We start from the raw sequence: 72,089 nt of genomic DNA on the forward strand, positions 1-72,089 counted from the left end.
GCATGGAGTTAGCCTTACAGGGAACCGCCACATGCGGAGCACCTACCCCAGAACAGGACTCTTAGTTAGCACGTATACTGGGCCGGCAGTGAGCCTCTCCGAAAGCTCGACTGCCACAGGGCTCGGAGGAAGTCAACCAGGGAACAAAATTAGTGAACACTACTGGGAATTAATGGCGCATGTCTTCAGCTCAAAAGGAGGTGGAAGGTGCTATGTGCAAGTGATACACCCGGTCGGCTATCCCGGGCTTATCTGCTTGTGTTGCGTGCCACTACCTGGGACGAAACCGGTTCCACCCGGAGGTTGTAGAACCTTGCAAAGGTGTTGGGTGTTGCCCAGCCTGCTGCTCTGCAAATGTCTGTTAGAGAGGCACCCCTGGCCAGGGCCCAGAAAGCCGCTACACCCCTGGTAGAATGGGCTCATAGCCCTACCGGGGGCGGCATGTCCTGGGCGTGATATGCCATAGTTATGGCATCAATGATGGCAGCGCTTCCTTTCCGCTGTGCACCAAAGCAGACAAAGAGCTGCTCAGAGATTCTAAAGCTCTGCGTGCGAGCTCCAGACACAGCAACGACATGGCTGAATCTGCCTCCTCCTGGGGCAGCACTTGCAGGTTCACCACCTGGTCCCTAAAAGGGGTGGTGGGAACCTTGGGCACATAGCCCGGTCGGGGTCTCAGGATCACGTGAGAGTAACCCGGACTGAAATCCAGGAACGTTTAGCTGACAGAGAACGCTTGCAGGTCTCCTACCCTCTTGATGGAAGTGAGCGCAGTCAGGAAGGCAGTCTTCAAGGAGAGTGCCTTAAGCTCGGCTGACTGCAAAGGCTCAAAGGCCTTAACAGTGCAAGGGCTGCCTCTGCGACCTTCGTGAAGACGCGAGGGGACAGGGACAAGCCGAAGGGGAGGACCTTGTACTAATATGCCCGACCGTCGAACGCGAACCGTAGGAAGGGTCTGTGTCCAGGTAAAATCGAGATGTGAAAGTACGCGTCCTTCAGGTCTACTGCCGCAAACCAATCTTGATGCCGGATGCACGTCAAAATGTGCTTTTGCGTCAGCATCTTGAACGGGAGTCTGTGCAAGGCCCGGTTCAGAACTCGCAGGTCCAAGATTGGCCGCAACCTACCGCCCTTCTTGGGAATGATGAAGTAAGGGCTGTAAAACCCCTGTCTCATCTCGGCTGGAGGGACAGGCTCTATCGCGCCCTTCTGTAGGAGGAATGTCATTGAAGCCCAATCACCTTCAGCGTCAACCAGGGCGGCCTCATACCCATAGGTAGAAGGACCAGCGGGGGGAACAGCTGAAGTGGCTTTCCCTCGAAAGAAGGAAAGCCGCGACCGCAACATTGCCATGGTCATGTTCTCGCAATGAGAACATGAACCATCCATGAACGCTTCTTCAACGTGATTTTGGCCCATGCACATGAGGCAGTGATCGTGACCGTCAGAGGCGGAGAGGTAACAACCGCATCCAGGAACTGCACAGAGACGGAATGGCATCTTTAAAAAGACGCGTCTTTAAAAAGACATTCAACGTCACTGTGCCAGCTCTAATAGAGGAAATATACTCTTTAGAGGAAATAAACTCTTTTAAAGCACTGTCGAAGTGCCCAGGGGCGTAGTCTGCAGTGGAGTGCAGAGTGGAGAGAAAGCCGCTGGAATACGCCGTATATCCAACAGCACACGCTTCTGAAGAGGTGAATGGATCAGTAGTAGTATTCAGCTTGCTGAAATACAACCGCTCGGCTCCGAAGAAAAAATCTGAATGAATCCACATTCCAGCCTCCCTTTTATACCCGTATGTCGGGGGGAGTGGCATGCAAATTCTACTCGCCAATTCTCATTGGCCTTTTCTCAAAGATCTGAAGGTGTCTCGCGCTCTCAAGATCGACCCCTAGTGTCACTACATCGACACAACATCGAGTGGGTGATAGAAGGGGAAATGAAAGTAACAAATCCTGGACAAGATGAAATAAGTTATTTTATGTTAAAAAAGTTAAGTGAAGAATCACTTGGGGTAATATTAAAGTTTTATAACAGAATATGGGAAGAAGGGATTTTACCTCAGAGTTGGAAGGAAGCTTTAATTATTCCTATAAAGAAACCAGGTAAAGATCCAAATGTACCACTAAGGAGCCGTTTACATGACAAAGATTTCAACTAAAAATGAAAAACTTTTTATGCGTTTTGGCTGGTTGTTTACACGACAACGGCGTTTTGGGGGCTGAAAATGCAAACTTTTGAAAACGGGTTTCAAAGTGCAAGTTTTTGAAAATGATGCCGTTATCATCTCCGTGTAAACATACAAAAACGCGAATTTGTGAAAACGATGACGTCATGCGCACATGTATTACGTGTTATATAAAGAATGATGGATTGATGGGCATACATTTGAGATGTATAATGATCAATATGAATACTGGTGTCTGTGCAAATAACAATAATCAACAGTTTATTCACTTGGAGTGTTTTGTATGTAGTGTGAACATTGTACAGAACCTGCAGTTTGAAAATCTTGAAATTAATGTATGGATTCAGATGGGAAAAATTTATTTGTATTTTAAATGTTATTTATCTATTTACTTAATTTTATTTGATGTACCTTTACCCTGCAATTCATTCACCCACCGCTTATGTATATAGCCTATAGACAGAGATGTGATGCCATGTACAGTATTCAATGATATGCTTAGAATATGAAAACATGAGGCAGTGAAAATGCATGTTAGATCCAGTGTATCCAGTGTACTTCTCCGTCAGAAGATATCCATATATCAGAGATCTGTCTGATATCCTAAACCAGTCAACATCAACAGCTTGTTATGTTAACTTACTCTCCTACCAGCCCAAGAGTCAGCAAGGGGAATACAAAAAAAGGCAGGAGACGAAGTGAAGGTAAAAATGAGCAGAGTTTATTGAATAATCTTGAGAGTTCAGTCTATAGGCATGCGCGCGAGTACTTCAAAACAACGCGCGAGACATTCAAACTACAATGGCTGACTACAGGACTGTGTTTGTGCTGCTCAAGATTTTTGTTGCTTCTCCAACAAAGTAAATGTGTTAATAAAGCAACCTCATCGTATGTCCAGACAAAACTGCTTGATGCTTTCGCCATCTTCATTGTTTGTATTTACCGCTCTGTGGAAGAATGCTTATGTGCGCAGGCATGTAGTGTTTCTTTACAAAGTGACATCGCCAACTACTGGCCTAGCATGCATAATACAGCCTTTTTAGTCGTTTTCGCGGATCCGTGTGAACGGGGATCATTTTGACAATTTTGTCGTCTGTATGCAAAACTTTTTAAAAACGCAAAGGAGAAACCTTTCCATTTTTAGTGCATTGTTGTCGTGTAAACATACCCTAAATTACAGACCAATAGCTTTAACTACACATTTATGTAAATTAATGGAAAAAAATGATTACTGACTGGCTAATGTATCATTTGGAGAAAATTAAGTTATTTTCTCCGTATCAAAGTGGATTTTGATGCGGAAGGGGAACAATGGATTCAATAGTGAGTTTGGAATTGGATATAAGGAAAGCCTTGATAAATAAAGAAACAGTAGTAGCAATTTTCTTTGATATTAAAAAGGCTTATGATATGTTATGGAAGGAAGGTTTGCTGATAAAATTTGATCAGACTGGAATAGGTGGTAGGTTATATAATTGGATAAAATATTTTTTTAAGAGAAAGAAATCTAAAAGTGAAGATTGGAGAATATATATCAGAATAAATGGGGATTTAAATTCTCTGTGGAGAAAACCAAATATATTTTCTTTACAAATAAAAAGATAAGTAGAGATATAAATCTAAAATTTATAATAAGGAATTAGAACAAGTTAAAGTGATAAGATTTCTTGGAATATGGTTTGATATGAAAATTACATGGAGTACTCACATAAATAAGATGGAAGAGAAATGTAAGAAGATTTCAAATATAATGAGGTTTGTTTCAGGTCGTGAATGAGGGGCTGATAGAATGGCACTGAAAACCATTTATTCTACAATGATAAGAGCAATACTAGACTATGGATGTATGGCTTATGGATCAGTATCTAAATCACAATTAGGAAAATTAGAGAGAATTCAGTCAAAAGCATTAAGAATTTTTTGTGGAGCTTATCCTTCTTCTCCAGTACCAGCATTACAGGTGGAGATGGGAGAGATGCCAATCCACTTAAGAAGGAAGCAACTGATATTGACATACTGGGCAAACATATTTTTAGAATAAAACTTAAGGATAGTCACCCTGCAAAAAAGGTCCTAGAGGCATGTTGGGAACATGGGAAATGGAAAATTAATAGTTTTGGCTGGGTTATTAAGGATTTAGTCCAGGATATGAAATTAAACGAGTATAATGTTACCCCAGAGGTAATATTACCATCAATACCTCTATGGATCTTACCACAGCCAAACATTGATTTATTCCTATTGGAAGCAAGACAAGATAAGGGTCAAAATGCATTAGAGGCAGAATTAACAAAGGAGTATATATGGACTAAGTATGAAAGTTATATACAGGTTTTTACAGATGCAACTAAAGATTCAGGGAAAGGTCAGGTGGGGGTAGCATAAAAATAAAAGATATGGGATTAAACGAAACTCTCATATGTTCAGATTCAAGCTCTGCCCTGTTAAGACTGGAAGCTCAACAGTCTGAAACTAGACAAGATATATTGATGGAGATTCTTCAGATATTATATATAATGCAGCAGACAAATAAGACAGTTCAGTTTTTATGGGTTCCTGCGCATATTGGAGTATCAGGGAATGAGGAAGCAGATAAATTAGCAAAACAAGTTATGGCAAAGGAAAATATAGACATGCATATAATGTATAGTAAATCAGAACTCAAATCAATAATAAAAAAATGAGTTAAATCATAAATGGCAAGTTTATTGGGATAATGCAATAATACAACCATTAGTAGGAAGAGGAAGGAATTCAGGTGGGAGGAGAAAAGAAGATTGTATTTTATGTAGACTCAGACTGGGACATACAGGACTTAACTCAATGTATATAATAGGAAAACTTCTTACAGGATTATGTGATTGGTGTGGAGTTAGAGAAACAGTGGAACATGTATTAATACAGTGTAACAGATATACAGAGGAAAGAAATAAGCTAACAGATGAATTACAGAAGAAAGGAGAACAGCAATTAACCTTAAAGTAGCTTTTAAATCCAGTAAGATGGGATAGTCTATTAATACAATTTCTGAATAGATCTCGGTTAATTGAAAGAATATAGCCTCTTTTTTCTCCTCTCTCTGGGCAGTGAGGCACTTGGGGCTGAAAATGGTCGAGCTGAACATGCAGTGCCATCGGAAGCATGAGTCCTGAAAGGTCTGGGGAGAGAAAGAAAAGAGTCTCTGATCCATAACCCACAGTAGATGGTGGTAATGCTCAATTTAAGAATGCGAGACACCAATAAAAAAGAAGAAGAAGAATTCCGGCAGGTGGTGTTGATTAGCATCTGCGTGGCTCCGCGTGGAGCCAGTTAAATCCAAACGGATTATCGTTAGTAGTTCTTTCATCTCACTTTGTTGTTGTGCGTACAGTATATAACAAGTAAGTGGAATTTATACACATTGTATATCTTGGGGTTATTTTGTGTTTGTATTAATTTAAAGAAGAATAGTATGTGTATATCATGCCTGTTTATATTCACAGTCTGATTGTTTGTGTATTCGTGTATAGTCGGTAATGGGGCCGGATGTAGGCATGGGCAGGGGTGGGCTGAGCCCACCCAAATGTGAGTCTTGCCCACCCAATCAAACATTTTGGAAACATGGTTTAAAATAATAATAATAATAATAATTTATATATATATATATATATATATATATATATATATATATATATATATATATATATATTCCAATTTGTGCATTGGTTAAAAGCAATATGGGGGTGGGCTGTGCATTGCAAACATTAAGGCTGGGCTGTAGACTGCCCAACCAATCACAAAACAGCACAGAAAATATGTAGTGTTTTTCTATTTTTGTCATTGGCCGAAAGCAATGACACATTCAAGAAGTGGCTGCTGCAAACCAGAGAGCCCAAGACATCATGTGAGCGATATTTTTGTGCAATGCATAGGTTTTTAATGCCCATAAAGACCATCTCGGTGTGCAGTGACCATGTGGCTGCTATTAATGTACCACAGGCTCCCTCTTATCAAATATCTCCCTGACTCCCTCTCCCTCCACATCAGCTCCCCAAAATCGTGCTGCGGGTGTTCATGAAATACTGGACCTGAATTATAAAGTAGAGATCTGCACGGGATGGATTTTCAGACCCGCTCCCACGAGATTCTCTCCCACTCCCGCAAAAAATATGTAATATTTTGTCCCGCTCCCGCCTGCAAGCCTGCAGGTAGTGGTCTGCGCAAATTTTTCAGTCCCAGTCCCCTAAGATTCTGTCCTGCTCTAGTATCAGGCTTTTTTTTTTCTTTTTTCTTGTACAATTCCCACCTGAAAAACAAAAAACAAAAACGAGGGAGAGTGATACACTTTATCATTCTAACATTGCCAAATATCTGATTGACCTTTGGTTGGTTTCAAAGCTTTGTTTGTACATTTCTTTTAATAAAGCGTTAACATCCATAGCACTTTCCACTGCATGGAGCACAAGGAAAAATTTGTATGAATTAGCCACCAACCCTGCGCCTGTAAATAGTTTATTTTTTGTTGGTCTTGCGCAATAGAAGAATAACACTCTTTACCTAAATACATTAAATACATTTGAGGAACATCTGTTTTGTTGTTTAGATATTTATATTTTGCGTGAATCCCGTAAGTCATTTTTTTCTCCTGCTCCTGTGCACACCATCCTGCACCACACTCTGTTGCGCCAGGTTCCATTGAATCTGCGGCCATTAATAGCTGAAAGTACCGTATGTGATCATGATTCATGGCTGGATACAGTGTTTTGCAGGACGTGTGCTTCTGTTGTTAATTCGGTGTCAATGAGAGATGCTGTCTGTCTCCTCGTGTCTTGCATCTTTTTTATATAATTTTTTTTACAGTGCTGTGGTAGTTTGCTCTTTATTGTTTGTCATTGCATTTTAAACTTTTTGCCATGAAAATAACTTTTGGTGCTTACATGGCATTACTTTTCATCCAAATTCCTGTATTTCCTAAGTGATTTTACACAGTTTCATTGGTAAAAATATCAATACCCTTTACTACCCTACAAAGGCCGTACTCATTAACTAACATTAAAACTGAGAAAAATGGCTTGAATTATTTTGATGTGGATTTGTAGTTACTGCATTTTCATACAATGGTTACTCTGAATTTCAGCAAATGAGACAAACTCATCTGTCACCGGACAGATCATAAGAGACCTGTTTCATTCAAACTCTATTTTGCGTTTTGCCTTTGTGGGGCAGGATCGGATCATTGCTTATTACATTTCAGTCAAACTGAAAAGTCAAACAAAGAATCGTCATTTAGTATTATATAATTACTTTACGCAGTTCCCATCTGTGTCAAATTTTAGGTTCTTAATCTTGATCTCTCCGTTTAATATATTTCCTTTCACTCATCCTTTTCCTCCTTGATATTATTTCACTCTACTCCATCCTTGCATTCGTGGGGACTCTGATTTGTCTTTGTAATTTGCTTTAAAGCTGTAATTCTAATTACTCTGAAAGTGTACATTTGTCAGGGCCCACTTCAATCTTATGATTATATACAATGTTTATAAATTTATTTATTTCAATATATTTTTTTTAATATGGGGAACAAGTGTAAAATATAGTTATTGGGCCTTATGATCTTGACAATTGCGCCATGTCACTCCAATTAAAGACATTAAATTTGTAGTCGGAGTAACCCCCCCAATCCCAAATGCCCACCTGTAACATCCCCTCGCCCACCCTAGCATAGCTGGCAAGAGCCGGCCATGGTCTGTACATTTATATGCAAATGTTGAACATTGTTTAAGGATGTACTCATGTTTATGCACAGTGTTGCCATTTATTTAGTTCTGATCATGTATATTGTTTATTGTTGTTAATAATAATAATTATTATTATATGCCTTATTTCAGAAACCACACATACACTCTTTTTTAACTGATTGGCCCATTCTGTGGATAATATGGTGACAATAAAAGGGTCAAAGGACATTTAAGCTGCATTCTTGTCTCTAACTGGACATCTGTGGTGAGCTAGACTTCAACTGGCATCCCCTATTGGTTAAGGCTGTTAAAAGCAACCAGTTTTATATGGTCCTTCAGAACAGATCTTTCCCCAGCTATGGAGATGCAGCAATCAGTGCAAGATCCTGTTTTGTGGATCAAGAGGCAGACAACCCTTCCAGCACATTTGCAAGATTATGATTTGACTGGGTATAATTTACCCAGACCCTTGTCACCACCCAGCTATTCCCATAATAACCCTTGTGCTACTTCATCTATAGAGGATGTTGGAGGAGACCCTCAACAGGCAGCAGAATATATTAGTGAGCAGCAAAGTCCACATCAGTGGTATATCAACGATCATTGGGACCATCGCATGGAAGCCCTGCATCAAGAAAATGCTGATTTAAGGAAACTTCAGAAGAGCCTGATGATTACAGTTCAGCAGCTACAGGAGGAGAAGAATGAGCTTAAGCAGGCTAACAGTCAATATATGTCCCAGATGGGCCAACTTCAATAAAAGGTACGACAGTTGCAAAGTTGGCAAACAGCAGCAAAACATCACCAGTTACTAAAACCAATTCCCGTACCTTGTCAGTTGAAGGCACAAGACCACCCAAGACCAGTGCCAGCCCCACAGAGGCCACGATTAGCTGAGACAGCACCAAGTGCTAATTGGGTCCAAGCTCCTCATGGTTCACCACAGGACAGTAGTCTGTCAGGGAGATCAAGGTCAGAGTGTTCAAGCAGTCCAAAAAGTCTCTCCCCTTCAATAGATGACATGAGAGACCTGTGTCTTGGCTCTCTGCACCACAGAAGAGTTAAAGCCAGCTCACACAGAATGAAACTGACTGACAGGGGAAGGGATGGTCTATATTATGCCAAGGCAGTAAATAAAGGTAATGTTCAATATCCTTCTCAGTAACCTCACTCTGTAAAATGGCAAAACCAGTCACCCAGAGGTAGGATAATGCAACAACTCTTCAAGTCTATCACCGACTAGCCAGAAGAGAATATATCATGGACCTACTCCTACCATACCAGACTTGATCCACCCAAACCTCAGAGAGTTTGAATGGCTCAAGATTGCTCTAGACAACATTCTGCCAGTTGATGCCACGGAGTGCTTTAAATTCCAAATTCTGCTAGACCATCTCAAGCTTGAAGAGGCTCTGCTGATTGCCGAATCCTACAGCAGTTCACATAATCCTTATACTAACACCATGGATGCCCTCAAACAACAGTATGGCCAGCCACATAAAACTAGCATTACAGCACATAGTGGAATTAATGGACAGACCAAACATCAATACTGGAGATATTAAAACCTTTCAACTGCATTGAGGGAGAAATCACTGGTGGGTATGCTGCGACAGCTTAGGAGGCCAGATACTGTGGAATTAAGATGTGGATCTCATGTGTCCAGGCTACTGGGTAAACTGCCACATGATCTGCGATCCAGTTTCCGCAGATTAATTTACCCATATAATGTGACCATCCCTACCCTCCTAGTTAGAATATGAGAATAGACTAGTTAGAATATGAGATTCAAGTGCAGGAAGATACCACTAGGTATTCAAGCCACTCTAGTAGGGAGTACCCAACCAGGTTATCTCTGGACCAGCCAAGAAAGTCAAAGTCTTTTTGCATAGGAACAGATGTTCTACTTAGCACTGAGAAAGTGCCTTCAGCTCCTCCATCACCTGTTACTACACTCAACAATGGCTAAGCCCTACTGACCTTACTGTGATAATAACAAGCACTCCTTGAATAACTGCACATTTTTCTCAACTTACCACCCATCAGAGGCAGAATTGGATTAAGGGACAGAACCGATGTTGGCACTGTGGTAGGGGACATCGATCTCAGGATGCGCTGAAAGACATGTAAGAGTTGTCACTTACTTGTGCTCCATGAAGTCAATGAACGAAACCATGAAAATTCTGTGAATATGGAGGACGGAGACACACTGGCTAGCCATCACATAGGAGGACCGCCCCCTCCGTTTCCTTTGGAGAGACCTGCAAAGGGATTTGCAGCCCAGAGTCTATGAATGGAAGTCCTCAACTTTGGAACTACAAGTAGCCCGTGTTATGCTGTCTTTGCTCTGCAGAAGCATATACTGGAAAGTAGCCAACCTGGGGAAGATGTAAACCACTCAATACTTAAAGCATTTTATGTGGACAATTATCTTCAGAGTCTGCACTCTGCAACTTGTCAACGAGGAGCTTTGGTTCATCCACAAAGTATTTTGACGGAAGGAGGATATGAGCTCAGGTAATGGGCTAGTAATGTACCCTCAGTCATCAGCCATTTACCAGCGGTAGCCAGGTCCAATAATGCTGAGCAGTGGATTGCCCTGGGTAACACTGTCACTCATGAATCAGTGCTTGGACTTCTATGGAACTGCCAAACAGATTCACTGACCTATAAGCTTCGTGCCATATAGTGCCATAATGTCACCATGCACAGTATCTCTAAAGTGCTTGCTAGCCAATACGACCCCATTGGTTACATCATCCTGTACACCAGTTATGCCAAGCTAATAGTCCAGCAACTGTGGGACAAAAAGAGAGTGTGGGATGATCCTAAATTACCTGAGGATCTACTGAATGCTTGGAAGATTTGGGCATGGGAGCTCCATGACCTTCAAAAGATTGTCTTACCTAGATGCAACTGCAGCCCAGATATGGATGATGTTTCAAATCAGTGGGATATTCATATATTCTGTGATGCTTCCGAGCATGCTTATGGGTCTGTTGCCTACCTTAGAACTGAGGACAAGCATGGTGAAGTGGAGATCACATTCATAGTAGCTAGATCAAGAGTGGCCCCAAGAAACATAGGCCAATATCTCATCTAGAGCTGTGTGCAGCACTTACGGATGCCCAGTTGGCCAAGGTCCTCCAGAATGAGCTGACTCATTCCATCCATCAAGTTATCCTTTGGACAGATTCCACCACAGTTCTTGCCTGGCTACAGTCCGACTCCTGTCGATTTAAAGTTTTTGTTGGTACAAGAGTGGCAGAGATTCAAGACTTTACCAACTCTTGTAGCTGGCACTATGTGGATTCACAAAATAACCTTGCTGATGACATCACACGAGGAAAAAGGCTGGCAGAGCTGGGGCCACAAAGTCTTTGGTATAAAGGGACCCAATTTCTTCATTACTTGCCTGATCAGTGGCCTGTTACACCTCCATCTGCTCTTATTAGAAGTGAAGAACTGAGAAATCCTACCTTCTGTGGTCTGACCAATACTATAGGTCATTTACCCATACCTGATCCAAGCACATTTATGACTTTTCAGGAGTTACTGACTGTAACTGCTGAATGTCTCAGGAAAGGAGATGGAACTGATCTCTCAGCTGATGACTAACAACAGGCTGAAAGGGCCATCCTTCAGCAAGCACAATGGGAAAACTTCCCCTTGGACAGGAAAGCCACTTGGCAGCAACAGTTGACTTCTTTGACTTGTCCCAGAAATTGACAATGCAACTTAACTTCTCAGGATAGGAGATCACCTTCACCGTTGTGAAGATATTGAGCCTGAGTTAATGCATCCCATTGTACTTGACCCCCATCATATGGTCACTAAACTTCTCAATAAAGATTATGATGCCAAGTTGCTTCACCCAGGACCTGAATGAATACTAGCTGAAATGCGTAGGAAATACTGGATTCTCAGAGGCAGAGAAGCAATCCGACATTACCAGCGCAAAGAATGTGCAGCATGTCAAAAATTGTGTAAGAACCAAGATGTGCCCAAAACAGCAGATCTGCCTCCAGTGAGGTTACGCCTATACAAACCTGCTTTCTATTCAACTGGTATTGACTGCTTTGGGCCATATACAGTAAGAGTCGGTCACAGAACTGAAAAGAATTGGGGCATTCTGTTTAAGTTTATGAATACCCATGCCGTTTAAACTGACCTTCTCATGACTGTGGATACAGACTCCTTCCTTATGGCCCTTAGACGTTTCATAGCTCGAAGAGGCAAGCCATTTGAACATAAGTCAGATCAGGGCAGCAATTTTAAAGGGAGATAAAAAGGAGCTGAAGAAAACACTCACTGCACTAGAACTACAGAACTACAGAAACAGCAAGCAAGCCATCAAATCTGATTTTGCTTCAATCCACCTCATGCTCCGCACTTCAGTGGATGTTGGGAGAGGGAGATTCGCTCACTGAAGCAAGCCCTGCAAGTCACTTTGGGGACACATTCCATACCAGAAGAGGTCTTTTGCATAGTACTTACTGAAATTGAGGGAATTCTGAATTCTAAACCTCTAGGGCGGGGATGGGCAACTGGTGGCCAGCGGGCCGTATACGGCCCTCTGTATCATTGAATACGGCCCATCGGACAAGACTGAGGGTTTATTAATTTTTTCTTTGAAAAAGGGATTATGTAAAGATTGCATTCAGTTTATGATGTTATTACAACTATTGACCAGAAGAGGTTGCTTGTTCTTAGCAGACCTGCTGATCACTTTAGGATTCTAGCATGCAACATCTTACACTTGCTCATCATTTATAAGGTAAATTGAACTAAATTTTACCACAGCTTGTCAGCAACATAGTGTGCACTATTGTTAATGTATGCAGGTGGAACCCATGTCTTTTGTTTGCCTGGATACGAAATCTGTCATTTAACATTTCAATTTGATTCACAAAAACACCATTGATCAAATGATCAAAGAGGCATACAGTATGAGAGATACACCAGAGCTGCTCTCCTCACAGATGTAAAGGGTACAAGGGTAAAAGTCATCAAAAGTTTTTATGAAATCCGAGACAGTGCGGGAATCACCAAAGACGTCTAATGCTGTTTCACTCGTACTTGTGAAAAACGAAAAAGTTTTTATAAGAGGGAGAAACTTTGAAGAAATGCGCAATTGAGATGCCTGACTGACTGTTGAAAAGTCTTGCGAATAGAGAGAATGTTCTCTGATGCACAGGACTGTTCGTTCCGTGCATTATCCAGTATTGTTATTGATGATAATATTTAGATTTTAACTAATACCTATAAGCTGTTTTATGAGGTGGGGTTGAAAATGTTGTCTGTTCATTTGTGTGTTTGTCTGTTGCAAATGCAGACAATACAAATGAGAAATTTTCTTGAAAATGTAAGTCTGAAGTATATTGCTTGTCAACTGAACATGAATTTGTACATGTGAAAGGCAAGTTTTAGTAAAAACACAAGTTACAAAATAATTATATTAGTTTTTATAAATATTGTTAAATAAAAAATGTAATATAGGTAACAAAATCTTTAAAATAGCATTGCATTAGTTGTGCATAGATTACCCACAATAATGAGGAAATTGAGTAAAGGGGTGAACATTGTTAGAGTGCGGATTTGTAATCTGGCCCCTTTGTAGAAAGTAGAAAAAATGTTGACCCTCGCCCCCTTCAAAGTTGCCCATCCCTGGTCTATAGGTTGCACCGATTCCAGTTGTTACAGCAGCGTCAATCTGTAAGTATACTGTAAACAAATTAAGCAAATAGATCAATGTAACACTGGTGTGTAATGACTGAAATACACTGAAAAAAAATTTAATAATAAATATCCAGTGTATATTTTTTCCTGTTATCCCAATGAGGAAAAACTGTCATTTCATAAAATGCTTTTTTCTTTTCTTACAGACTATACAACCGCAGCCAAAAATGTTAATTTGCTTTCTATGGAAGCTGAGGAGTGCCATTTTAAAAAAGAATGAAGGAATAAATTATCTATTAATCTGAAAATAAAAATGTGAATAAACCAATTTATAAATGGATAAATAAATAGACACATTTAAATGTGAATAAATAAACCAATATATAAATGGAAAAATAAATAGACACATTTAAATATGTTCATTTAATTCATGTTTTAAAATGTACTTATATTTAGCAATAAAACAGCACATTAATAAGTCATTTTTAAATTAACTTTTTTAATTGCTTTTTAAAAAGCATTTGTCAGTTGCTTTTCTTCATCCATTTTCCAATTGCTTTCCTTTATTGTTTGAATTTTCCTTTTCTTTTTCCATTTGTCAATCTGTACCTGCTGAAGCCCAGGAGTGCCAATTAAATTTTTTTATTGAAAATAAACATTTTAATAAATAAGTCATTTTATAAATGGACAAATAAAAAGACACATTTAAATGTGTTTATTTAATTCATGTTTAAAATTGTCATATTTAACCATAAAATTGTGCATTAATAAATCATATTTATTTGATGTTTAAAATGCCATTAAATGTAGCAATAAATTAGTACATTAATGATTCTTTTAAATGCACTTTTTAATGCACTTTTAAGCATCTTTTAAATTGCATCTTTAAAAGGTATTTGGCAATTGCTTTTCCTCATCCATTTGCCAGTGGCTTTTCTTTTTCTTTTTCGTTTTGCTTTTCCTTTATCTTTATCTTTATCCCTTTTCTTTTCCTTTTCCTTTTCTTTCTCCAATTGAGAATAGAGAAAAAAAAATGCCATTGGACTGTTGACTCATCTTGACACACCCTCTTTCCCACGTGCCACTCAAAGAGGATGTAAGATGGCCTGTCATTGGATGACGGTATGAACAGTTTACGGGATATTATTGGATCTGTGAATCCCGCGCATAAGAAACAGATGTGAAGCATATCAGAAGTTAATGGTGGCTCGTTTACTGTTTCTGTGAAATGCTGAACGTGGCCCTACCTGAGAGTACACTGTGATACATGTCCAGGATGGGAGCTGGTAATAGTGATGCTGTCAACAGAACCAGTCTCCTGACCCGCGCCCCGAACTGAAACACACGACAGAGGTGAGCAAGGGCGAACAGCTCGAGTCACTGGAGAAAGACGATAGCCGATTGAAAAAAATGCACACCCCTGTCAGTTATATTACATTCATTTTAAAACACTGTATGATCATCTTTAAATATTAAATTTTTATTAAAATAATTGCCTGTGTATGTTTGAGAAAAGGCGGACTCTCGGAATGACGATCAGCTGAGGATACGGAGAAGGCAAGCGAGCACACTTTTGTGGAACAAATGGTAGTGTTTAAACTAATGTTGTGTATTACTTTATGTGTATTACGAAAGTGTTTCTTTCAAATGAAAATTAAAAAATATATATATTTTACACACCATCCTGCTGTGTATATCTGTTTATAATGTCGCAAATAAAGTTTGTACTGAATCTTTTGTTGTGCTCACCTTCATAAAGATGTTTATTTACTGACAGTAGCTATACACACAGTAAATACACAATGTACACATTCTTTTATCACATCCCTCTTTTGCAATTGTAGTCTGGGTCTTATGGATTTAACATATTAAATTTGAATTCTGCATGAATTTACATTTTAATTGTACCTGAATCGATTATGTTTTAGGCTAAATTTAATTAATACAGATAAGGGCAATTAACATGTCAAAGATGTTTGAGGTAAAATGTCCAAGATTTAGGCCAGACATTTTCAGAGAGAAAAAAGCAATAATCAACAAGTGTTTTACCCCTTCACTGCTAGAATTGTGTGAAATGAAACCATGTCACATAACTTTTACTGTAAGAAAAAAAGACCTTCTGGTTGTGTAAATGAAAGGTAACACTTTATTAAACTTTATAAACAGAAACAGTTTAGCAAAGTTTCATTGTGTCCCAGTGCTTATGGTCGATGATCTCACAGTGCAGTGCACAGAAGTTACAGTATATAGACTTTGTTCACAAATATGGCAGAGAGAGCGGTCATACATTAATGAAACATATGAATAGCTGTAAGGTCAGGCAGTGCAGAGAAGCAGTTTCTTTAGTACAGGATCTGGCGGTATTCTTCATCAGCTCAATACCTCAAGCGGTGAAGTAGGGTGAGGTAAATGGTGGTTGCTGCGCGTTTCAGTTCGGGGCGTGGGTCGGGAGGCTGGTTCTGTTGACAGCATCACGATTACCAGCTTCCATCCTGGACACATATCACTGAGCATGCTCAGATAGGGCGGTGTTCAGCATTTCACAGCAACAGTTAATGAGCCACCATTAACTTCTGATTAGTGATGTTCAGTTCATGAATGAATCGTTCTTTTAAACCAGCTCTTTATAGTGAACGAGTTGAACCAGTTCACCAAATCAGTTCACCAAAACAGTTTGTGTCTCGAGTCAACACTGATCCATAATTTACTCTTTGAATATTAAATATCTTAACCTGTCTCTTGGACATGTCTGACACTCCTACTCGAAATGAGCCGATAACCGGGAGAAGTATGATCCTAGAACTGGTGATATCTGCGTTTCCTAACTCTTCTTTGCAATGAACTGCTCCAACTAGTTCACAAATCAGACTGAAGTCGCTACAGTTCTCGAGTCAACAGCACAATGAGTCGCTCGTAACAGTTCTCGAGTTAACAGTACATTGAACTGAGAATCGTCTCTTTCAGATGAGTCCGACACACTGAGAAGTGATGAGTTGCTGATACTTAGTATACATGTGATTAAGTGGCAAAATATGAGTTTCTGGTGTATTTTGCTGAACAGCAGAAAGTATAACAAATAAAACATACTGAAAATATGTTTATGACTTGACTGTATTACCGTTTTATCAACGTCTGAAGATAATCCAGTCGCAACAGTTTTTGAGTCAATAGTACAATGATCTGGGGACAGCAGATCTCGCGTCAACAGTACATTGATTCACTCGCAACAGTTTACAAGACAACAGTACACTGATCTGGGGACAACAGCTCTTGCGGCAATGGTACATTGAGTCGCTCGTAACAGTTCGCAAGACAACAGAACACTGATCTGGGGCAGCAGCTCTTGAGTCAACAGTACAATGATCTGGGGACAGCAGCTCTCATGTCAACAGTACATTGAGTCATTCACAACAGTTCGTGAGACAAAAGTTCACTGATCCGGGGACAGCAGCTCTTGCGTCAACAGGACAATGAGTCGACCACAGCAGTTCTCGTGTCAACAGTTCACTGATCCGGGGACTGCAGCTCTTGCGTCAACAGTACATTGAGTCGTTCACAGAATTTTGCGAGTCACCAGTACACTGAACTGAGAATTGCCTCTTTCAGACATAATACTGAGAACTGCTGATCAGTGAGCTGCTGATGAGCATGCGCGAACCGAGGACTTGAATGAGGGGTCGAAACGTTTCAGTTAAGAGATGTAAATGATTTTGACTATCGAGTATTGTGCATGCAGATTACATTTGAAGTTGTTATGAGCTGGATCATGGTTTCTGTAAAAAAAATGTGTGAGTTGATTAAGACTAGTTTAATCACTTTATATGCTTCAGACACATAGAACATCCGCGTTTGTACATCGGTGTCAATATTGGGTGCATTAGGTGCAAAACTTTAATGTAAGATGTATTGTAAGACAACTGAATGAAACACTGATGACAATAAACACCCTTATTATTATAACTTAATTAAATAAAATTTAATAATCAGCAATATACGCTTACATATGGCTTTATTGAATGTGTTTAAAGGTGTTCCACGATGCATTATGTACAGTGAAGTCATTATGCGATGACATAAAAGAACTGGTGAATAGTTTTTTGAACCAGTGCATTGAAACAAACTGTCCGAAAGAACCGGTTCATGGAATAGCATCGGACTTCCCATCACTACTTCTGATATGCTTCACATCCATTTCTTATGCGCAGGATTTTTTTTGTGGTTGACAAAGGCACAAAAACTGAACCATTTTCAAAACTATGACACACAACCCCAAACAGATTTTGGTTACGGCTGCAATCGGCAACAATGATTTTTAATTTTTAAAAATACAAAGGTTTATAATTTGTCTTTTTTCTTTTTTTAAGATAAATTTTTAATTATAGTAATCCCCTCAGTGCTAACGGTCATTTCTTTATCAGTGGACGCTGTCATTGCTTGCCTTACATATTGCAGAAGAGCACAAAGTAAGTCTTTGTCACCCTTCAGTCTTTATCTTAGAGCTGTGCTATTTCTTTTAACTTCACATACCTTGCAACCCTGTGTTTTATTTATTTTATTTTATTTTATTTTATTTATTTATTTAGAAAGAACATCACCGGAACAAGATGTCTTGAACACAATGTGAGTAAAATGAAATGCAAAATGCAGATTTTACAAGTGCTAGTGTAATGGTTTTATTGAATTCTGTTTTTGACATTTAGACAGAGTGAAGATGCAGTGACATACACTAAGCTGAATCACAATGCAGTGAAACCAAAGAAAATGGACATAGATACAGAATACCAAAAACAGAATAAGCTTAAACTTTACTAATTGCCATACACAACAAATCCCTTACACAGTTCACAAAACATTTCATGATAAATAAACCATTAGTTTAAAATATATTGTTTTCACTGTTTACATGACTCCTGAGTGTGGTAGCAAATTACACCCAGTCACAGTATACATGTACTGTATGATGATCTCAATGAGGCTATTGTCTGTGTGTAGTTTGACATCACTGGACACTCAAATCACAAGTTTTATTCAACTTCTCAGTATTTAAATTTAGGTCATGTCAACTTTTATTGTCATTCAACCATGTGTGTACATGGGGCAACAAAATTTTGTTTTTCTTTTTACAAGTCCTGGTGCAATTTTTCATAAAACAAGTATAGACTTAAAGGGACAGTTCACCCACATGTTCCCTCATGTTGTTCCAAATCTGTATTACTTTCTATGATGGAATACAAAAGATGCTAGGCAGTATGTTAGCCTCAGTCACTATTCACCATTTTATCATTGCATGGATAAAAGATCACAGGACATGTACAGCAGAGACATGGCTATGGGTTTTGCCCATCCTAAACAGCTGCCTGCCCAACCAATGGGAAATTTAGGAAAATTACATTTTTGTTTAAAATGTCTTTAACATTTTTCTCTAACTATTTATTGGATTTATCTATATTTTAAACATGTTGCGCGTCGAAGAGGCGTGGTCGGTCAGTCAGCACTGCATCACTCTGCCTCAGAACCTTTCATTCAAACGAGTATAGGCAGTACGTGCAATGGTAAACAATCACAGCGTGCCCTTTGCATACCTATCTTTGAATGAAAAGTTTTGACTTGTTAATTAAATTTGTGTTTCTTAATTTTCTTATGTTTGTATCCTGTTTTATTACCTTTATTTATTCCAAGTTCATTGTAATGGGCTGTTGGTTACTCATAGCCTTTATTAGCCAATAGCCTACATCTCTAGCTAAATAGCTGAACTAGCAAGCCTAAATCTTTTATTGTGTGTTTTCAGTATTTTTGTCTTTTAAAGAATGCATAGATGGCTTATTCAAAAAGGGCCTGCCATGGCCACAGACCATTCTGCTAGTTCTAACGAGGCTAGTACTAATTCTCATGTGTCTAACTCTATACCTGTTGCGGCAGAGTTTGGTGCATTGAACAATGTGGCAGCCGGGCCAGGCCCTGAACCTGGTCCATCCACCAAAACCACTCTACCACCGTCCACGATCACACTGACAAATAATTCCAAGGTCGATGATTTAGACTTGAATAATGATGCCCCTACCCAGCCAGTGTTGTGAAGTTCCCCCTTAATATATGTTTGGCCAGACTTCTAGGTGTTTCAGTGCGGGCTGGTACCAGTCTCGACCGTAGCTGGAGTATTAAGTACAGCGTGATGCTGCGTTCTGTTTTCCATATCGCAGGCTAAGTGTCTGTGGCAATATTAAGGAAGGACATATTCACGAAGCATGGATTTGTTAACTGGAAAAATGCTCTTGATTGGGAGGAAGGATTCCAAAAGCACGCCTGCAGTGTCTTTCATGTGCAGGCGATGTCTGCTAGGCAAGAATACGGGTGCATTGAAGATTTGTTCTGGTGCATGGAAAAGACAAAATACAAATGAAAGACAAAACCAGCAACATTTGTGGAATGGAGAAAAAATAAGAAATGTAACTTTATTTGCCAATGTGAAAAGCATCAGCGAGGTAATAAAGTTTCTAGCAGTAAACGATTTTGCTTTCTGTGGTCATACTAGTAGTCCGGAGGAGGGAGATGAGACTGGGCTGTTGATGAAACTTTAAGTATGCATCAAACGTCATTCAAAATGAACTAATTTATACTCTTGCAAAATGAGTCCTAAAAGAAATCAAAGGCATATATGAGCATGCAGATTTGCTTGGATTCTCAATCAAAAGCGATGGTACGTGGGATCGTTGCAATATTGAAGATTTGTCATTCGTGATTAGATTGTCTGCAGTTCCATTCCAGAGGAACATCTGATTGGCCTGCTTGATTTGAATAAGCTAGATGCTAAATATATCTTTCTACCCAAATTTTGAAACACCTCTCTGAGTCTGGATATAATCCTGACAATATAGTTGCCCAGTGCTATGATGGTGCCTCTATCATGAGTGGCGTAAGGGGTGGGGTGCGGGCTCTGCTTCAAAAAATCCCCTTGTTTCTTTCCTTTCCCCATCAATAAAAATGGGGAACACAACTTCAGATTTGCAAGTCGTAAGTTTCGCACTTTCGCATGCTTTTTTAATGTTTGCAATTTGGCTTTCTGAATTTGCTTGTTTGCACGTTGCGTGAAAAACGCATGTTGTGAAAACATTGTGCTTTGTGTAACGTAGCAACTAGTCCCTAACTACTTTATTCCATAACAATGAAGCTGTAGCTCTGCTTCGGTTACGATATAAACTGATTGGCATCCTCCACAGTCCCGCTTGAGTGGTCCTGCAATGAAGATTTTCTGTGTAATAAAACCGGTCATTATTTCAAAAATGATTATGAAACGATAGTGGTATTTTCGACAACTGTAGCTGTTTTTCATATTTCATAACTCGGCCTTTGTTATGCACAATACAGTAAGATGATTGACTTAATGTGTTTTCCATGTTATTTATAATTTGTTACCTGTTTAAGTTCTCCTGCATTGTAGTCACTGGGGTATCCATGGCACCATCAGGAAAGGCACAGCCCACTTCCAGCTCCTTTGCATTTAAAGCTTCAGACACTAAAACAGACCGTTTGGAACAGGGCTACAAAACAGGGGTATAAAGGCATGGTAGAATAAACAATCTGTGAGTTATTTTGAGCTGAAACTTGACAGACACATTCTGGGGACACCTGAGACTTATATTACATTGTGTAAAAAGGGGCATAATATGTCCCCTTTAACCCTGCAGATGATATCGGCTGTGATTTTATGTTAGTATTGTAGATTTCTGCAGTCTGTAGTGTTTCTGAAAATTCCAACAACACCAAAATATTGGATTAAAGAACGATTCACTAATTAATGCCTCTCACACACTATTTTCTTACTATGTATATCTAAAACTTCAACACTGCAAATATCTTTGCTAGAAAATCTTTTCATCAGTCTAACAAAACTGACAACAGCAGCATTGTGATGATAACCCCACCGCATTGTTATTTAAATTGTTAAATAACATGTCCATGATTTTTTATTTTTTTAGGTTATAATGCATATTCATATGGATAAGGAAATTTTACATTTAAGGTCTTATAACTGCTTACTATTTCTTTTAAGCTTTTTAAATCACCATTTTGCCTTCACTAGTTCATTTCAATGGTTTTGCGGTAATAACAAAGTTTCTGAAAGTAAAATATTCCCAGTCTCTCAATAAAGGACATAAAAAACTGCTTGTACAATAATTATAGAGGATTTTTTGTAGTAGTTTTAGATGGAGTATAGCATATAATACCACAGGACACCACTGCTTTCATGAAAATTAATGTAAACTAGTACCTAAAATGAATCCATAATCAATTCATTTACCAGAAGTGGTATTTTCAAAGCAGTGCATAATAGTTACTCTAGTCGGCCACTAGGTGTCCAAATATGCTCACAGGTCGAAGGTCATTTTGCTCCATTTGAGGGCTGACATTTGTTACAGTGGCCGATTCATTACCATGATTTAGCCTGAAAAAATTACTTTCTGGCCAATTATTTTTTATTACTGCCCTATTCTATTTTCCATTGTAGGGTTTCATACATTTAAAAAAACAAAATCCTTTTTCCTTGTGAAAGTGTAGCCTATTTTTTTATTTATCTAAAAACAAATTTTCACTTGACATAAGTTGCCCATCCCACATATCCAAATGCCAACCCAGGATGAAATCCTAGTAACGCCACTCAATGTACAACTCACCCAAGCAATAATAAAAAAAATATTCACAGGTGCACACTAAGGTTGCAAACAATATCTGACAAAGGGCAAGGGAAAACTCAAGGGTATTTATACTAAGGCTAATCCAGGTTATTTCAAAATAAAAGAAATGGATACATACATTAAATAAGAAAATATATGAAACAGGATAATAAAACAGACTGAAACACAGAGACATTAACCGGTCACTAAGTGCCACTGACTTGTTACATTGACACTATATGTATAGAATAAAAGACATGGATGTTCATTTAAAATGAGTGGAAAGTGTGGTGTCAGCAAATCAAGACATACGAATGTTACATAGAAAACATTAGTGGTTTAGGAGCTGGGTGTATCTCCAATAATGTCATGATACCTTTCTTCTCACATATTTAAATAATTTTAAATCAGTTTTAAATCTAACTTAAATCAATATTTCAAATTATTTCATTTCATTTATTTATTTGGTAAGGACTCATGTAACAAGCGTGATAATGTACAGCCAGTCAGAACACACATATTGTGTGAAAAAAAAATGATGGGTTATAAATTTTCTTTTTCTTCCCTATATGGTATAAAAAATTAAGTATGAGTGGCTTTTTTACAAGGCTTTTTCAGTTGATTTTTTTGTTTCGGTCAAGGAATGACCATAGCTGTATTCTGGACACATCCTCTTAGAGATTTGTATTAGAATATATTGCGATTAGAACAAAAAACTTTCTAGGGACATATTTCTTGCTGTTTTTCATATTTATATTTTAAACAGGGCTAAAGTCCTTTACAGTACTTCTCAACAAGTGAGTCATAAAGCTGACTTACTATGAAGTGCCAAATTCTCTTTTTAAAGAGGCTGTGTTCAGAAAAAAAAAAAACAGCTTTTGAAAGCATTTCACATGCCTTTATTTCTAATTCAGCCTGGCTAAAATGATCCTTCTTGCAACTGTAAAGTCAACTGTAAAGAATATATATTAAATGGAACAAACATACCATATATCACAAGATTGTCACAGTTGCCAGAGCCTTCATTTTGTAACGGAAGTATTTGCTTTGTCATACAGCAAGAGAAGTTTGCTTATATTCTCCTAGACAATTGTTAGAGGGCTATGCAAATGGCCAGTCTTATGTCTAAAAGCCCACAAATTCCCCAAGCAAGTGACATTTCTAAAATACATCTACTGCTGATTTCTACACGGTTGTCTGCAGAAAAGTACACTGCAACATATTTTAAATGAGTTTCAGGTATCTAGTTGGGATTAAGGAACCCATCTGAATGAATTTGAATCCTTTTAAAATAATAATAAAATAATAATCAGCAGTGAATAAGAATGAACAAAAATATATATTTTTCTTTTGTTATAGTTTCAAATTGTGCATTTAATATAAATAAATTGTTTAGACAAAAGACATTCAAATGGCAAATGAATGATAAAATCATAGTCCACAAAAATTATTTCATAATTTTTAATATTTATTGTTATGTTACTAATTATTTTTTACTTTATTAAGGATTATGTTATTACCATTGAAATATAAATGTATGTTGCCATCATGTACATAAATGTCCAAGGTAATTATATTATTCAAAGTAAAATTTAAGTCTTCTTTCTAAGAAATCACATGTTCACTCTTGAGGAAACAAGAAAAAAAGATTGTGAGAATTGAGATTGTAAGAAAACTGAAAAAGAAAAATGACTGTCCAGTTGTGCATGTCTTGGATTGTTATTCAGCTTTCTTAATTTTAATGCAGGTAATAATTAATTATTTAAACTGATGGATTGGTGAAAGATTGCAGTCAGAACGTAAATACAATGTTATTTGCTGATGCTATTATTATTATTATTATTATTATTATTATTACATTTTTCAAAACAAATTATGCTAATTTCTAGATTAAGTAAGCAAGTGAGTAAATAAAATGATATAACACTTGAATAAATTTTAACTGTTAAGGGAAGATCATTTTAGGCCCTGAATTGTGTTTATTTTAAGAGTGGTCAGTCATGAATTTAAGCAGCAGTTGTACACGACTAAAAACATTTTTTATTGTGAACTCTGTTGACATTTTTACACAAATATTGCACAAGAGGACTACAAACTCTGTATGAATAATGAAATATTTATTGAGAACATATCTAAAAAATATTGAAAGAGTGTATGTTATATTGCGTAATCCTCTTATTTATTTGTTACATATACATTGTGTAGATTTCTGGACACACTATTTCTCATTTAACAGCTGGCAGTTGTTATGGTTTAATCGGGTCAGTACTTCAACTTTGGTGACCTTTAGCAGTCAGGTTATTTATCATTTTACTGTGGGGTCAAATTTAATATATAGGCTTCAACAGACAGATAAAACAAATCTAGACAAATCTAATAATACTGCAATGTGGTGTAACAATATACAGTAAATAAATAAGAAAAAACAAAAATGTACTGTTCAGAATCACAAAATCACAAAGCTTTGAATTAAATTGACATTATCTGTTTTCCATGATTCCAGAAGTTATTGAAAGAGATAGAAATGGTAATTTGCTTGTAAAACACAATCCGTAGAGTGCTTCTTACACAAGGCTACAATATAACTCACACTTTAAAAGAAAATTCTATGAACATCATGTCATGATAACTGATTTGCAAAGGCACAAAAATGTAAACAATTTTTGAAATAAAAGAATCTATTTAAGAGTGTAAAATCAAACATTTGCCTGAGAATGACATAGAGGACAACCCCAAATTGATTTTGGTTATGGTTACAATCAACAAAAATACTCGTAGATTTAAAATACCACAAAGATTAATAGCTCTGATATTGTCATTTGTTTTTACTTTATTTTAAGACCTGTTGTTGATGATGGTTATCTGATCAGTGCTAATGTTCATTGTTTTGTCAATGACCACAATCATTACTTATCTTATATATCGCAGGAGTGCACAAAGTAAGTCATGGTCACCATACTGTCTTTTCTCATCTATAGCAGTGCTATTTCTTTTAACTTCACATAACTTGCAACCCTATTTCTTTTTTCTTTCTTTTTATTTTTTATTTTTATTTTTTTACAGAGAACATCACCAGAACAAGATTTGCCTTGAACACAATGTGAGTTAAATGAACTGCAAAATGCAGATTTTACAAGTGCTAGTGTATTGGTTTTATTGAATGCTGTTCTTAATATTTAGACAGAGTAAAGATGTGGTGATGTACACTGAGCTGAACCACAATGCAGTGAAACCAAAGAAAGTGGACATAGACATAAAATACCAAAACCAGAATATGCTTAAACTTTCCTGACTACCATACACAACAGTTCACCTTAAAAAGTTCAAAAAGTGCTTCATTTCTTGCTAAATAAACCATTAGTTGTTCAAAATGTGGTTGCAAATTACACCCAATCACAGCATAGTATGATGATCCCAATGAGGTTATTGTTTGTGTGTGGTTTTACGTCACTGGAAACTAAAATCACAAGTTTTATTCAACTTCTCAGTATTTCAAGGTTAAGTCATGTCAGCTTTTATTGTCTATGTATGCAGTATATGTCTGTGTGGGTCTTTGTCATTTTGCAAGTCTGATGTAATTTTACATAAAACAGTCATAGACTTAAAGGTACAGTTCACCCAAAAATTAAAATTCTGTCATCATTAAGTCACCCTCATATTGTTCCAAACCGGTATTACTTTCTTTCAAGGAATACAAAAGATGTTAGGAAGTACTTTATGTTAGCCTCAGTCACCATTCACTTTCATTTCATGGAAAAAAAGATAGCCACAGGACATGTACATTAAAGTACAACTCAAGCAAATGTAAAAATAAATTCAAACAATTCAAAAGTTACAAACAATATCTGACAAAGGGCAAGGGAAAACTCAAGAGAATTTATACTAAGGCCAATCAAAGGAATTTAGGAACACTGGTGCAAATGGATGGGAACTGGCCATAGAGAACTAAAAAGTAAGCAGTTTCAAAATAAAAGAAATGCATACATACATTAACAAAGAAAAGACATGAAACGGTATAATAAAACAGACCGAAACACAGAGACGTTAACCGGTCACTAATGGCACTTTTCCACTGCGCGTTAGGGTTCGACTCGACTCGACTCTGCTTGCTTTACTTTTCTGAGCTTGCTTTTCCACTGCAGTTAATGCAGCCTCAACGTGGGTGGAATTATAGGCTGATCGTCATAGTTGCGCCACCTCTTTGCATTGCCTCATCCAGCTCTCATTGGATCCTCTCCTCGGCTACTAACGAGAGGAACATCTGCACCTAGTTTATTGACCACGGCGTGGTTTTGCGCACAGCCATTTCTTTTTACAATTCGAAAGTCGCGTAAACAAATGATACTGCTATCGCTGTTGCTAACTTTAAAACTAGCGGGTTGATGTCATGTGTCGCAAATCCAGTGACACTGGTAGTGACGATTCTCTCTGACCAGTCAGTGATCTGCAGGGTTTTAAGTCACATTTAGTATCGGCTCGGCTCGCTTAGAACCTCGATCGAGGTGGTACTAAAAAAGTACCGGGTACCAGGTACTATCCACAGTGGAAAACCCCAAAAAAGCAAGCAGAGTCGAGTCAAGTCGAGCCGTACCATGCAGTGGAAAAGCCCCATAAGTGGCACTGACTTGTTACATTGACACTGTATGTATAGAATAAAAGACATGGATGTTCATTTTAAATGAGTGGAAAGTGTGGTGTCAGCAAATCAAGGCAAATTAATGTTACATAGAAAACATTAGGGGTTTAGGAGCTGAATGTATCTCAAATCACTCCATGATAACTTTCTTCTCACACATTTAAAAAATGTTAACTTAACTTAATATTTCATATTATTTCATTCCATTTATTTATTTGGTAAGGGCTCATGTAAGTGGGTTATTGCACAGCCAGTCATTACACATATACACACCTATTGCGTGAATACATTTTTTAAAAATTATACATGAAAAAGTTTACTTTTTCTTCTCTTTATGATATAAAATTAAGTATGAGTGGCTTTTTGACAAGGTTTTTTCTTTTAATCAAGAAATGAAGATGATTTGAAAAAGACTGGGCACATTCTCTTAGAGATTGATATTAGAATATATTGCAATTAGAACCAGTGTCTTATTTATTTTTAATTAGCTTCTTATGGACATATTATATTTTAAACAGGGCTAAAGTCCTTTACAGTACCTCTCAGCAAGTGAGTCATAAAGCTGACTTACTATGACATGCCAACATCTCTTTTTAAAGAGGTTGTATTTAATCTCATGTCAGCCAAAATTGTTTTTGAAAACATTTCCCACTCCTAATTCAGCCTGGCTAAAAAAAAGTCTACAAATGTTCAATTGATTAAATGGCAATCATTATTTTAGGGTTATTTTATTACTACCAGAACATAAAAAAGCCATGACATAAATAAATTGTTAAGAAAAAACACATTCACAAACACATGGCAAATAGTTAATAAAAAACATGGTCCATGACAATAATAAATTATAAAAACAAAACAATTATGTTAATCATTATTTTAATTTGTGTAGGATTAGTTTATTACAATTGAAACATAAAAGTTGCAATACTGAACATCAATATGTGAGATATTGAAATTATTCAAAGTCTTGTTTTTACGAAATCACGGGTTTAGTTTTGTGGAAACTGTATTGCACAGTCTGAGGAAGTGATGTCAAATGACAAAAAAAGATTGTGAGAACTGAGACTGTAAGACAACTGAAAAAGAAAAATGACTGTCCAGTTGTGCACATGTCTTGGATTGTTATTCAGCTTTCTTAATTTTAATGCAGGTAATAATTAATTATTTAAACTGATGGATTGTTGAAAGATTGCAGTCAGACTGTGACAATGCTTTGGAGTTTTTTGCTGTTATTATTATGATTATTATTACTATTATAACATTTTTTCATGCTCATTTCTAGATTACGTAAGCAAGTGAGTAAATAAAACAATATAATGTGGATACATTCTAATTGTTAAGAGTAATACCATTTCGGAATTTAATTAAAAAATGTAAGAGTTGTCAATAATTAATTTTACCAACAGGCGTATATGACAAAAATGTCATTTAAATGTGAGCTCTACTGACATTATTACACAAATATTGCACAAGAGGACTACATACAGTACATTAATTCTTTTAGAGTTATTTATTGATATTATAATAGATAAATAGAGTGTATGCTGCAGTATATTATGTAATCATCATATTTATTTGTCACATATTATTTGTGTAGATTTCCATCCTTGGAAATACACCATTTCTCATCAACTGAAATGATACTCAAGTATTTATATTGTAAGATATTGTATACATTTGTTCACATTAACTTCAGGTGCTGATGTCAGCAGGACAATTGGACAGAATGTGAATTTTCCGTGCAATAATATGGTCCAACAAACAAACTGCAATAAAACTACCTGGCTTTCTAATGATAATCCTGCCATTGAACTGGTCACCCATGGTAAGATCAAGCCTCACAGCTCAGAGAGGGCAAAGAGAGTGAGTTTGATGTCTGACTGCTCTCTACACATCAGTGGCATCACAGCTGAAGATGAAGGGTGCTACGCCTGCCAACAGTATTCACATGTGGGTGGAAAAAAACTTACAGAGGATGCCAGAATTTGCCTGTTAATTAATAAAGGTAGGCCAAGACTGATTTTTTAAAGGTTTTTTAATGTACAACAATGCCCATATTCATCAAACCATGTGACAGCAAACATCTTTGCTCTCCTCTTGAATATGATCACATTAAAACATCCTTTACACTATAATTTTATAATTTTATTGTCACTGATGATATTATCGTAAAAACATAAGTATCTAACCTAATATGGAGCTTAGTCCTCCAAACTCTGATCCCTTGCTTTCAAATGATCAGTATACTTTATAGAAACAACACTGGAGGCACTATTTCTAAAATAAATTTTATCAATTTTATTTACACTACACCAGGGAATATTTTTAAGAATTGTACTGTTTACAACATTATACTTCAATGTAATATTGTCTTATTACAATGTTTCTAGTCAATTGTATGTTGTTTTGGCTTAATCAGGTGAATCATTAACATTAGTGGCTTTAAGTCAGATTGTTGGTCAATTTTTGTGTAATTAAATTTAAGAGATAAAAGGGCAAATTGCTATGTACACTATGTAACGGTACATAAGCAATTGTGCAGATAATTCCTATATGGGCAAGAATGTTGAAGGTTTAATGATGCATATAAAATGAATCATTGGCCATTATAGTTTCCAGCCTAAATCCTTATTTAACCTGTAATGATGTGAAATGGTAGAAATAAACTTAGGTAGTATTATCTTAATGCCAGCAACATCCTCTGTCATTGTACATTGTTTCTATGTTATCTAAAATAAGGAAAAGTGGCAAATTCCTAAATAGCTTTTTTCCATTTTCAAATGATTCTTCCATGAACAACAATGGTAATTTGCCTCCATATTATTATTGCACATTATAGGGGCAGCAATGGTGACAGAAAAACTTGCATTATTTCTTATCTCACCTAATTATCTTATATAACAATCTTATTTATTATTAGAAAAAATAAACAGCTGTTTGAGAATTACAATGTTCATATGATAACAGCAATATGATATTTATAATAATATGATAATTCTTTCTTATTGTATTTATTATGAGGAAAGATGGCAAATTCCTAAAATGATTTTCCCTTTTTTCAGATGATTCTTCCATGAACAACAATGGTAATTTTTATTCATATTAGAATTGAACATTATAGAGGCAGCAATGGTGACAGAAAAAGTTACATTATAATGCACATCACCTAATTATCATATATCACAATCTTATTTATGATTAGAATAAATACAATTTGCTGTTTGGGAACTACAATGTTCATATGATCTGATATTTATGACAATATGATCATCCTTTCTTGTCATATTTGTCATGAGGAAAAGTGACAAATTCCTAAAATGCTTTTTTCCTTTTTTCAGATGATTCTTCCATTAACAACAATGGTAATTTGCCTTCATTTTATAATTGTACATTATAGAGGCACTAATGGTGACAGAAAGAGTTGCAATATTTCTCATATCTCCTAATTATCATATACTGTATCACAGTATTTTTTATGATTAGAATATATATAAAATTGCTGTTTGGGATCTACTGAGAAATAATAATAATGTACAGTTTTTAATCATGGAGACAGTGCTTGTTACAGAAAGGTAAAATTATAACACAAATTTTACAAAATTCCATGCCCATCAAGTTGATATACTGGTTGTCAAATGCACAAAAACTGAAACAATTCTGAGAACTATGACACAGAGGACAACCCCAAACTGATTTAGGTTATGGTTGCAATCGACAACAATGATTTTTTAACTTGAAATACTACAAAGTTTTATAATTTGTCTTTTATTTATTTGTTTATTTTTTTTAGGCAAATTGTTGGTGATAGTAATCCCCTCAATGCTAATGGTCATTGTTTTGTCAGTGGTCGCAATCATTGTTTGTCTTAAACATCACAGGAGAGCAAAAAGTAAGTCATCGTCACCAAACTTCTCATCTAGAGCTGTGCTATTTCTTTTAACTTCACATACAACCCTGTTTTGTTTTTGTTGTTTTTAGAGAGAATATCAGTTGTAAACCGAAACAACATTTGTCATGAACACAATGATGTGAGTAAAAAGAAATGCTAAAAGAGTGCTACTATATTGGTTTGAATAAATTCTGTTCATGGACTAATTTTAATGAATTCTGTTCTTAATACTTGAACAGGGTGAAGATTTGGTGACCTACATTGAGCTGAACCACAATGCAGTGAAACCAAAGAAAGTGGACATAGAATACCAAAAAACTGAATATGCTGTTGTAAAACTTTCAAAATTTCCATAAACAACAGTTCACTGAACAGCTCACAAAACATTTCATGCTAAATAAACAAATAGTTGCAACATAATATATATATATATATATATATATATATATGGTAGCAAATTACGCCCAAGTATATTACAATGTCAATGTGGTCACTGCACTAATTCACAAGTCATAAGTTTTATTCCATTTCTCAAATATTCTAGTTAAGTCAAGCCATGTCAGCTGTTATTTTCATCCAATCATGTGTACATGGGGAACAAAATTGTCCTTTTACAGGTTCTGATGGAATTGTACATACGATAAACCAATTATGGTCTTGAGACAATAAAACAATATACACAGGACATTGTGTGACGTACAGCACAGCAGTTTACGCAGTATATATAGTACACATAACAGAAATGTTGGACAGTCTCAGCTTGAATATTTAAAAGTACCTAAAAAAACACAGCAAGACTTTTTTGCCTTGTGTTTTTATGCTTTACAAGAGCTGTTTTTGTTTTCACTTGCAGACAAAAACATAATTTCAAAATTATGAAATTTTACAAGAACAAACACATCTGTGTGTTTGTTACTGAGTTCTATTCATCTTTAAGTATTGAAGGATTTTGATTATTTATGTGTATAATGAAAAATTGACCCCAGACAGAAAATAATTGTTTTCATTGTGTATGCATTGAAGACACTGGACCACTTTTCATATGAACATCTTAATAATAATAAAACTAAGTACTTGATTAAAATTGTGTGTTATGTAAAAGATATAAAATGAATTTGAAACACTGGATAATTTTAATTAACCATTTTCCTTTTTCCAGCATGTAATATCTTAAAATAGCTCACTACTTTTTTTTTGCCCATTTTTGTAAAGATTTTCTCAAAGTCTATTGTTCCCCAATACATATATTTCACAATCACTTCAGAAAAAGGAATTAGTCATGAGAATATAAACTGGTAACTCTTGTAGTCACATTAATGGGAAATAAGATACTCAGAAAACGAAACAAAGAAAAAGGTCAGATCATCATAGCAAACTTAAGTTTTTCCCCCCGCTATATTGTTGAAAGAAAACAAGGAAAATTGGCATCAGAAATGTGTTTCCTTATCTCCATGTTCTTTTGGTTTGTATTTGGTGGTTAATGAAGTAAACCACTGTTTAAAAGAAAACTCTGACTGCCTCTGCTTTTGTGAAAGCAGAACCCATGTTGAGATGACCCAATAGGTGTCAAGGGCCTGCTCTTGACTGTGCCTGAGTCCACATGGTCAAGCTCAAGAACAAAAGGTTGCAAGACTCTCTTGTCTCTGTCCGACAGATCTTTGATGACCCCCCTCAAACCCCCAATATACACCAGTACCCCAGCACATACATACAACCTCAGCATGTGGCAGACCACCGGAGCCGACCCATGTTGCTCCATTTGCATTTAAAGCACAGGATGGAAAGAGAACACTTGAGGTGTTGTAGCATACAACAGCTCATCTGCACACTGACATGACAGCAAGCGTGCATTATTTTAGCACATCATCCCTTATGTTTTAACTCACAGAACTTAGAATCACATATGTTTTTACATTAAAAGCATCTCACAGGCCGAATTCACCTTAAAGACACATTGTGCAGAATAGCCTTTGAGAAAGGTTGAGTTTCGTCTCCTGGACTGGCTATTAAAGACAATTAAACAATGATACTCACAAATTAATAAAAGCATAATTTATATACAGTAAATTCTATAGCCAATCTACTGCATTTTTGAGAAAATTCCAGCTCAGAGGCCTGGCACCAGACTGTCTCCCTTCAAAAGAGTGGACTGGATGGGTAAATGCAGGAGGAGAAATGTAGGTAGGTGGGAAGATACAGATTTAGCTTGTGTGGAGTGGGGTAGGGAAGCTGTTGCTAAAGGAGGAGAAACAAAAGGCTCTGTGAAAAGCCCACAAAAGGTGTACAGGAAGAGGTGTTAAAAGTGATACCCTGAAGAAACAAGAGGCAGATATGCACCTTTGCAGATCTGTCTCTCACTGCCATTTGCACACACTGTCTGCTCTCTTAAAAACTCGCAGAACTCCAATCTACAAAACAGTATGCTTGACTATGTGCAGACTACTGGTCTGACTTGTCTTTTAGTGCAATAACTAGAACATGGGAATTCATATAACAATATTACTAATAGGGAAAGGCTTTGTATAATGGCATTCATGCTGTACTGACCACAGTACAATTTGGATAGAGGTTTTTGTCTGGGGGTTTAGAGTGGAAAACAAAGTCTTCCTAATCCATTAAAAGAGAGAAAAACACTTACCATCCCCAGGTATTTGACTCACTTTAAGAAAAAAATCTATCTACATCTGATTGAAATTGGACCCCAGGCTTTGGCATGGAAAGAAAATACTTCAAAGGTATTGTTTAAGGGAGTTCACTTTGAGCTTTGGAAATGGAAATTTCCAGCATTTCTCAATGATAATTGGTTAACTCAAGAAGTGCAGTGAAGCTTAACTCCAATTACTAGCGAGGCCATAGACCCAATTCAAACTTTTTGCCTACTTAAAATCTTATCATTTTTTGTAATGTCATTGCAGATATAAAAATGCAAACGCATAAGGCCAAACAATGCTAGACATTTAAAAAAAAAAAAAAAAAAAAACTGTTTTTTTTTTTTTCTCAAACTTTTGCTTAGGCTATTTCTCAAAATATTAAAAATAAAGTCATAATATTTTATTAACAAAGGACCAACGAATAAGTCTAAATGTATGACTGCTATTGCTAGATAAAATAGTAAAAACGTATTTTTATTTCCATTTAGGCTATTTCTAGTTATAGCCTACAATTACCCTTTAAATTAGCACTTTAATAAAGTTATACATCAAATCAGATTTGGTGGTATCACACGTACTGTGTGTTGTCTTGTGTGATATTTTGCATAGTGAGCCCTTGTTCACTATTCGCTTTGAATTTGACCTAAACCCTATGTGCTTGTGCTTGTGTGTGTGTGTGTGTGTGTGTGTGTGTGTGTGTGTGTGTGTATGTGTGTGTGTGTGTGTGTGTGTGTGTGTGTGGCCCAGTGATTGTCAATTTCCTGGAGGGAGGTACCACTCTTATCATGTGAATTTTTTTACTGCTTGGATTTAGATTGCTCTCGATGTCTCACGTTTGACGACCACGCTGTTCACCTCACACAATGGATTAAACTTGGAGCTGTGAGAAGGTTACTGTCTTGCCATACCGGAATACTTTATTATTATTATTGTTATTATTTTTTCTTATAATTAAACTTCAAGGGAGCATAGCATAAAAACGAGGTAAGATATTTGCGGTAGAATGTTGTTTGATTGAATATAGTTTACTTCGCGCGATACTGTTTATGTTTGTTTATCATAGTACCCTACAACCTTGATATGAGATATACTTAGTTTATAACTTTTTCAAACAGCTCGCTAAATAATGTATTAAGTCCACTCAATTGGTGTTTCCATAGGAAACGAACAGAAAACGCTTGAAAATAACGCAAGTGCCGAAAAGTTGTGAATTGTTTACATAAATATTATTCTCCGCGTTTGTATCAGAGGCCCAGCCCTGTTGCGTGTAGAATACACTGAGATTCAAGATTCAGATAGATTTATTGGCATGGTAAAAGAAAAGCTTTACATTGCCAAAGCATAGTAACATTAAATATACATTGGCCTACATACGCATACACGCACTGTCGCTGAAGCATCTCTTCTGTATAATGAGCGAAAAACTTAAATGATTGTGGGTGGGGGGTGGGTTGTACGGGGTTCAGTGTGATGCTTTATTTTCGTTAAAATTGTGGTCATGGAATGGTATACATCTTTTTCAGAGTAGCGCCATATTTGATTATTGACGGGAAGGAAAACGAGGCTGTGAGAGATAGATTTACAATATTTTCTGATGCATACTCCGTATAAAGGTCCTAGATCATATATATATATATATATATATATATATATATATATATATATATATATATACATTTAATTGAATTTTATTTATTTTTTAACTAGTGTTTTCTGGAGTTCTTGTTTGTTTGTTTGAAGGATCAACACCAATTTAAACAGCTGTACAACCCATTAAAGAGACTTTATTTTACCTAAAAGCCTCGTTTTCTTTCCCTTCAAAAATCTAATTCTCTAAATAAGGTCTAGGCCCTTTTATTTACTTGCAGTATCATGATTGTGACAATCTCATCTAACTCTTTACAAAGGAGCATTGTCATTTTGCATAAAGGGACATTTTTGGGGGCCTGGGTAGCTCAGCCAGTATTGATGCTGACTGCCACCCCTGGAGTGGCCAGTTCGAATCCAGAGCATGCTGAGTGACTCCAGCCAGGTCTCCTAAGCAACCAAATTGGCCCAGTTGCTAGGGAGGGTAGAGTCACTTGGGGTAAACTCCTTGTGGTCATAACCTCCTGGTGGTTGCTGTAATGTGTGGTTCTCGCTCTCGGTGGGGAGCATGGTGAGCTGTGTGTGGATGCTGCATAGAATAGCGTGAGCCTCCACACGCGCTACGTCTCTGCGGTAACAGGCTCAACAAGCCATGTGATAAGATGTGCGGAATGACAGTCTCAGACCCGGAGGCAACTGAGATTCGTCCTCCGCCACCCGGATTGAGGCGAGTCACTACACCACCAGGCAAACTTAGAGCGCATTGGGAATTGGGCATTCCAAATTGGGGAGAAAAGGGGGAGAAGAAAAAAAAAAGGGGACATTTTCCAATTATCATTATAATTCTTAATTTAAATGTAATAACTGAAATACAACTAGGCTATTGCACAAACTATTTCAAAACATAAATGTTTAATATTACAAATGACAGAAACAGCATCACATTTTATCAAATTTTTCTGATAGCACAGTGCTGACCCAGATAGCACATGTACATCTCCACGATGTCTGTTTTAGATCATTTCATCTGGAAAGCATCACAATAAAAATCTGCTAAACATCTTAAAAAGATCAGATTTACAAACATTCTAAATCATAAGCGTCTCAAAGACATCTACTTAATGTCTTACTGACATCCGAGACATACTTATTGACAAACATATGGACGTATTGCAGTTGAGCAAACAACGTAAAAAATACTTCTTCCAGATGTAAGCACACACATCAAATAGAGGTCTGGGTAATGTACAAGTGCTATCAGGGGATGTTGCTTCTTTCTATAAACCAAATTAATATACGGTATACATGATTATTGATTCAAGTTTACAGCATTTTGTCAACCCATTCATGTGCAAATCAGCTGATGCTAAACAGTTTCTTCCTCTGTGTGTTTTGTTTTATTTTTTTCTTGTAGGCATGATTCAGAGGGCAGAGGTGGTGCTCTCTGTCTTGGAGGAGCTGCAGGAGGCCACAGAATGCACAGGCCTTGATAGCCTCACTAAGATTGCTGTGGAAGTGGAGCAGGTTCTAGCCCCTTTCCATCTTCCTACAGCACTCTGCACTGAGATCACCTCATGGCTGGGCATTGACTCTGCAGCTCACAGACTGTACCCAGCAGATGCACCAGCTGGCTTACTTCCTCTAGTTTGTAAAGGAGAGGGAAACTTTCTGTTTGATGCTGCTAGCATGCTTCTGGTGGGCTCTACCAGCCTGAGCTTGGAGCTGCAGGTAAGGACTGTGGTGGAGATGCTGCTTTGGAAGCAATACTACCTATGTGGTATGATCGACTCGAAGGTGATGCTGCAGGCAGCCAGGTTTTCCCTTTGTGCCGAGGAATCTCAGGATATGCTCAATCTTCCAATTCGGGTGCTGGAGGCCATCTTTGATGCAGATGTCAAAGCCTCCTGTTTCCCTGGCTCATTTGCAAACATGTGGCACGTGTATGCGCTAGCTTCTGTCCTGCAGTGCAACATTTATTCTGTTTATCCCATGTACAATTTAAAGATTCGGCCCTATTTCAATCGACTCATTCGCCCAAGGACATGGTCGAAAGACACAGAGACCTTGACCATACACATCATGTGGTCGGGTGACCTGGAGGCAGGCTCTGTTTTTAAACCCCACAACTTTGTGGCCTTGATTCATGCAAGTGACATCAAAATTGGAAGCCCCAACATTGAGCAGCGAATGCCACCTGTCAAGTCCCAGGAGCTTCTAAGTCAGGAATCCCAACTGACTTACTCCAGCCTTAAAGACAAATTCAGCATCAAAAAGAGCACCTTTTACCGGTGGAAGAAGCAAAGCATTGACTACCACAAGAAGTCAGTTGCCAGGTATGAGGCCAAACGTTTTTTTCTGACCTTCTACAAGCAAGGGAAGCTCATTCCCCTCAGCCAGTTTAAAGAGATTTTCCCACAAATTCCAAGATCCACATACTATGCATGGAAACAAGAGCTCGTTTCCACTTGGAACAACTCCGGTGGCTCTACAGAGGAGCTGAGTCCTGGTGACAGCACTGAGCAGGACTACTGGTCCTCCCCAGAGGTCAAGAAAACACCCAGCCATGGGAGATATGCCAGTATGTTAGCATTTAGGTGTGAAAAATGGGAAGGTGAACGGGCTCAAAATGTGGCCTTGATGCAAGAGGCCAAGAAGAGCCTGCAGAACTGTATTGTTACAAACACCTCATTCCCCTACAGACTTTTTAAAAGAAGGTTTCCTGGTATCTCTAGGTCCACATACTACAACTGGAGGAGGGAAGCCATGTTGTTCAATCCTTTCAAAGAGCTCCCGGGTAGCAGTGAGGAAAGCTCAGATGCTGATAAAACCCAGAGTCCAAGAAGTTTGCTGTCCCCTGTTAAGTTAGAGAGACAGAAATTGACACCTAGAGTGAGGATCTACAGACGCAAGCATGAAAGCCTGAGGCTGGCTTACCTCCAGAAGAAAACATTACGAGAAGAAGCCAGAATGCATGTCCAGAGGTCAAAGATATCCTTTGTCAAATTCAAACTCAAGTTTCCTTCAGTTTCCTCTTCTTTCTACTGGCTATGGAGAGATTCTTTGAATAGGAAAACTGAGAAGCCCATCATGATGTCTGAGACAGAGAAATCCCAAAGCCTGATCATCTCACAAGATGTCATTGAGAAGATAAAAACTCAAAAAATGTTTTCTTTTGATGGAAACACTGATTGCCTGAATGGACAGACCGCTAGCCCCCCTGAATTTACACAGCCTGAATACTCTCTGCCCAATAAGTCCAGTAGTGAACAAATGTTTGTGATGGATGTTGTGGCACTGGCCAATTTCAAGGCTAAAGCAAAGCTGTTCTTGCAGCAACGTTTTGAAGAGAAGTCCTTTCCCACTTTTAAAGAGTTCAGGTCCTACTTTCCTCTTACTCCTCGCTCCACCTACTACATGTGGAAAAGGGCTCTGCATCATGGAGTACCATTAGTTCATGCCTGAATGTTTGATCATATTTTCCAGTAGTTAACAATCCAATTTTAACACTGCTTATGTTCATACTTCACTATGCAATGTGTTTTTTTTTTTTTTTTTCTGTCTACACCAGCATAATTGCAGTTCATGCATCTTAATTATTTGTACCTTTCCTTTATTTGACCACTTGGTTCTAGCTCAAGGACATTTGCATGTGTGTGAACTCAGACAGTCTTTGTGTCCACCTAAGTCCTGATGGCCCCCAGGCAAAAGGCAGTTCGAATGGCTTTCTTTGTACCACCCCCCTCTCCCCCGAACTGTTTACAATTTAAATGACTTCAAAGTTTAGATTGGGTTCATTTTTAATTTTCTTTTTCTTTTTTAAGTTCATTATAATTGTTTTTCAGACTTTAATATTTTTTATTCGTTTTGTTCTTTTCTCCACATCCATGAAATTACAACTTGTTAACTTTGTTCAAATGTATAGTATTTTTAATTCATACACTGGAGGTTTGTTTATTATTTCTTTTATGATTATATATTTTTATACTGACAATTGAATGTTATCTCTGCTCAGTTACAAGTTTATGTTGCCAGGTTAGAAGGAATTCCTTACACTTGAAAATGCTTCAAACTTCTATGAGGGCTTGATGCTGTTTTGCACATTGTTTTTGACCACACTTTTCAGTTCACACATTTAGTCTTTGTCTTGCTGCTAATGGTGTAAATATCTGACAATATGTGACTTGATTCATGTACACTTTTTAAAAAATATAAAGTAAAATTTTAGTAAAATTTCTATAGCTTATTTTAAACTACCAAGCTAGCTTTTTTGTCATCTGCACAGTTATGGTGTTCTGTAACTTTTGGTTAAACTTTTCCGAAGAAACCATGTCCTAAAGAGTTTACGGTTACCTCCTTTAGTCATTTTGATGAATTTAAAAAGTGCAAAAGTGATTTTTTTTTTATTATTATTTTTTTTTTAATGGTGAGGATCTCATTTTATGCACAAGACCAATTGCTCTAATAATTTGTGTATTTAACACGTGTTATGCCCACTGTTCTGTCCTTAGCTATGAGTCAGAAAATAAAAACAACTGGATTCAGTGAGTTTTCAAAGTGGAGTATGTTTTCTTTAAAAGGAAAGATGTATTTTCAGAGACAGCATGACTTGCTAATGTTTTCACCTATTGGGGAGACACTACATGTTAATTGAGTGATACAATTAACAATATTCCTATGAGATATCCCAATTAAACTTTGACATGTGAATGCTCTCATAATTAAAATATTTTGTTTTTGTTTTATACAACTTGCCTCAAAAGCAACTGTTAATAAAAAATAAATAAATAAAAAAAATGGACTATGTATAAACACCTGTTAAATACAGGCACTGTTATTGCACACCAGAGCAGCAGTTCCCAAGCTTTTTTATACTACGGCACCCCTTTATAATGTTTTCCCCCCAACCACTGAAAAATAAATAAAATATGCTATTGAAAACACTCCTTTATTTAAAGGGATATTTCACCCAAAAATAAAAAATTATCTAATTTACACACTCTCATACCATGCTAGATGTGTAGAATTTTCTTCTGCAGAACACAAAGATTTTAAGAAGAATATCTATGCTCTATTGGTCCTTACAATGCAAGTGAATGGTGACCAGACCTTTGAAGCTCCAAAAATCACATAAAGGCCACATAAAAGCAATCTATAAGATGGACTCTTCACTTTGTTGCAGTTAGGGAAACACTTCCGCTCCCTGATGGCCAAAACAGAGAGAATGAGAAGGAGCTTCTTTCCCCAGGCCATTCGTGTTCTGAACCAAGGACAACACCAGGACTAGGTTCACTATTCAACACCACACAATTGAAGCAATATACACTCTACGTTATCATATTATTATATATCATTATTATACATTTACAACATCACCTCTATAATATTAGCCTGTTGCAGGTCAACATTACTGCACAATTGCACTTTACCTTGCACATGTACATATTGCCAGTCAACTGCTGCTGCTACCACCTCTACATCTGTCATTATGCACTATTCATATTCATATGCATACTTTGTACATACAGTATATTTCTTCTTTCTCCTATTTTATTGTGTTTTTTTTACTTCTATTTCTATTCCTTATCTATCTATCTATCTATATCTATCTATTTCTCTCTCTCTCTCTCTCTCTCTCTCTCTCTCTCTCTCTCTCTATAGATATATATATATATATATATTAATTTATCGTAAACTGTGGGGAGAAAAGTCGTACCAAGAATTTCACTACATGTCATACTGTGTATGTTTATGTATGTGACCAATAAAACTTGAAACTTGAAACAAAACCAGAGGTTTAATCCATATCTTCAAAGCGATTTGATAGGTGCAGTTGAGAAACAGATCAATATTTATGTCCCTTTTTACCATAAATCTCCACTTTTACTTACAAAAAGTACTTAAATATCGATCTGTTTCTCACCCACACCTATTATATTATGAAGATATGAATGTAACCACAGGAGTCTCATGGATTACATTTATGTTGTCTTTATGTGATTTTTGGAGCTTCAAAGGTTTGGTCAACATTCACTTGTAAGGACCAACAGAGCTGAGATATTCTATTAAAAATCTTAATTTGTGTTCTGCAGAAGAAAGTAGGTCATACACATCTGGGATGGCATGAGGGTGAGTAAATGATGAGAGAATTTTCATTTTTGGATGAACTATTCCATTAAAAAATAAATGCAAAATTAAATAAAATCAATGTAGCCTTCAAGCGTTTCTTAAGTAAACATTGCTTGGAGCTTTTAAAGTAGATATTCAAGAGCCAGTGATAAAATAGAGAGATTAAATAGTGCACTGCCTTAGGTTTTTCAATAACAGGAGCAATTACACATTAAAATATTAATTTAATGCAAAATAAAACTACTTAAATTATTGACAATCTTTACTGTGTGATTATTAGATAGGCTGTACATTAATACTGATTCAGAGAAGCCCTGTCATTGAAGTTTATTGAGCTTCCTGCTCAATTATATTACAGTATTTCAAGTTATCCAGACAGAGAAAGTGAGAGCTATTTTATTTTTCTTGTCAATATTGTTGTTTGATTAATATTAAGGTCTATTAGGCTGCATTTACACATTGCACAGAGCAGGTATTTTGAGCTATAAGATTTTTGTCCTGTCTGTTTACACTCTCGTAATACATTAACGGCTTTACGTTAATATCACGTCAAGAGGGGAATTTTGACCAAGAAGCGCATTTGACTGTTCACACGCACAGTTGCATTCTCATTGCTTTTACATGTCCTTTTCCCCTGCTGCAATCAGGATGAACAAATTTGCCATTTGTTCTTGTACCTGTGAAATAAAAATGAACTCTTTTATCCATTATGTAAATTTATAAGCTGCTGTTTTATCAAGTCACTTTCACATGCAGTGTAGAGGTATTTGTATATGTACAGTACATTTTTGGTACAAAGAATATATATTAATTTATATTTAGGGCATACTCTTTTATTGTAGATTACACAGTCTATGCTGTTTTATTGACTTTGTACCATATGTTATTTATATGCAGTTTTGGTGGCTGTAATTTGATTGAAAGTAATGTTATTACTTTTTAATTAAAAAAGTTGTGTAAATACTTTTGTAATTGCATTACAATTTAAATACTCGTAGTCAGTTAATTTCTTTTAAGTACAAATTACGTGGATTATACATATGTCTAAAATAATGTTATTTATGTAGAATAATTTTAAAACATTAATTATGTTTATGTTTACATCCCTTTGTGTTTCTGTGACAGATGAATGGACAGTGATTATGATCAAGGAGGAAATAATTTTTTTTTTTTTAAATTGTTGAGCGAAAAGCAAAATTGTAAAAATTGTGTCGTCCTCATTTTTCTGGAGCACTTTTCAAGCAGAGATTTTACCATAGCTTCAGTGTATTTATGTTTACCTCTAAATAGCTTGAAAATAATGAGCTTTGGCAGGAAGGCCAAGCCTTCAAAGATTAACATACTGCAGACCAGAGACTCTGAGCATCAAGGTAAAAGAGCCTTTCAAGAATGCCATAAATACACAGAAATGAAAATTAATCCATGACTCATTTCTGAATTTGCTCTCTTTAATAGAAAGATGAAAAAAAAAACACAATAGATTTTCATGAGCATCCTAAAACATAATCAAGAAAAATCCAAAATAGAGACAACTAAACATTTTTTAAAACCCTTATTATCTTAAGAATGAATTGTTCTTAAAGTTTATAAGTTTCATTTTCACAAATAGGGTCGTAATATCTGACACATTTAATATCATTTTGTAATTGAAGCACATTTTTCAAAAGTCCATTAAAAGAGAATTTAGAAATAAGGGCACTAGATGGCAGTTGAGAGCTTTCTTTAAAATGAGCATCTTTTCTTCTGAGAGTGAAATGCTCCTTTCTATAAACTCTGTTTTGCTGAGATTTCCCATATTGTATCTTATTAATATTTTTGTTTTATTAATTATAAATCAAAAGATATAGTTTTAACCTCACTTGTAGGCTTGAGAACAAATACAAGGGGTCACAGAGGTTTAAATCTATTTTATAATCTCTATTATAATTCACTCAGTTATGATAACTGAATGTTTCCACAAGACTGATTGAAGTTGCTCCTTATTCTTCATTTACACAGGCACTTGCTTTGATCCTGAGCTTTTTGATTTAGTCTTAGAACAGCACAGAAGAATTCCATTGGTATTTGGATTACTTCTCTGTATTGAAAGGATAGCAATCAGATAACAGGTACAATTTCAGCCCTGATGTAAATCAAAATGATAAATTGTATATAATAATCCAGATCTTTTTGATCTATGATGTGTGACCACGTTAAGAATATCTTTAGGTTGGTTGCTTTTCCACCATCGCTTTGATGCACGTATAGCTTTTTACCTTAGTTGAATTTAAAAAAAGGTGATACAACTACCGGTCTGTTATTTGTTACTATTTGTTATGCTTCAACTAGTCCTCTACCTGATGTTCTAAATCTTTTCTCCAACTTCTAATTTTTTTTTATTCCAGTTTTGAGAATATTTCCATACTTATAATAACATTACCTGGTACGCATGCGCAAACATAGCGCAAAATTTAGCGTGAAAAATATGTTGATGTTGAAGTTTAGAAAAAAGCATTCCATCTGATGGTACAATGCTTTTACTAAGGTAATTATTGGCATTTGTCGTCTGGGGAAATGTAGTGAAGTTTGTGACCATCGCTTGCCAAAATGTCCAATGTGTAAATTAAGTAACATATTTTATATTGGTTCACTCGTGATATTGAGGCTTAGTGACAGACATTATACTGCTGTAGAAATCTTGAATATTTTAGTAATGTTTTGATTTTATTATTATGGTATGGTGTAAAACTGAACGATTAACATTCACTATAACCATAATGTAACCAAAAATTACCTCCAAAAGCATTCAAAATACTGGCAAAGATATTTGAATTTAAAATACATCCCTTTTCATGGTGTTCTGTTTAGCTCTAGCCTAATTTGTGTATTTGAAGGTAAATAAATAACTTTTATTATTCAAGTTATTAAACCATGAATGAACCATCACGTAGATTTACTTTAGTTTTCAGAGCTTCAAAACGGCACTGACAAGAATTAACAGTTCAGATAATCCTTTAACTAGTATATCCCAACATAAATGCAAATTTAAAACAAAAATGAATAACTGGCATACATTCATTCATCACCAAAGACTATCTGTCAGCCTGTCAGCCTTATGCCATTGCCATTGAATGAAATGACTGAAGATTAGCTGTTTGTTATACAGTTGTTTCATTTGTTGGAGGTGATCAGTCAGTTCTGACTAATTGTACACACTTTTAGTAGATTAGACTTGGCGCTCTGCTTCTGCTAAGTTTGAGTAATTGGTTTTACTGACCACAATGTGCGTGTGTTTATGTGAGAGAAAATGAAGATGCCCTGAAAAAAAACATTGACAGATTTTCTAAATCATTGACAAAGTTTCATCTCTGTTCTCATTATTTTCCTCTCTAACATGTCTAATTAACTGATTTGATAGTCAGTTTGCTGTCAGCTTTAATTTGACTGTCCAAAGGCTTTTTGTTAAACCATCTACCAGCAGATAGCACTGCAGCTGAACAGTCTGCTGTGTGTGGCATTCATTTTGTTAAACAACAGAATGGTCTTTTCAATTAGCACTGCAATAACTGGTTCCTTTTGTGCATAGGTGTAAATATGGCACACACACCAAAAAAACAAAAAACAAAAAACAAAAAAAAAGGTGTTAATTTGGGGTTGCATAGGGTTGTATAGGCAGGATCAACCTGAGGGGGGGGGGGGGGGCAATAATCATCCACTGCATGCTAATGCCTCTCCTCTGTAATAGGACCACCTCATTAGAAAACCCAACTCTCTAATTTAACCTCATCCCTGATAATGACCAAATAACTTCCATTGTGAAATCCTGCTCACTGCTGCGCCTCCCTAATGGCCACTCTTCCCTGTGATTAGGAGCAAACAGCCTCAGACTCATGCCATGTAGACTCGTGTCTGCTTGAGAGGTGGTAAAAGAGAATGATAAAGGCTAATTTTGGTTTTGTTTTAGCATCAGCAATAGCAGGGTATAAGAATTTCAATGGAAATATATAATCAATATAAACTTATTAGCCTACATAAAAAAATTATGTGCCATACATTTAAGGGTTTTGTGTGACTGAGATTTTTTAACAAACTTTAGTAAGCTCCATACTCGATAGAGCATTAACCTTAAAAACCTCATCTGTTTTTCATCTCACATTTGCTTTTAATGACCCTATTGGTTAGATTTAGGTTTAAGGTTTAGGGTAGGGAGGTAGGGTTTGTTGATTTAAAACACTACCATTAGAAACCTTATCTGTTTAGAAGAATATTTTACACGCTTTAAGTGCCTCATAGTGGACATTTCACCTCAGAATCTCCGTGATGCATGTAATGAATCACAATGTCATTTTGCAAAAATGTCGCAACAGTCTCATAATTTTTATGAGATAAGGCTGACGTCCAGTGTCTACTGGTTTTGATTCATAATTAACTCTGTTAACTCTGTTAATTATGCTTTTGGTTGGGCTCATTGTAATGTAATTGCACTTAGGAGAACAAACCTTGTAAAAGAGGTCAGTGTTTCTTCGACAGGTACTGTATTTCACATAACAGTGGAATTTGGATGCAATTTATGGAGCAGAAATTCATCAAATGGGGTAAATTCTCATTGTAAGCACATCTATGCTGCAAGTTTTCTTGGCTTGAGAGCCACCAAGTAATGCAAACTGGGACAATTCCAATTTAAAGGAATTATATATTAGCATAATTTTTGGCCACTGAAACAGATGAAAGAACTGTTCGTCTCTGCTGAGTGTCTATCTTTCATGTGCTCCCATCTAAAGAGAGGGGCTGGAGGGAGTGAATAATATATATATATATATATATATATATATATATATATATATATATATATATATATATATATATATATATATATAAAAAGGTGTTGAGATAAAAGAGAACTCCCTAAAGAACTTGGTCCTTATAGTGGGCATATTCAATATGGAATCTCCTCCTGATTAATGTCCTTTTTTAAACTACAGTACATTGACCTTTCACACCAGTGGTGTGGTTGGGGCCATACGCACGTATACGCTGTATGCTTATTTTTTTCAAAGGGCTGTTTGTGTATAACAACTTCTAAAGATCAGTATTAATATTTGCATATACCCTCGGTGAACCCACTTGTTCTTTGCTTCAGAAGTCCATAATCTACTGTTGTGTTAGCTTCCCTTTAACTGTATCCCATGCTGATTTGTGAAACGGCTGATTATTTGTTGTAATTGGTGCATTATCACTTGAATTCTACCATTCCCTCACCTGAAAACTGATGTCGCCACCATCATCCACTGAGGGAATTCAAGGCAGTGAGTGAAGACACACTGTTTACGCTGAAGCAATAAGAAGCAGTTGCCAACCATCCCGTATAATAAGGAATCGACTAATATTTATGGGGAAAAATTGCATTCCATATGAAATCCATTCGGGACGTAGTTTGTCCCATATTTTAGTGTCACACACCCAAACTACTGAGAATGTTTCACAAATCGAAAGAAATGGACCTGAAACACATGAGTTGTGTAAGATATCAGCTGTTACTTTACACAGACACAACACTTGACAGAAGCGGGTGGATGAAAGATCAGTGACAATCAGCAAACTTCTTCTGTTGTGTTTTCTGTCAGAAGCAGGAGAATTTTGTCAAAAATATAGCATTCGAGTGCATGTTAGTTGTTTCCCACATTTGTGATTTTAAAACTCCAGTAAACGCACCTGTTCATGACATGGCATTTCCCTTGTGATAAACACTATTTACAGCCATAACAACAACAATTTTTTCATGTTAAACATTTTCTCTCCTTTCTCTCTTCTCCCCGGTCATTGTATTAAAGCGTTTTTTTCATTTTAAGTGTATTGGGTGCCGTTCACACTGAATGCAATTTTGCATCCGTCCGTGCTGTTTTAAAACAAGCTCTAGTCTAGATGGACCTCTTTAACCATTGTGCAGCATCTCGTGCAGGAGCACCTGTATATATGGGTCATTCCTACAATTCGTTGATATTAATGTCCCCAGTACAAGTTGTGGTATTTATATTGTTTAATTTCACCAGATTACTATTTTAAAAGTTAAATTTTAAAGAATTTAAATAATTTGCACTGTCATTTCCTTATGTCCCCAGAGCTGAACGTCACACATCTTTGACAAAAATAAGTGCTAAATCATTGGATTTCTATTAAGAAATCTTAATCCCATACAATTAAGAGTTTAGTATTACATTCTCTCATGAACATGTATTCATTTGTGGTAAATGTGTCATTTTAACACTTAAAGTGGAGTTGTTGTTTTTTTGTCCCTTGATTTATTGTCCAACCTGTTATGTAATGATACTATGACCTTTAATTGAAGATATATGTTGTGAAATGACAGCATACACACTGGACGTGACATCAGCCATTCAGCAAAATTATTATTTGAGTTATTTGAAGTTTGTAATTCTTTTGTTTTATTTATGTTTTCCCTTATTTTGTGGTGTTAGTCATGTGTTGTCAAGAATAACATCCACCCTGTTATTGGAAGATATATGGGAAATTAATGTAATTTAAAACTTTCAACATTTTTATGTTAACAGAAATAAAATAATCAGTATAAGTTTACAAATATGTTTGCTAGATATCAATCACAGATCTTGTAAATATAAAGATACTTGTAAAAGTATGTTTTATTTTTCAAAAGTTTAAAAGCCAGAATGTCGGCGAATTGTAGGAATGAGCCATATACTGTATGTACAGAGATGCAGTTCCGGCACTCCCTATACGCAGATTATGCAGACCCAACCCCTGCCCAAAGACCTTCACACATCTGCCCAAAGTAAGATATTCCAATCATCATTATTTGCAGAATGTAAACAAAACAGATTACACATTATCTACTGCATATATATTATTTCAAATCATCATTGAGTGGTTAAAACAGCTTCTTTTACTGATCTCTTGTGAATTCTACTCCTAGAACGAGGCATGAAGTCATTTATAACTCATTTGAATATCACATTAGTTAAGATGTAGTCTTGTGCGTCCTCATATTTAAACGCTCCTCTTAACGCCTCCCCCAGTGGCGTGGTCAGTGTCTGGATGTTCTCAAACAGTATGACGTTTCTCAGCTGTTTCAAACTTCTTTTTAGCTCTGAGTGAAGAACGAAAAAAAAAAAACTTCGTGAGTATGCTGACTATTATAATGAAACTGAGACAGATTGTGTCTCCATTTTATGAGGGCCAACTGGCTATTCTTATAGCTCTAATTGCTTAATGGTATAACATACTGTATGTTGTGGGAGCTTAAGTGTGACATGGTACAACATTTATGTACCAAATATGGCTGAGAATCACCAACGGTGATTTCAATAAAGTACTAAATTAGATTATTTATTTTTTTAGCATGCATGGCAATGATTAAGGCCATAGTAGGTAAATTAGACATCACTTAAGTCCATTAATAACTTATAATCATGTCGGTTAAGTAAAGAAATTCTTACAAACAGTCTCATAGTAACTTTACTGACAAGCAAACGTGAGACTGTTTAATAATACGTATACACTTTAGCAAGAGCAAATTGTGGTTCCTTAGCCATAATACACACATCATACATTTAACACATCATACTGTCATATTATACATTTAGTTTGTGGTGTAGTTGACTAGAACAGAGCAAGACTGTTTATACAGTATGCCATTTGTGTGCATGAGTGTAAACACAGGATTGCCCCATGTCCATGTTGAATTATTGCCCTGTCACTTCCCTTTCCACCTGTCATCTTTCATAGTGCACAGCCCTATGTTAAATCAATTTGTTGCTAAATGATTTGTCACCCGGTGTGCTTGTACTTTTTGTCAAGAGAATTACAGTGTCCCCTTAAAGTCTGGTAACTTTCATTCCAACTTTCACATTTCAGTTGAAGGGCGCCTAAGCTTGGAGACCAAAGCACTTAAAGTATTTGGGCAGAACAATGTCCTGTAATGCTCTAGACACTCTTGCCCTTGGTTGCTGGCATTCCATTCAAAGCATTTTATTCCATCCAGTGGCTTTATAATTGAGTCTGTCCTTCCTGTGGTGTCTGATTCCACTTAGGCTGTCAAGGTATTTAATATGTGTTCTTTATAAATGGTCACCTAATATATGGTTAATATTAGGGATGTGCAAAACTAAAATGTTCGTAATTTGTAAAACTACAATTTTCATAATCGACTAGGCGGTCGTTTTTTTGAACGACCAGTCGACTAGTCAGTGTTATGGATAATATATAATTAGGCTCTGTTATGTTCACTTGACCCCGATCAGACACATTTCAGAGGGATATACAGATGGTAACTATGGTAACATGGTAACTGTAACATCTGATGTTGTTACCCATCCTGCCTACCACCAGAGGGAGCCCTCTCCTGAATACTGATCATCACACATTCCTTCTCTGCTCATTTCCTGTTTGCCATGTATATATAGCCATGCATTTCCACTGCTCATTGCAAAGTATTGCCAGCTAACCCCTGTCTTACCAAGCGTTTACAATTGCCTACTGTTTATGCCTCACATTATGACCATTGTGCCTATTTATCTGGATATTGTCTTTGGATCACTGTTTTGCCTTGTTTGCCTTGTTGGGTTGTTTACCTGTTACTGGATCTCTGCCTGTTATATCGACTATGTCTCTCCACTCAGCGTTTTGGATTTGTTTGCTTATATTGTTTAATAAACTTTCTGCATATGGATTCTAAAGCTGCCTCCATGTCCAGTTCATCACAGAATACTTCGCCTGCACTGAATCCAGCAGACGTTTCACAACTCCAGGTCGCCTTCGCTCATCAAAGTGAAGTGCTCAAGGGATATCAAGGGAATTTAAATGATCTACGGGCCACCAACGAACACCTAATACATTACATCCACTCCCTCCAATCTCTACAAGCCAAACTGGTAAGATTTGCACTCCCTGATAAATTCGATGGCTCCGCTGAGAATTGCAGAGGGTTTCTACGTCAGTGTAGAATATACTTCTCTAACCAACCTGAGTCATTTAGTCAGGAATCTAAGAAATGTGCATTCATGATGTCTCTGCTTACCGGAAAAGCTCTTGACTGGGCCGCGGCTGTTTGGGAGAAAGACCCGCAATTTAAGACATCATTCGATTACTTTGCTCAACAGATTCATGAGGTGTTCGAATATCCAGCTGGAGGAAAAGATGTTTCTCTTCAGCTGCTGCACTTATACCAAGACCAGCGTTCTGCAGCTGATTATGCCATCCAGTTCCGAACACTAGCTGCTCAAAGTGGGTGGAACGATGTCGCATTAAAGTCTGTATTTCGAGAAGGGCTTAATCACAAACTTCAAGCTGAGCTCACATGTAAGGGTGAGGAATCCAATTTGTCTCAGTTCATTACCATGGCTATCAAGATAGAAAATTTGTTAAGAAATACCCCACGCTCTAAGTTCGCCCCATCTCACAAACTCCAGCCTCTGTTCAAACACAAATGTCCCCCGAATCCACTGAACCTATGCAAATAGCATATACTCATGTTTCATCTGAAGAACGTCACCGTCACTTAAAGGAGAGGTTGTGTTTTTACTGTGGTGAGAACGGTCACCAAAACGCTTCATGTCCTCACAAAAACCTGAACACTCATGCTACAAGATTAAAAGTGAGTACCAAGAACATTTCTTCTCCACATTATCATAGTTTTTCTCTACCTGCAGAAATCTCTTTTGATGTTAACTGCAAATGTATTACAGCGCTAGTGGATTCTGGGGCAGCAGTTAATTTAATTCACCAAGACCTGATTACAGTACTCAACATACCCACTATACCATGTATCCCTGCCATTCACATCACTGCTGTTGATAAGGAACCCATCGGCACTGGAATAACTCACCAAACTGTGCCAATTACTCTGCAAATTGGACTATTTCACACAGAAACCATCTCTCTCTATGTGATTAACTCCCCCAAGCACACCATCATCCTGGGTCACCCCTGGTTGGCTGTTCATGATCCCTCCTTCTCCTGGAATCAGGGTGAGCTCACACAGTGGTCACATTACTGCCGTTTGAACTGTCTTCATGTTACTGTTTCCATGCCATGTCTATCCACCAGCATTGAGAGCCCTGATGTACAAACAGAAACCAAAATTCCTGTTGAATATGCTGTTCGCTGACATATTTAACAAAGTGAAAGCAACACAATTACCTCCTCATCATCCCTGGGATGGCGCCATTGAAGTGCTACCCAATGCATCACCTCCTAGAAGCAAGGTTTATCCACTGTCACGACCAGAGACCCTAGCCATGGAGAGCTATGTTGAAGAGCTGCTAGCATCTGGATTCATTCTGGATTCTTCCACTTCACCTGCTGCTATAGGTTTCTTTGTCGAGAAGAAAGATGGCGGACTTCGGCCATGTAAAGATTACAGAGGTTAAATACAGTAACTGTTAAATATCGATATCCACTGCCACTCGTTCCTTTAGCCCTTGAACTTGCTTCATGAAGCCCGCATATTTACCAAGCTTGATCTGAGAAGTGCCTACAATCTCATCTGAATTAGAGAAGGGGACGAGTGGAAAACTGCATTCATCATCACTAGGGGGCACTATGAATACCAGGTCATGCCCTATGGGCTTGCTAACTCACCAGCTGTTTCAATCTTTCATCAATGAAATCTTCTGTGATCTTCTCAACCAGTATGTCATTGCATATATTGACGATATCCTCATCTATTCACAGGCACAACACATCCAACACATCAGGACTGTGTGTTCTTGCCTTCAACAACACCAACTTTATGTCAAAGCCAAGAAATGTGAGTTCCACACCACTCATACCATGTTCCTGGGTTATAACATTAGCCACCAAGGCATAGAGATGGACTCTTCCAAGATGCAGGCAGATACGGAATGGACAAAACCCAATACAGTCAAGGAACTTGGTTTTCGCCAAATTTTACAGTAGATTCATAAGAAACTACAGTCTCATCGCAGCCCCTCTCACTTCACTACTCAAGGGTAAACCCACAAAATTATCCAAGGTTTGGCAGGCCTTTTGCAAACAACTCAACATTAATGTGAGTTTGACTTCAGGATATCACCCACAGGCGAACGGACAGGTGGAGAGGTTAAATTAGGAAATAGGCAGATACTTAAGGTCCTACTGCAGTTGGGAACAACAGAGATGGAGTGACTTCCTTCCTTGGGCGGAATATGATCAGAACTCTCTCACCCATCCATCCACCGTACTTAGCCCCTTCCAATGTGTGCTTGGCTATCAACCCCCGATGTTCCCTTGGTCAGACGAACCATCTACGGTGCCAGCGGTGGATCAGGATTGGATCAGGCAGAGTGAGAGTGCGCACATCAGGCTGCAATGGGCTATCAGAACCCAACAAATCCAGGCCGATCGTTGGAGGCGATACAGTTCGTTACAGTAACTAATGGATATTTAAATAAAAAGGCTAAATAACTATATAACGTCTTTATGTGCAAAACTATCAAAGTAAGAAATAAGAAAGGCTCCAATGAAGAGTGGCACAAAACTGCTTATGCGCATCCTGAACGCAGAATGATGCGCTTCAATCTCAGATGAAGTCTCAGAGCGATCCTCGCTGCACATTCAAAAGCGCAGAACTGCAAGATAATGATGCATGTAAACATCTAGTGCACAACATCGATCAGTTTAACTTTTATAACTGCATTTATTTAAGCAGTGTCAGACAGAATCGGCAAAAGACTTTAATCGCTCCAAAGCATCTCACAAATACAATAACATTACTCACAGCAGAGGGTTTAATGTCTGACAGTGTTCATGTTGTAAAGTATTGTTGATGCAGTGCTTTGGCTGTGACAGCAGCAGTGCATAAATGGACTTAACTTAAAGCATCAAAGAGACTAAACTTCTTGCAAACGGTTTTATTCTGCAGACTATTCACTTAAGCACAGCAAGTTATAATCACGCAAAACGCTCTCCAAGAAGTTGTGTCTCTCAGTTAATTTGAGAATTGGATCTCCCGTTAAAACCATCACCACAAAAATATTTACATTAGTAGTCGACCCCACTAATCAACTAGTCACTTGTTGGATGACTAGATGAGTAGTTGACCACCGTAGCACATCCTTTGTTGATATTATTGTTTATGGGCCATTCAGTAGAGTTTTTTATTTCACTCTGGTGAAACTGGCAGTCGAATGGACCACTGAAATCTGGGCTTACAGTATCCTTTTGCAGTGGCAGAAGAAAGGTGAACTGTGGCATCCATCTCATGAGTATGCTGCTGTACATACCCACCCAGACTTTGAGTTAATTCTTCTTCAGGTATGGTATATTTTTATTTAATCATTTAGTATGTAACTATATGAAGTGATTATAGTGTGTTTTGTGCATGTGAACTGAAAAAGGTATGCTTTTGCTAGTGTGAAAGAAAATATAATAGTTAGGTACTTTGCAGCTAGAAAAAGCATGTGATCACAAATTCAAATGGAACATCCTGTTTTTGAGCAAAAGACAAATGTCTCTTTATTATAAAGAGCATGCATCTGATCATATGACAAACTTGGAGTAACATAGAATGTATACAAATGCATCCTAAAAGATATTTTGCTGATATCACATGGAAATCTGCTGAGGAGATAATCACATGTAACATATTAATAAACAAAGGAACTATACAAAAGTACATCCTAAAAAGTGATTCATGTTCGAAGTAAATTTGATTTAAAAAATTTACATGAAATTTATAAATATTACGGATATTTTATATTTGAAATTTTGACTTTGCATTGTATAAAAATTATTGGGTACATTTAACTACTACATTTAAGAGAGAAGACAACTACTTTATTTGGGGGAAATTTGTGCAATTTTGTGGTTTAATTTACGGACACCAATTCATTTGAAAGTGAACAACTGCTGATTTGATGACATTTTGGCAGCCTGGTTGACATGTGTACACATTAAAAGGTAAACCTTAATTTGTAATTTTCTTTTATTTCTTAATTGTCTCGTTAAATTTTGACCAGGTGTGTTCAATCCAGTTCTGGAGCACCACTAACATCGCATATTTTGGATGGCACCCTTATTTTATATTCCCAGTTTATGTTGAAGCCTGTCCTGATGAGCTAGTTGAATCAGGTGTGTAAAATAAGAGAGACATCTAAATGTGCGGTGTTCTGTGGAGAAAATATAGCCGATGGTCTGATGAAAAAAGGGCGATGATCGTATATAGTACCTCCTTTCTTCACCCATTCGCGTGGAGACAACACATAAACGGAGGATGGTTATGCCATGTGTTGCAAATTAGCTCAAAAGGGAAATATGAATAATTAATCATAACTCATTATAAATAATTATAAATATTTGGATCAGTTAATAGAATTAACTTTATGTAGCTGAATTAATATTACAATCAATTAATCTGTTTGTCCAGCGAACACAGTATTGATCATCTATCAACTCTCAGAAAGGATATTTTTCGTGGCCACAGAAAAATAACTCTTTCTTAGCATGCCAGATGGTGCCCCATCCCTGAGAAAGAAGGTCCTTCCTCAGGAGAATTCACAGGGGGGGGTCTGTCGTGAGGAGCGTGAGGTCCGAGAACCACATCTGGGTGGGCCAGTAGGGTGCTACCAGGATGACCTGCTCCTCATCCTCCCTGACCTTGCACAGAGTCTGTGCAAGTAGGCTCACTGGGGGAAACGCATATTTGCGTAGGCCAGGAGGCCAGCTGTGTGCCAGCGTGTCTATGCCGAGGGGTACCTCGGTCAGGGCGTACCAGAGCGGGCAGTGGGAGGATTCTTGGGAGGCAAACAGGTCTACCCGTGCCTGCCCAAATCGACTCCAAATCAGCTGGACCACCTGAGGGTGGAGTCTCCACTCTCCCCTGAGGGTAACCTGGCGTGACAGCACGTCCGCTGTAATGTTGAGGCCGCCCGGGATGTGAGTGGCTCGCAGCGACTTGAAGTGCTGCTGACTCCAGAGGAGGAGACGGCAGGTGAGTTGTGACATACAACGAGAGCGCAGACCGCCTTGACGGTTGACATATGCTACCGTTGCCGTGTTGTCTGTCCGAACTAACACGTGCTTGCCCTGGATCAACAGCCGAAACCTCCACAGGGCGAGCAGGATTGCCAACAACTCGAGGCAGTTGATGTGCCAATGCAGTCGCGGGCCTGTCCATAAGCCGGCGGCTGCGTGCCTGTTGAAAACAGCACCCCAGCCCATTTTGGAGGCGTTGGTCGTGACCACGATGCACCTGGAGACCTGTTCTAGGGGAACACCTGCCCATAGAAATGAGAGGTCGGTCCAAGGGCTGAAAAGATGGTGACAGACCGGCGTGATGACCACGCGATGTGTCCCGTGGTGCCATGCCCATCTTGGGACTCAAGTCTGAAGCCAGTGCTGAAGCGGTCTTATATGCATCAACCCGAGTGGGGTGGCCACCACTGAGGATGCCATATGCCCCAGGAGCCTCTGAAAGAGTTTCAGTGGGACCGCTGTTTTCTGTTTGAACACCTTCAAACAGGCAGCACCGACTGTGTGCAGTCGTTCGTGAGGCATGCTGTCAAAGAGACTGAGTCCAACTCCAAACTGAGGAAAGAGATGCTCTGAACCGGAAGGAGCTTGCTCTTTTCCCAGTTGACCTGAAGCCCTAGTCGGCTGAGGTGTGAGAGCACCAAGTCCCTGTGTGCACACGACATGTCCCGAGAGTGAGTTAGGATTAGCCAATCATCGAGAGTTGAGAATGCGAATGCCCACTTCCCTTAATGGGGCAAGGGCTGCCTCTGTGACCTTTGTGAAGACACGAGGGGACAAGGACAGGCCGAAAGGGAGGACCTTGTACTGACCTTGTACGGACCTTGTACTGATACGCCTGACTGATACGCCTGACCTTGACGGTAGGGCAGTGGTAGCTCAGCGGTTAAGGCTCTGGGTTACTGATCAGAAGGTCGGGGGTTCAAGCCCCAGCACCACCAAGATGCCACTGTTGGGCCCTTGAGCAAGGCCCTTAACCCTATCTGCTCCAGGGGCGCCGTATCATGGCTGACCCTGCACTCTGACCCCAGCCTAGCTGGGATATGTGAAAAAAGAAGAATTTCACCGTATATGTGCAAAATGTATAATGTGTGATAAATAAAGAAAATTATAATTAAAAAATTATTATAATTATAATTACCCTCGAATGCAAACCGCAGGAAGGGTCTGTGTCGAGACGTGGAAGTACGCATCCTTCAGGTCTACCGCCGTGAACCAATCTTGATGCCGGATTCTCGCCAGAATGCGTTTTTGCAACAGCATCTTGAATGGGAGTCTGTGTAAAGCCCGGTTCAGTACTCGCAGGTCCAAGATTGGCCGCAACCCACCGCCTTTTTTCGGTACGATGAATTAGGGGTTGTAAAACCCCTTCTTCATCTTGGCCGGAGGGACAGGTTCTATCGCACCCTTCTGTAGGAGGGTAGTGATCTCCGTGCGCAAGGTAGCAGTGTTTTCGTCCTTCACCAAGGTGAAGTGGATACTGCTGAACCTGGTCGGATGCCTGGCGAACTGAATCGCGTAGCCGAGTCGGACGGTCCGGACCAGCCATCGCGATGGATTGGAAAGCACAAGCCACGCGTCAAGTTCCGCGCAAGGGGGACCAAAGGGACAATGTCGTCGGACGTACCGGCAGGTGGGGCCTCACGGTGGGGCGGAGCTCGAGGTGCCACACCATGTTGTGGCCATGCTGAGTCTAGGGACATCAAAGCACTTACCTGGCTCCTTGCGACCACCCCCGGAACAGCCTGGGACGGGGGAGGAAGAGGCCTGTCCTCGCAACCCGTGGAGACTGTCACATTGGGGGTGGATGTGTGCCACAGCTGGGCGCGCAGGGGCGGGGAGACCGCTGCTGGAGCGCCAATCCTGCAAGAAAAACCCATGGACGGTGGTCGTGATGGTGACAGTGCACACTGGGTATGTGACCCAGGGAAGGAGGAAACCACTCTTTTGCTGAACTACTGGGTACCGCAGCCACTTGGGCATGTGGCGAAATCAAATTAAAAGGCAACAAAAGATTCTCCACCCGGCCCTCCACCGGGGGATGGAGTGGTCTTACTACCAGCTCCAGTTGAGTGGGTTTCGTCGACCCTGGGTCGCCCGTCTCAGGGGCGCTTTGATGACCTTCGTGGGTTCTTAGCGGCCGACCATGAGATGGTGGCGTCTGCTACCTGCAGTGGGCTCCATGCCAGGACTGGTCCGAAGGAGTGGGCTGCGGCAGAGCTGGTGCAGTCACCGCAGGGGAACGCCCTTGGTGATGAGCAGACGGGGTGCAGAATCTTGAGCCGCGCCGGATATGCCGGATTGTCTCCATCTGCTGCCTCACCATCGAGAACTGCTGGGCAAAGTCCTCGATGGTGTCGCCGAATAGGCCAGCCTGGGAGTTGGGGACAGCAAGGAACAGTGTCTTGTCGGCCTCACCCATCTTGACCAGGTTGAGCCAAAGGTGGTGCTCCTGGATCACTAATGTGGACATTGTAGGGCTTTACTGGTTGTTTAGATCAGTGTTACTATCAGAAATAATTAATAATTATTTCTTTAGCTATTAATTAATAATTAAATTAATTAATTGAATCTAACTCATTAAAACCTCATATGGGGCTCCAGTAAATGTAGTGCGCTATGTTTAGGAGCGGGTTTGGTTATTAGCAATAATTAATAATTATCAAAAACAATTATTAATTATTAAAATCAATAGAACATTGATGAGAATCAATGTTAGCTTTTTCTAATCCTTTAAATCAACAATTATCAAAGATAATCGTTAATTGTTAACATCGATGAAACATTAATTAAAATTTAACACTAGCTTATTGATGATTCAGATTCAACAATCATCAAAGATAATTATCAATTATCAAAAATCAATAGAATATTAATAAGGATTAACATTGACGGGGCACCACCCAGGAATCAGGGACTAATAACCAGATAGTATAACAGTCTCAATATTAGATTGTTTTCTTAGGAAAATCGACATCCAAAGAATATAGTTTTTCGGGAAAAAAACAATGAATGAGGCTTGAATCTGAGCACTGACATCCCGTCAGGATGACACAGGTGTATGCAAAACAAACCAACACACTATAATATTCTATCTCTGCCCAGACGTAAACCTCTTACTTGAATCGCATGAGGATGCAGGTGGAATGTGTGTTCATCCATCCTTTAACTCAGACTCGGTTCCTCGAGGCTTGGGTGATGACGGGAGGCCGTTTCCTCACTCTGTCGGCGGGCGGTACGGCTGCTGATTCTCGGCGGCTGGCGGAGAAATCAGAAACGTCAACTTGATTGAAGATGGAAGAGAAATCTTTAATCTCTTCACTTCTGCAGGCAAACGGATGAAGATGCAGATTGCTCGGCGATCTCCTTCGGATCCGTTAGAGTGTTGGGTGGAACACAGAGTAATCTCAACTCGTCCAGCGAGATGGAGATCGTATGGTCACATTTTGAAGTCAGACGTTACTTCCTTGTGCCACGAGGCTACACATGAGAGCAGCGATGAGCTGCGTCTACACACGGCGAGCAAAGTTGCTGGAAGCAATGCCCGGAAGCGTCTCAGAGTTATTTCTACTCCCGATGACGTCATGGTTGAGGGCCGTTCTGTCGTGTGCCTCATCCAATAGGAGTTGAGAGTTTGATCCTTTAGTGAGCAAGGCTTCATGGGATTTGTAGTCTGTTTTGGACTCCCTTTGTTTGATTTTGGCGTGGTTTTTATCATTAAGATTTATGACGGAGTGTGTGGACTTCAGTTAGGTTTTACGACTGTGTTAGGCCTGCCTTTGTCTTCTATCTGAATACATGAGGCCCAACAAAAAGTTCTTAAAAATATTACGTGTAATATTGTTACCATACTTTTTTAAAGTAGTTATCACATAATACTTTTTACAGTGCATCATAAAATAAGGGGGGCAGAAGCCACAGGACTTCTCCCTTGGCCGGGTGGTATGAATAAAGAGTTTTGGAATCAGAACCTTGCATTTCCAGAAATCTTTGACTCGACTGCACTTCGATTGCTGTTTTGAAGAAATCTACCACGACACAGGCACCATCATAACCGCTGACCCTCTTTTTTCCCCATTGCTGGTTATTGTGGAGGAGCTCTGCTTGAGTTTATCAGCTTTCAATTTGCCATGTTTGAGCTCTAGGGGTCACAGTGCAGTCACACTACTCTCACTGGGTTTATGGCTTTTTAATCAACTTCTTCTATCTATGTGCCACTAGCCTGAGGGAACCAGGGAAGTGAGAGTATATAGACCTGTATCTTAAAAAATACTGAATGAGGCAAAATGGACATGGCGATGTCTAAATGCTTTAAGACCCTGTGGCTTTTTAAACCACCAAAGCCCTTGGCTAAATCTGTAAGACTAATGTACAATATAAAACTAAGGAATATATTAATTGTTCTGCCACCTATAGGTGGTTTTGTATGTTTTTATTTCATGTTAAAGGGTTAATTCACAAAGAAAATGAAAATTCACTCTTTCATAAATTACTTACCACATTTCATTCCAAACATCTATGGCTTTCTTACCTCTGTTGAATAGAAAAGATGTTAGGCAGAATGTTAATGATTGACAGCCTCAGTCACCATTCATTTTCATTGTATAGAAAAAGATAGCAATATAAGTGAGAGGTGACTGAGACTGTCAGTCTCTTGTATATCATTGAAGAAAAGTCATACAGGTTTGGAACAACATAAGATTGAAAGAATTTTCATTTTGGGATGAACTATACATTTATGACAATATGCATTATTTTAGGTAATGGCAGTCTTGCAGATTATTGCTATAATCTTATCTGTTGTGTAAATGGGTTTAGTTGCACAAAGATTAACCTTATGTCATTTTAATGCAGTTTGAGGGTTACACTTTGGGAAAAGTGGAGTTTAGATGTCCATAACCAGATGTACAGGGATATTTGTTACAGCTGAACATTTTAACTTAGAAGTGAAAGTTTAAGCAAGAAACCCAAAGGCACCATTAGAGCAGGAGGGGAAAAGAAAGTGTCAGCACTGAGCCTTGCACAACTTTGGATCACTCTCAATACTCAGATCAGTATGAGTTGTTACAATTTCACAGTTGGTCATGCTTCACTGTTTGACATTTGCGCCTTTAGTGCAGGTTGAGAGATTCTCTGAATGTGTGAGGCAGGAGAGAAAGAATGAGGTAGAGAGAGGCATGTCACCATGTGGGAGCTCACATTGACACCTCCAATGCACAGCTCCACTTGGCATGCAGTCGACAGTGTCTGCTGAAGGGTAGCTGCAAATGAGTCCAGTCTATCTCGCAGTTCCCCAGGCAGCAAAACAACCCCTTTCCTCACCTCCATCAGTGTATCCTAGAGACCTTCAGGCAGTGGTATACAAACCTTAACTTTGCTTCTCTCAGTAGGAGGTAACATTTATAATTTAATGGATCATGTATACGAATGCCCTGTTATATACTTTTAGACACATTGTGCTTGAGTGAGTGAGATGGCAGACTACTGCAGAGTCAAATGTCTGTGTACTTCAATATAGCTCTTGATTGAAGCCCTTTGCTAGTGCTCTGAATATGTTTTACTTCCACAGATTAAACCATGCAATTCCATGCTTAAAAAAAAAAAAAAAAAAAAACATTAAACTAGAACAAAATTTATATTTAGGGTATTTTGGTAAGAATGGGATACCTGGTTAGAGTTGTCACGATACCAACATTTCAGTAGTCTGTACCAATACCTGTAAAATGCCACGGTTTTTGATACCACAGCAGCAATAGCTAATATGTTAGTGAACACACTCTTTTAGACTGTTAACAAACTCCAAAAAGGACATAAAGGCAGCATAAATTAATGCCTTAATGTCCTTTTTGGTGCATGAAATTTTGGACACCATTACATGCATTGTATGGATATATTCACATCATATTTCCCTCAAAATATTTTGTGTTCTGCAGAGGAAAGAAAGTTATACAAGTTTGAGACAGCATAAGGGTGAGTAAATGATGAGAGAATATTCAGTTTAGTAATTACTCAGGTAAACACTTTTACATTTATTCATTTGGCAGATGCTTCTATCCAAAGCAACTTACAGTGCATTCAAGGTATACATTTTATCTGTTTGTGTGTTCCCTGGGAACTGAACCCATGATCTTGGTGTTGCTAGCAGAATGCTCCAACAGTTGAGCTACAGAACAGTAATTAATAACAAAGAAATAAATTAAGAACATGGAATACACACTAGAGTAACCGCCATGATTAGGAATATATATACACTGGTGGCCAAAAGTTTGGAACAATGTACAGATTTTCAGAGTTTCAGAAGGAAAGTGGTACTATAATTCACCAAAGTGGCATTCAACTGATCACAAAGTATAGTCAGGACATTACTGATGTAAAAAACAGCACCATCACTATTTAATTTTTTTTTTTTTTTTATCAAATCTAGACAGGCCCCATTTCCAGCAGCCATCACTCCAACACCTTATCCTTGAGTAATCATGCTAAATTGCTAATTTGGTACTAGAAAATCACTTGCCATTATATCAAACACAGCTGAAAGCTATTTGACTCATTAAATGAAGCTTAACATTGTCTTTGTGTTTGTTTTTAGTTGCCACAGTATGCAAAAGACTGGCATGTCTTAAGGTCAATAATAGGTCAAAAATGGCAAAAAGAAACCGCTTTCTCTCGTCAGTCAACAGTCAGTCATTGTTTTGAGGAATGAAGACTATACAATGCTACAAATATTTGTATTTGTATTACAAATAGTACAAAGATTTCATACAAAGGTGTACACTACAGTCTTCAAAGACAAAGGACAACAGGCTCTAACAAGGACAGAAAGAGATTTGGAAGGCCAGATGTACAACTAAACAAGATGATAACTAGAGTCTCTATTTTGAGAAATAGATGCCTCACATGTCCTCAGCTGACAGCTTCATTGAATTCTACCTGCTCAACACCAGTTTCATGTACAACAGTAAAGAGAAGACTCAGGGGTGCAGGCCTTATGGGAAGAATTGCAAAGAAAATGGCACTTTTGATACAGAAAAAAAAGGTTAGAGTGGGCAAAGAAACACAGAAATTGGACAACAGATAATTGGACAAGAGTGTTATGGATCTTAACCCCATTGAGCTTTTGTGGGATCAGCTAGACTGTAAGGTGCGTGAGAAGTGCCCGACAAGACAGCCACATTTATGGCAAGTGCTACAGGAAGTGTGGGGTGAAATGTCACCTGAGTATCTGGACAAACTGACAGCTAGAATGCCAAGGATTTTTAAAGCTGTCATTGCTGCACGTGGAGGATTTTTTTAATGAGAACTCTTTGAAGTAGTTTAACTTTTAAATTTTTTTCAAATTGTAATAGTAATTTGTCACGTTATTAATGTCCTGACTATACATTGTGATCAGTTGAATGCCACTTTGGTGAATAGAAGTAGCAATTTCTTTCCATAAGAGCAAAATCTGGTAGTTACCTAACCATGTACAGTGAGAAATTAAATGCTATTTAATGAGACAATACATGAGATTTTACTGAAAAAAAAAAAAATATTGTAAAAAATGAATTTGTACTTTTACAGTAAACTATTGTTAAAATTATGGTGAAAAACATTTATGCATTTCCACAAGTTTCTTTGTGGCCCCTCACATTTAATTATATTCTGTTGAATTATATTCAAGTTATATCTTATTTTTATTGTGTTTATTATTTATTTCTCTATTTTTACGGTGAATTCTGGAAACCACAGCTGACAGTTTTTTGCCATAAATTTAACAGGTTATATATTTACAATGGCAGCCAAAAGTTTGGAATAATGTACAGTTAACCAATCAACAGTAGTTTACTGTAGCACTTTTACATTCTTTTTCCATTTAAATTATGGGGGAATAAAATCTGTATATATAGAATACTGTGCAAAAGTCTTTTTGGCACATAAGGCACATAAGATGTTGCACAAAAACATTTATCTTATTTATATCTTCAGCCTAAGTGTCATAAAGCGTGTCATTGTTTACATTGTTTTTTTGTTTTTAATTATTATTTGGAAATGATTTTTTATTTTATAATTTTTTTTTAATTGTTTTGGACTGTTTTGGTTTGTGAACGGCGCTTGGTCTGTGCTCTGTGCAAGTTTCTATTGTAAACAATGATGCACTTCCTGCCTCCTCCTCCACGCGTGACCTTACCAACGAGCTTACATCATCCCTCTCATGAGTGCGCATCACAGAGATGTACGGAAGCGAACATTTGTAGTTAAAAAGCATTGTTTTGTTTCTCAAAATAATAAATCGTTTGGGTTCAGAAGAACTTTATTTGTCAACTGAAGTCGTGTGGATTATTTTGATGCACCCTAAATATGCATTTTGGACCGTCAAATAATGAAGTACATTCACTTGCATTGTTTATAGGAGGAGGCCTGAAATGAAATCCTAAAAGTCTTAAATTCTGTTTTGATGAAGAAAGAAAGGGTGAGGGTGAGTAAATTATCAGCAAATTTTCATTTTTGGGTGAACTATTCCTTTAAGGCTCAGGGCTTTTAATCGTAAGGTTGATTGCTCAGTTCCCACAAGTATCGGGTCATGAGCCCTCAAGCTCTTGATGGTGACTGTCCCTGTCATAAAGTTCATGGCACCATTCTATGGCATCATCACATGAGAGTCACAGAAACAAATACCACCGGCCCTGGTCTTGTGGCGATAAATAGTTTTTAAATTGTATTCTAAAGCATGTGAACAGAATGCTCATGGCTTGATCAACAGATTCTGATGGTGGACAAACTGCCCTGCAGCAAGGCACCTTGATCGTCCGTCTCTAATATAGCACTTACCTATTGGCTGTTTACCCCTCGTTTTGCCATTTTATTCAGCAACACATCTATCACCAGGGTAAGATGCTTTTTACCCTGGGGAGTGAACTGAAGATTTATTGCTATGCACTGATGATGGCTGTGCATGTGTCCGCATCCAGTCAACTCTTGGAGGAAAGTTATGTATTTTCGAAACTTGGAGTGAAAAATAAACTACCTATATTTATTTCCTGTATTTATTGTCCCAGCCTTGGGTTTTTTCCTCTGCATTTCTTTGATAGTTCCAGTGAAGAGTTAGGTCAGGAACTACCCTTAAGGTAGCATAAATTCATTATTCATATTGGAAACAGCAAAGGCATTTGTGCATGCTTAAGAGAGCGCAACCAAGGATATTCTCTGAAACAATGCGTTGTTTATCTTTTAGTATGATTCCCAACAAGGTGGTCTCAGTAAGGGGAAACAAAATATAATGGATACCTCACAATTCAGTGTCAGTGCTGGTTGTTTTGTCCTCTGTGGATTTTGAATGTGTAATATAGGTAAAACAAAAAATGTGCCTCTACAATTGTTTTCCTCATCCTCCCAGTGAGGACATTTCTCTCCACTTCCTGTGAACAGAAAGCAGCAGGGCTCTGAATCAGCCATGCTGAGATCAAACGAGAGGTGGGAAGAGAAAATTTCTTCCTTCTCCTGCTCACACACGTGCACAGGTAAACCCCAGGCCTCTGACTAGATAAGTGGCAATTTTTGCAAGAAATATTTTTTACTATTTCTTTTCCTAATTTTATATTTTAGTTTTTAAATTTGGCCAATTGCATCAATTCTCAATTAAAAGCGTTTTGTAATGCCCGCCTACTGCATTTGAGTTCTAATTCTGTGAGACTGCACAAGCTCCTGCCCCTCCCTCTTCGATATCCCTTGTCACAGACACCACAGTTAATGCACGCAAATCGAGCGCCCTGCAGAGCAGAATCCACGTCTCCCTGGCCTGCCTTCATTGGTGACAGCCAGTACCGATAGTGTTTGCCCTAAGCTTCGGCATTGTTTGTCACTGCTGTGAAATTAAACCACTATTAAAACATCTCAATACAGCCAGACTAACTTTGGCAATAGCCCTACATTACATTTAACAACAAGCAAGCTAGTCTCGTGTTGGCATAAAATAGCATCGTGACGCCGTCGTCAATGAAAAATGAGTGAACTCCGGTAGGCTAGTTCCTTTGTCAGGCAACTGAAAAAAATAAATAAATTACGTGGTTAATAGTAATCATATTTGGATATCAGAAACGTTAGCCGACCTGTCACCCGTCACAAGAAAATGTGCAAATATATGATTCATCCACTATTTACATGCTCATACTGATTAGCAAAAGCTTTAAGATATAGCTAGTAAATTATCGATGTGTCATGCTGTGACACAACATTTACTGGCAATTGTAGGCAAGCCAACTGATTGTCATTTCAATACAGCAGTCCAGGGCCTTTACAAACTGAGATTTGAAAGTTTAACTGTTCATCTAATTTTAATTTAAAAAGCAGGAGAATATTCCTGCTCCCTTCACCTCAGTACACAGAATGCACTTAGCCTAATTGTTGCAAATGAACATAGGCCTACTTTGTAGTTTGGAGGGTAGATTGGTTGGTTTATTATTCTATTTATTCAGAGAACAGCCTTCAGCTTTCAATTTTGTGTAAAGATATGTTGATTTTAAATGGTTATTTATTTTATAGACCACTAAATCATGCATAATGTGGCATTATTTTCTTTGTGGTTGCCTGTTCTTGTGATAAATGTAGAAATAGCAGTGTTCCCTATCTGTCACTCACTCGACGTTGTGTCGATGTAGTGACACTAGGGGTCACACTTGGGAGCCCGAGACACCTCTGGTCTTTGAAAAAAGGCCAGTGAAAATTGGCGAGTGGTATTTGCATACCACTCCCCCGGACATATGGGTATAAAAGGAGCTGGTATGCAACCACCCATTAAAATTTTCTCTTCGAAGCCGAATGGTCGATGTTTACTGAGCTGACTGTTCATTCACCTCTGCTGGATCTGACAGTGCATTTCAGTGGCTTCTCCCTCCTCTGCACTGGTGCACTGCAGAGAATGCCCCTGGGCGCTTCGGCAGAAATAAGAGAGTATATTTCTCTAAAAGAGTGTATTTCTCTAAAAGAGCGGCACACACGGAACGTCTTTTTTAAGATGCATCTTTTTAAAGATGCTTTTCCGTTTGTGTGTTATTCCTGGTTGCAGTCATTATCTCTCAACTTCTGATGGTCACGATCACTGTCTTTCATGTCTGGGCACGACCCACGCGGAGACAGTGTTCGTGGATGGATCATGTACTCATTGCGAGAACATAACCATGGCAACATTGCGGTCGCGGCTTGTTTTCATAAGTCCTTCTACCTACGGGTATGAGGCCAGCGCGGCTAGCACTGGGGGCGATTTGGGGACCTCAATGGGACCACCTCCGCCGGGTATCCCCCCCATGGACCTCCCATTCCCCAGCACGCTCGTCTGCCCCGATCGGGCTTCCAGATGAGTCCGCCGGCTCGTCTCATGACGAGTTCGACCTCTTGTTCGGAGCCCGCGAAGCTGATGAGCTCTCAAGAGCAGCATCGGAGAGCGGGCCTATCTAGTCGGACGCGGAAGCCTCAGCTGGGCTCCCCCCTCGGGTACGGTCGCCCAGTCACAGGGTGACGTGGAAAAGACGGACATGCTTTCCCAGGCAGCCGCGAGCGTTGGGCTAGAGAGGAACCCTCCGCTCTCCCCTGAACCCTCACGGCTCGATGATTGGTTCCTGGGCTCGCGGCGCCACTCACAGCCACGCCCTGCTCCAGTGCCTTTCTTCACAGAAGTGCATGAGGAGCTGACAAGTTCGTGGGAGGCACCTTTTACTGCCTGGTCCCTATCTTTCAGCTCCCCCGCCCTCACTACCCTCGATGGTGGGGCAGCCAGGGGCTATTCGGCGATTCCCCCGGTGGATAAGGTGCTCGCGGTGCACCAATGCCTACAAAGCGCCGCCACCTGGCGCGGGCGCCCAAAGACCCGTCCAAGGCCTGTAGGTTTACATCGTCCCTGACGGCCAAAGCCAACAGTGCCACTGGACAAGCCGCCTCTGCCCTGCATGCCATGGCTCTCCTGCAAGTCCACCAAGCCAAGGCGCTAAAGGAACTGCACAAGGGTAGTTTCGCTCCGGGATTGATGCAGGAGCTGCGATTGCCGACCGACCTCGTGACGAAGGTCATGGCGCGGTCTCTCGGGCGGGCGATGTCCACCTTGGTGGTCCAGGAGTGCCACCTTTGGCTCAACCTGGTCGAGATGGGAGAGGCTGACAAGGCACGGTTCCTTGCTGCCCCCATTTCCCAGGTTGGCCTATTCGGCGACACCGTCAAGGACTTTGCCCAGCAGTTCTCGACAGTGAAGCAGCAGACAGAGGCTATCCGGCACATCCTGCCCTGGTGCGGCTCAAGATCACGCACCCCGCCTGCTCATCGCCAAGGCGTCCCCCTGTGGTGACTGCATCGACTCCGCCACAGCCCGCCCCTTCGGCCCGGCCCCGGTGTGGAGCCCACCACAGGAAGCAGATGCCACCCGTCTCACGGCTGGCCGCCAAGAACCCACGAAAGGCTTCGAAGCACCCCTGAGATGGGCGACCCAGGGACGATGAAACCCACTGCTTTGGAGCTGGTAAACAGACCACTCCGTCCCCCGGTGGAGGGCTGGGAGGAGAATCTTTTGTTGCCTTTTCATTTGATTTCACTGCATGCCCAAGTGGCTGCAGTACCCAAGATTTCAGTAAAAGAGTGGTTTCTTCGTTCCCTGGGTCACATACCCGGTGTGCATGGCTGTCATCATGACCACCGTCCACCATTCCATTTTGGCAGGTTTGGCACTCCAGCGGTGGTCTCCCTGCCCCTGCTTGCCCAGCTGTGGCACAAATCCGCCCCAGATGTGACAGTCTCTACAGGTCACGAGGACAGGCCTCTTCCTCCCCGTCCCAGGCTGTTCCAGGGGTGGTCACAAGGAGCCAGGTAAATGCTTCAATGTCCCTGAACTCAGCACGGACACAACACGGCGTGGCACCTCAGGCTCCGCCCTGCCGCGAGGCCCCACCTGCCGGTACGTCTGACGAGATTGTCCCCTTGGTCCCCCTCACTCGGAGCTTGGACACGTGGCTTGCGCTTTCCAACCTGTCGCGATGGCTGATCCGGACCACCCGATTCGGCTACACGATTCAGTTCGCCAGGCGTCCGCCCAGGTTCAGCGGCATCCACTTCACCTTGGTGAAGGGCGAGAATGCTGCTACCTTGCACATGGAGATCACTACCCTCCTACAGAAGGATGCGATAGAGCCTGTCCCTCTGGCCGAGATGAAGAAGGGGTTTTACAGCTCCTACTTCATCGTACCGAAAATAGGCGGTGGGTTGTGGCCAATCTTGGACTTGCGAGTACTGAAACGGGCTTTACACAGACTCCCATTCAAGATGCTGATGCAAAAACGCATTCTCGCGAGTGTCCGGCATCAAGATTGGTTTGCAGCAATAGACCTGAAGGACGCATACTTCCACGTCTCGATTCTACCTCGACACAGACCCTTCCTGTGGTTTTCATTTGGGGGTCCGGCATATCAGTACAAGGTCCTTCCTTTCGGCCTGTCCTTATCCCCTCACATCTTCACGAAGGTCGCAGAGGCAGGCCTTGCCCCGCTAAGGGAAGTGGGCATTCACATCCTCAACTATCTCAATGATTGGCTAATCCTAGCTCACTCACAGGATGTGTTGTGTGCACACAGAGACCTGGTGCTCTCACACCTCAGCCGACTAGGGCTTTGGGTCAACTAGGAAAAGAGAAAGCTCCTCCCAGTTCAGAGCATCTCTTTTCTCAGCTTGGAATTGGACTCAGTCTCGTTGATGGCGCGCCTCACGAATGAGGGTGCACAGTCGGTGCTGACCTGTTTGAAGGCGTTCAGACAGAAGACAGCGGTTCCACTGAAACTCTTTCAGAGGCTCCTGGGGCATATGGCATCCTCAGCGGTCGCCACTCCGCTTGGGTTGATGCATATGAGACTGCTTCAGCACTGGCTTCAGACTCGAGTCCCGAGATCGGCATGGCGCCGCGAGACACATCGCGTGGCCATCACGCCGATCTGTCACCGCCTCTTCAGCCCTTGGACCGACCTCACATTTCTATGGGCAGGCGTTCCCCTAGAGCAGGTCTCCAAGCACGTCATGGTTACGACTGTTGCCTCCAAAACGGACTGGTGCACTGTATGCAACGGGCACGCAGACACCGGCTCATGGACAGGCCCGCGGCTGTGTTGGCACATCAATTGCCTTGAGTTTCTGGCAATTCTGCTCACCCTGCGGAGGTTTCGGCCGTTGATCCAGGGCAAGCATGTGTTAGTTCGGACAGACAACACGGCAACGGTAGCATATGTCAACCGTCAAGGCGGTCTGTGCTCCCGTTGTATGTCACAACTCGCCCGCTGTCTCCTCCTCTGGAGTCAGCAGCACCTCAAGTCACTGCGAGCCACTCACATCCCGGGCGACCTCAACACTACAGCGGACGTGCTGTCATGGCAGTTTACCCTCAGGGGAGAGTGGAGACTCCACCCTCAGGTGGTCCAGCTGATTTGGAGTCGATTCGGGCAGGCACAGGTAGACCTGTTCGCCTCCCAAAAATCCTCCCACTGCCAGTTCTGGTACGCTCTGACCGAGGCACCTCTCGGTATAGACGCACTGGCACACAGAATCTCCATGTCTGGCCCCTGGACGGGACACGGAAGACTTAAGCAGCTTACCACCCACGGTGGTAGACACAATCACTCAGGATAGGGCCCCCTCTTTGAGGCGCCTGTATACCTTTAAGTGGCATCTTTTCGCTAAGTGGTGTTCTTCCCGACGTGAAGACCCCCAAAGATGCGCAGTCGGATCGGTTCTTTCCTTCCTGCAGGAGAGGTTGGAAGGGCGGCTGTCCCCCTCCACCTTGAAGGTTTATGTAGCCGCTATAGTGGCACACCATGACACAGTGGACGGTAAGTCCTTAGGGAAGCACGTCCTGATCATCAGGTTCCTGAGAGGCGCCAGGAGGTTGAATCCCTTCAGACCGCACCTCGTTCCCTCATGGGACCTCTCTGTAGTTCTTCAGGGTCTATGGAGAGCCCCCTTAGAACCCTTGCAGTCAGCTGAGCTTTAGGCACTCTCTTGAAGACTGCCCTCCTGACTGCGCTCACTTCCATCAAGAGAGTAGGAGACCTTCAAGAGTTCTCTGTCAGCGAATCATGCCTGGAGTTCGGTCCGGGCTACTCTCACGTGATCCTGAGACCCCGACCGGGCTATGTGCCCAAGGTTCCCATGACCCCTTTTAGGGACCAGGTGGAGAACCTGCAAGCGCTGCCCCAGCCCTGATGTTGCTGTGTCCGGTGCACGCTTTACGCATCTATTTGGATCGCACGCAGAGCTTTAGGATCTCTGAGCAGCTCTTTGTCTGCTTTGGTGGAGAGCGGAAAGGAAGCGTTGTCTCCAAGCAGAGGATTGCCCACTGGCTCATTGACGCCATAACTATGGCATATCACGCCCAGGACGTGCCGCCCCCAGCATGGCAACGAGCCCATTCTACCAGGGGTGTAGCGGCCTCCTGGGCCTTGACCAGTGGCGCCTCTCTAACAGACATTTGCAGAGCAGTGGGCTGGGCAATACCCAACACCTTTGCAAGGTTCTACAATCTCCGGGTGGAACCAGTTTCGTCCCATGTAGTGGAACGCACAAGCAGGTAAGTCCGGGACTGCTGGCCGGGTGTATCGCTTGCGCTTAGCGCCTTCACCTCCTCTGAGCTGAAGACGTGCGCTGTTGAATCCCAGTAGTGTTCACAAACTGTGTTCCCTGGATGATTTCCTCTGAGCCCTATGGCAGATAAGTTTGCGGATAAACTTGCTGCCGGCTCAGTACATGTGCTAACTAAGCCCTGTACTGGGGTAGGTGCTCCGCATGTGGTGGTTCCCCATAGGTAACCCCATGTGACGTATATCTTCCGCTAATTCGTTTCACTGTTGGTAAACTGCGTCTTCCTTAGGCAGAGGCCCCAAGGACCTACCATGGGACTTCTCCACATGACATACTTCCGACAAAGCTCGGCAAGACCATGTGACGTATTTCCACTCAAAATCTCTCCCCCCCCCCTCAACACAACGTCGAGTGAGTGACAGATAGGGAAAGTCCTGGTTACTTGCGTAACCTCCATTCCCTGATGGAGGGAATGAGACTTTGTGTCCCTCCTGCCTCAACGCTGAACTACCTGCTGAAATGGTCGGGACCTTGTCTCGGCTCCTCAGCACAAAACCTGAATGAGTGGTTGCGTACCAGCTCTTTTTATACCCGTATGTCCGGGGGAGTGGTATGCAAATACCACTCGCCAATATTCATTGGTCTTTTATCAAAGACCAGAGGTGTCTCAGGCTCCCAAGAGTGACCCCTAGTGTCACTACATCGACACAACGTCTCGTTCCCTCCATCAGGGAATGGAGTTTACGCAAGTAACCAGGACGTTTCCTATTAATTACCTAGACTGTGGCGGCCCGCACTCACACACACACACAATTCACTGGAAGCACCTGGCTGCATCCGAGACACCAAGGCATTTTGAGGACAAAACATTGTTTGAGGTAAGTAACGTCAACTAATGTTACAGTATCCACTGCAGTTATCCACTAGTCCAAACACAGTTTGATCATTATCAGTGCACGACAGCAAACAGATAACGTTACTGTAGAAGTTATCATTGATAATTAACGTTAATCTAAGTTAGTTAAGGTTAGGTAACATTAACGTTTGCTAACAACATTAGCTGTCAGCCTCCTCGCTTATGTCGACTGACATATCCGGCTGCTAGTCGTGAAAAACAATGTATAACGTATGTAACGTTATATCTAGCTAGCTAACATTAGCTAATTATCTAACTTTAAAGTTATTACCAGCGGCTCTGACAATGTAACAATTTTCAGCATCTGAGGAACAAGTTCAACACAGGTAACCACTTTTACTTCATTTCTTTGATGGCTCAAATGTATGCTCTAGTCCATTTTGTGTTTTGACCATTTGTGAACTCTGTCTCGTTTTCCATGCTTTGTGGGAGTGACTTTTTTTGCCTTGCCATCAGCATTCATATC

At 39.4% G+C, this 72,089-nt stretch overlaps 2 protein-coding genes across 3 annotated transcripts; both read left to right on the forward strand.

Moving 5' to 3' along the window:
• Window positions 1-27,938: 27,938 nt before the first annotated feature.
• LOC127409875 (uncharacterized) lies at window positions 27,939-32,192 on the forward strand. 2 transcript variants are annotated; one of them, XM_051644794.1, is made up of 7 exons: window positions 27,939-28,045; window positions 28,592-28,900; window positions 29,958-29,981; window positions 30,234-30,257; window positions 30,686-30,784; window positions 30,874-30,923; window positions 31,024-32,188. In XM_051644794.1, exons 1-7 carry the CDS (start codon window positions 27,985-27,987, stop codon window positions 31,138-31,140), a joined length of 684 nt encoding a protein of 227 aa, XP_051500754.1. In that variant the 5' UTR covers window positions 27,939-27,984; the 3' UTR covers window positions 31,141-32,188. The 2 variants fall into 2 exon arrangements, with proteins under 2 accessions (XP_051500754.1, XP_051500755.1); XM_051644795.1 differs by lacking the exon at window positions 29,958-29,981 and having other exon boundaries at window positions 31,024-32,192.
• A 2,075-nt stretch (window positions 32,193-34,267) lies between these two features.
• vrtn (vertebrae development associated) lies at window positions 34,268-39,563 on the forward strand. The gene is made up of 2 exons (XM_051644787.1): window positions 34,268-34,419; window positions 36,437-39,563. Exon 2 carries the CDS (start codon window positions 36,439-36,441, stop codon window positions 38,482-38,484), a length of 2,046 nt encoding a protein of 681 aa, XP_051500747.1. The 5' UTR covers window positions 34,268-34,419; window positions 36,437-36,438; the 3' UTR covers window positions 38,485-39,563.
• Window positions 39,564-72,089: the final 32,526 nt, after the last annotated feature.

This window comes from Myxocyprinus asiaticus, chromosome 19, assembly GCF_019703515.2.
Source record: "Myxocyprinus asiaticus isolate MX2 ecotype Aquarium Trade chromosome 19, UBuf_Myxa_2, whole genome shotgun sequence".
Classification (NCBI taxonomy): Eukaryota; Metazoa; Chordata; class Actinopteri; order Cypriniformes; family Catostomidae; genus Myxocyprinus; species Myxocyprinus asiaticus.

Excerpts from the sequence above, each read along its gene's own strand:
- LOC127409875 (XM_051644794.1), top strand. The coding sequence starts at position 27,985 with ATGACTGTCCAGTTGTGCACATGTCTTGGATTGTTATTCAGCTTTCTT. Across the intron at positions 28,901-29,957 it reads TTGCCTGTTAATTAATAAAG|ATGATTCTTCCATGAACAAC; the intron begins GTAGGCCAAGAC and ends CCCTTTTTTCAG. Across the intron at positions 30,785-30,873 it reads ACATCACAGGAGAGCAAAAA|AGAGAATATCAGTTGTAAAC; the intron begins GTAAGTCATCGT and ends TGTTGTTTTTAG.
- vrtn (XM_051644787.1), top strand. The coding sequence starts at position 36,439 with ATGATTCAGAGGGCAGAGGTGGTGCTCTCTGTCTTGGAGGAGCTGCAG.